The sequence below is a fragment of the Heloderma suspectum genome, chromosome 5 (assembly GCF_057233095.1).
Source record: "Heloderma suspectum isolate Gila_16-S chromosome 5, 16-S_ref, whole genome shotgun sequence".
Lineage (NCBI taxonomy): Eukaryota > Metazoa > Chordata > Lepidosauria > Squamata > Helodermatidae > Heloderma > Heloderma suspectum.
In genome coordinates this window covers 158,584,485-158,656,573 of record NC_139462.1, presented here as the reverse complement: position 1 = coordinate 158,656,573, position 72,089 = coordinate 158,584,485, and the positions used below count along the sequence as shown (strand labels likewise).

The following is a 72,089-nucleotide window of genomic DNA, read 5'->3' as shown; positions in this document are numbered from 1 at the left end:
TAGCTATGGGGGTATAAATATTGGGTTGGATCCAGGATCTGCCTTCTGTAAGAGGAAACGCCAGTCGTGGAAGGTCCCCTCTGCCCAAATTTTGGGGATCGTCACCACCACACCACAACTCACCCCATTCAGCAGGGTCTCCTGATTCTCAGTGTAGCATTAAGTGCCTGGCGGGGCTGCTGTGAGAAGGAGGGGGTAGGGAAGTCCACTTCTGTCAATGCAGTTGATCCAGCCCAAATCTGGATCCAGCCCCTCATGTATCAAACCCTGTGGGCACAACTCAGCAAAAGTTAAGCCGTTTGAAGCCCCACTGATGTCAATGGGGAGACCTGATTCTCTCATGTGCTTAATAGCCTCATTGCTATCTATGAGACATCAGAGGACTTACTTTTGTCTGGATCACACTGCATACATTTTCCCCGAAATAATTGCTGTAATTTTAGTGAGCACAAGAGCCAGTAATTCTTTACACAGAGGGGTTCTTTGGATTAAGAAGAGTTTGTTGTGCATATTTTTTTAATTAACTACCTTGAAAACAGCCAATCAGGCTAAACATTTCATAACCTTCAAAAACAACTCTCTCTTTTTTATTTGTTTGAAAGAAGGAAATGGAATTTTAAGTTTTATTGTAACTGTATGTCACTGTCCAATCCCCCTACCCCTCTTCTGCATTGTTCATCCATTAACACATAGATAATGAGCTCATTGCATTGCTACGGAATACACTTATCGCTAGGATTCATTATTCTGTCACCAGCGATGCTATTTTTAGTCCAGACTCCAGCTGGCAGGAGGGAAGAAAGTGAATAAAAAGGAAATTGCCTCAGGTGCTATTAGTGCTACCTAGCTGCATGCAGTGTCTAATGTTCAACACGAAGTGCGCTGGAGTGCATGACTCCCAAATTAATTTCTCTAGATTGAGAAACAATATTCCAGTTTGACTTGTTCTTAAAATAAATAAGTGCCACCTGGCTTCTGGGAAGCAATTTCCCGCTAATCCCTGACAGGGTGAAGGCAGGTGGGAGCTTGTGATGGGAAGCAGGTCAAACAGCACTCAGCCAATCTATCCTCATCATAAGGTGGTGTGTAATGTTAGGTGAGTTGGGTTGAAGCTGACATCTGTGCAGCTCCTCTTAATAATTGGTGTTATTTGAATGCCAGCTTCCCCCTTTGCTTGCCATTTGCCTTTCTTTGTACTATCACATTACCATGTGGGGTAGGGATGGACAACTCTGTCGCTTTCACTTTCTCCCTCCCTCATTCACTTTTTTTAAGATCTCAAGTTCTTTCCATCCCATTTACAACAAAATGTATGAATTTTGCTAAGTTCTTGACCAAATGAATGAACCAAACAAAATTCTCAGCTATCTTCCCTTGCCAAATTCAAGAGGTATAGCTATTGAATGCAGCTGCCTCCTCTTAAAAATGAGGAGCCTGTCAGAAAAAAAAGAGGTGGCAGCCCCCATTCTGCACCACAAATATGGTTGAATACTCTGGGATCCAAACCCAGGCTTTTAAAACCTAAGCACTCTGTGCCCTGGGACTGGGTGAATTAGTATAACTTTTCCTCATAGGGTATGTGTGTGTGTGTGTTTGTTTGTATAAATCTTACGTTCTTTCCATCTTGTTTATGAAGAAAATTGAAAATGTGCGCAAGTTCTTATAAAACACACACAAACCAAACAAGGTTGTTCCATTCCCTTATTTATTTATTGCATTTATATCCCGCCATTTTTCCTCTTAAGCAACCCAAGGCGGCGTACATAGTCCTCCTCCTCCTCCATTTTATCCTTACAACAACAACCCTGTGAGGTGGGTTGGGCTGAGAGTCTGTGGCAGGCCCAAAGTCACCCAGTGAGCTTCCATGGCCGAGTGGGGACTCGAACCCGGATCTCCCGACTCCCAGTCAAACTCTCTAGCCACTACACCACACTGCCTCTCTTATTGTTTATCTCTGGTTTGCTCTTCCCTGAACTCCATTCCAACTAATTCTAGAATTTGGAGCATGTGCTGTTCACTGCATCTTTCTATTCCTTTAGTTCATTTGCATCTTTCCCCACTTCTGTGCAATGGTACCCAGATTAGGGGTGCACGAAAGTCCCTTACCTGTCCTCGAAGCTTTTCGCGGTGGGGGGAGGCGCTTCGCTGCTCCCCGCGCGAAGATTAGGCTGGGGGGGAGGCTTCCCGCCTCACCCGGCCAAAATTCAGGCCGGGGGGGAGGCTTCCCGCCTCGCCCGGCCGAAATTCAGGCCGGGGAGGAGGCGCCTCACCTCGCCCGGCCGCGAACTAAAAAGTTAAAAAAAAAACACGCCCCTGTGATAGGCTATGTGACGATTAACGTAGCCTATCACGGCTAGATCTGCAAAGTCAGCCGTGATAGGCTACGTAAATCGTCACGTAGCCTATCACGGGTGACTTAAAAAAAAAAAAAGCGCGTACGCAAATGGCGGCCCCCATAGGGAGCCGCCATTCGCGTTCCTTATTTGGTCGCTGTAGTCTACGTAAAGATTACGTAGACTACGGCGAAAATAAGGGCAGCGCAAATAGCGTTGCCCTTATTTTCGCCATAGTCTACGTAATCTTTACGTAGACTACAGCGACCAAATAAGGAACGGGAATGGCGGCTCCCTATGGGGGCCGCCATTATCCGTTCGCGCTTTTTTTTTTTTAAGTGACCCGTGATAGGCTACGTGACGATTTACGTAGCCTATCACGGCTGACTTTGCAAATCTAGCTGTGATAGGCTACGTTAATCGTCACGTAGCCTATCACAGGGGCGTTTTTGTTTTTTTTCTTTTATTGGAATGGCGGCGGCAGCAGCCGGTCGAAAGACCGGCTGTCGCTCCCTCCCCGGACGAAGACCCGCCGAACCGCCGGCCGGACCCACCGCCGGGAGGGACATTCGCCAAAGGTAAGTCCCGTCCCGGGGGGCGTGCGGGGGCGGGGTGTGTGTGGAGAATTTCTCCCCGAAACTTGTTCGGGGGGCCGAACACGTTGGCGCTCAGCCCCCCGAAGTTTCGGGGAGAAATTCTCCGCCAACCCTAACCCAGATCCTTTTTTGTACAGTGTTTTATCAGTATGAAGAAGCCCACCTGCACAAAAGAATCTTGATGCATTCCAGCAAGATTATGTTTTGCAGTGTTTTATCGTTGTAGATGTGTACACTGGCAATATAGCGGGAGGAAAGAATCTGTATTGGCACAAGTGTTCAGTACAAAATTCAGAAGTAAAAACAAACCCCCTGAACAATGGGAAGGATACATTAGTTCCTCATTGAAAACCAGTCCAAGCAATTCAGAACTCCAAAATTTGGGGGAGAAATTTGGATGAGCAGAATTTTGTTAAGCATCCCTAATTTGAAGAGGACTTTTGCACAGCATAAATCTGGATCCAACCCATCATACATCAAACACTGTGGGCACAACCTACCTAAAGCTAAGCAATTTGAAGTCCCACCAATGTCATTGTGAGACCTTGATGCTTAATGTAAGAGGCCACAATCTTCATTCATTCATTTATTTGTATGATTTGTTTATTTACTGATTTATTTCATTGCATTCATTTCTATCAGGCTGAACTGATGAAATTAAAATCCAATTTTGTCATGTGAGATGGCCTGGTTTCCAGCATGTATAAAATCTGAAATCGGCATCCATTTGGGGATTTTCTCCAAAACCATATTTAATTAATTTGATCGAAAACTAGAATTTTCTTCATCAGGCTAAAGAACATGGATTTACTCTTTGTAGAGGGATTTTCCCCCACAGTATTTTGTAGATTTAGGCAGATGATATCCTAGCTTTATATAATCCAAGCTTGGCAAATGGGAGTTGGTGTCATGTGAGAAATTAAAAACATTTAATTATTAAGGAGAAAAAAATGTAGCTACAAACTATTTCTGAAACAAACATAATAGCAATGCAGTGCTTTTGTGAACGGCATTATCAAAAAATTGTAAGTTGATTTGAATTAAATAGCATTCTATTCTTTGCCTCAGACCTCATTACTTCCAAGCCAGTCTAAAAAAAATGACTATAATAACCACCATTATGTCCTAAATTAAGCAGTGCAGGACAAAGAATGAAGAGGCGTGCAAACAAGAAACCTCTTTGTATACATTGATGTGAGAGATGGAATTGTTTGGAATGGCATCCTGTGTAAGGAATATGAACAAACAAAGCCTCATCAATAATTCCAGCAGATAATTTTAATGAACTGAATGGATGTTACATGATCTAGTAGGGATTTGGAAATGAACTGGGTAGAAGTAACAAATGGCTGACATTGCTGAAGCCAAATACAGAAGATAAGAAAGGCTAAGGATATGAAATAAATGGGAACATAACATACAATTCTATTCTCATTATTCCTGGAATCTCAAATATTGGCTTTAAATAATAGAAATTGAAATAAAAGTTGAACTAATCCTTTGATTTAATTCAGGCTACTGCCAGCCTCATTAGCCAGCACTCAGAGATGCATAGATTAATTAAAACAAGAAACTAACACATAAAAGTAGATCACAGTTAAGCAAACAATTGAATCAACGTTTGAAAAACCTGACTGAAATTTATACGTATCTATTAGACTGAGTAATAGAGACCAAACTAATTGTGACGTGAATATATGGCTGCCTCTAGAAGCAGCAGTTGTGTTCCCCCTGTAGCATCCCTTGGAATTTCCCTGACGTCATTCATGACATCACACAATTCTGCATCCTCCCCACCAGGTACAGACCGTGGGCTTCTAATGACAAGGAAGTGGGAAATGCCACATATGTTGGCATCCTGACACACACCAGAAGTACTACTAGACATTATGGAGGCGAAGAGGGAGTTAGATGCTCAGTTGCTGCTTCATGTCTAGATGGGCCTTCAGAAAAGTCCACACAGTCAAAAACCTAGCAAATGGCCAGTTTCTTTATGTGTTTGTTTCAGGTCCCGTAAGTGCAATTTTATAGGAGGCTTGTCACACGCATTCCACACCAGGGGTGTACTGGGCACATCAGCCACATATTATGCCCCACCCCAGGATCTCAATAACCACTCCCTGTTTTCTAACATTCAGAAAGTTCTCCTCTTAATAAAATTGACTGTCCTGCAGTGAGAAGATCATCCTGTGATGAGTTTATATTCTGTGGAGCGAAGCTTCATACATTAACTTCTGTGCTTCTTTTATCTCTGCATGGTACTCTCTGTCACCTCAAAAAGTACAAAGTGGGATATTATGTTTTTGTCTCTTCTTTAACTGATGCACTAGCATTTACAGTGCCAGTAAAATAGGCCTGTGCCCAGTGCCCACTATGTCTTGGAGAGGGAGAGGGAGAGAGAGAGAGAGAGAGAGAGAGAGATGGGCTGACATCCAAAGAGCTGTGTTTGAGTGTGTGTGTGTATGAGAGAGAGAGAGAGAATGAGTATGAGAGTCTAGAATCCATCCACGCATACATGGAAGGGGTCTCTGATTTTCCCTCTGACTGCAGCCCCTCATGCCACATCAATTACTGCTCTGGAGCCCTACCCATGCTACATGGACAGCTTTTGGCATATGTAAGGAGCTGCAGAATGGAGGACTGAATAGCTGCAGTACATATATCCAACATGGTGCATACTGCCATTTGGATCCTGGCCCTGATATCCTGTTTCTGATGTACACCTGGTGGGGATTTCCATGCAGAGACAAAAGAAAGACACAAGTCAGCAAGTGCACCTGACATGAGATAAACCATTGTCCACAGTACCTTCTGACCGTGACTTCTTTAGGCAAATATATTTGCTGGCCTTGTCATGCAGTCTTTCCTCCTCCCATCTGAGGGCTTTGTATACATACTGTGAGGTTACGCTGAAGCCACCATGGTAGATGGCAGAAAAGAGGGCTCTATTATGTGGACATCCTCAGGCCAGAATTAGATAGGTTGGAATGAATATGGCTTCTTCCTCTTTTCCCCAGTAACATGTATAACGGGGGTGGACAAGAGCAGGAGGTCTGGGGGTCATTTTTGGCCCTGGACAACCCCCCAGGCTGCACGTGCGCACGCACACATACACACACAGCACATATTGCATCTGTAGCAGCTATGGAGCAACAAAAGGATCAAAATTAGTTTGTTTGCAAGCTAGATGTAGATGTCTACTAACATAGTAGATGTTATGGACATCATTTCTTTAGAAGTCCATTGTTTCCTAGATTTGGGGGTGGTGCGGGGACTACATTCAGGGGCAGTGGGGACCGCATGAGTGTTGCAAATCTATAACAACCCTAATCTATAACAACAACAACTGTGATATGGTTGAGAGTTTCCCCACCTCTGCAAGTGGCAGCCAATCAAGGTAAGTGGAGATGGGGAGGAGGAACTTTTAGTATGATGACATGATTTCATACTTGCTGTAGCTGTAGAAACCAGAAGAGGAGGATATGTGGGGCTTCAGTTTTCAGCAGCAGTGTCCTCCATAATCTGTACTGGCCTTTGTTCAGTCGTTCAGTCGTGTCCGACTCTTCGTGACCCCATGGACCATAGCACGCCAGGCCTTTCTGTCCTGCGCTCTCTCCCGGAGCGTGCTCAAGTTCATATTCATTGCATCCGTGATGCTATCTAGCCATCTCATCCTCTGCCGTCCCCTTCTCCTTTTGCCTTCAGTCTTTCCCAGCATCAGGGTCTTTTCCAGAGAGTTTTCTCTTCGCATTAGGTGGCCAAAATATTTGAGCTTCAGTTTCATTATCTGTCCTTCCAATGAACACTCAGGGTTGATTTCCTTTAGGATGGACTGATTTGACCTCCTTGCAGTCCAGGGGACTCGTAAGAGTCTTCTCCAGCACCACAGTTCGAAAGCATCAATTCTTCGGCGCTCAGCCTTCCTTATAGTCCAGCTCTCACAGCCATACATTACTACTGGGAAAACCATAGCTTTGATTAGACGGACCTTTGTCGGCAAGGTGATGTCTCTGCTTCTTACTATGCTGTCTAGGTTGGCCATAGCTTTCCTCCCCAGGAGCAAGCGTCTTTTAATTTCATGGCTACAGTCACCGTCTGCGGTGATCTTGGAGCCCAAGAAAGTAAAATCTGTCACTGCTTCCATTTCTTCCCCTTCTATATGCCAGGAAGTGATGGGGCCAGATGCCATGATCTTAGTTTTTTTAATGTTGAGTTTCAAACCAGCTTTTGCACTCTCCTCTTTCACCCTCAACAAGAGGCTCTTTAGATCCTCTTCGCTTTCTGCCATTAGGGTGGTATCGTCTGCATATCGGAGGTTGTTGATAATTCTCCCAGCAATCTTAATTCCAACCTCTGATTCATCCAACCCGGCATTTCTCATGATGTACTCTGCATATAAGTTAAATAAGCAGGGTGACAATATGCAGCCTTGTCGTACTCCTTTCCCAATTTTGAACCAATCGGTTGTTCCATGTCTGGTTTTTACTGTTGCTTCTTGACCCTCGTACAGGTTTCTCAGGAGACAGGTAAGGTGGTCTGGTACTCCCATCACTTTCAGAATTTGCCACAGTTTGTTGTGATCCACACAATCAAAGCCTTTAGCGTAGTCAATGAAGCAGAAATAGACGTTTTTCTGGAATTCTCTTGCTTTCTCCATGATGCAGCGAATGTTGGCGATTTGATCTCTAGTTCCTCTGCCTCTTCGAAACCCAGCTTGTACTTCCGGTAGTTCTCGGTTCGCATACTGCTGAAGCCTAGCTTGTAGGATTTTGAGCATCACCTTGCTGGCATGTGAAATGTGCTCAATTGTGCGGTAGTTTGAACACTCTTTGGCGTTGCCCTTCTTTGGAATTGGAATGTAAACTGACCTTTTCCAGTCTTGTGGCCACTGTTGAGTGTTCCAGATTTGTTGACATATTGAATGCAGCACTTTAACAGCATCATCTTTTAGGATTTTAAACAGCTCGGCTGGAATACTGTCATCTCCGCTAGCTTTGTTGTTACTAATGCTTCCTAAGGCCCACTTGACTTCACTCTCTAGGATGTCCGGCTCAAGTTCAGTGACCGCACTATCATGGCTATCGGGGACATTAAGATCTTTCCTGTATAGTTCTTCTGTGTATTCTTGCCACCTCTTCTTAATCTCATCTGCTTCTGTTAGGTCCCTGCCTTCTTTGTCCTTTATCATGCCCGTCTTTGCACAAAACGTTCCCTTGAGATCTCCAATTTTCTTGAAGAGATCTCTAGTCTTTCCCATTCTGTTGTTTTCCTCGATTTCTTTGCATTGTTCATTTAAGAAGGCCTTCTTGTCTCTCCTTGCTATTCTCTGGAACTCTGCGTTCAGTTGGGTATATCTTCCCCTTTCTCCCTTGCTTTTCGCTTCCCTTCTTTCCTCAGCTACTTGTAAAGCCTCCTCAGACAGCCACTTTGCTTTCTTGCATTTCTTTTTCTTTGGGATGGATTTCGTTGCTGCCTCCTGAACAATGTTACGGATCTCCGTCCATAGTTCCTCAGGCACTCTGTCTATCAGGTCTAATCCCTGAAATCTATTCCTCACCTCCACTGTATATTCATCAGGGATACGATTTAGGTCATACCTGAAAGGTTTAGTGGTTTTCCCGACGTTCTTCAATTTAAGACGAAATTTTGCAAGAAGCAGCTCATGATCTGAGCCACAGTCAGCTCCAGGTCTTGTTTTTACTGACTGTATGGAGCTTCTCCATCTTTGGCTGCAAAGGACATAATCAATCTGATTTCGAAATTGACCATCTGGTGACGTCCATGTGTAGAGTCGCCTCTTGTGCTGTTGGAAAAGAGTGTTTGCTATGATCAGCATGTTCTCTTGGCAAAACTCTATTAGCTTTTGTCCTGCTTCATTTTGTACACCAAGGCCATGCTTGCCTGTTATCCCGGTGATTTCTTGACTTCCTACTTTAGCATTCCAATCCCCTATGATGAAGAGGACATCTTTTTTTGGTGTTAGTTCTAGAAGGTGTTGTAGGTCTTCATAGAACCGATCAACCTCAGCTTCTTCAGCCTCAGTGGTTGGGGCATAGACTTGAATTACTGTGATGTTGAATGGTTTGCCTTGGATTCGTACTGAGATCATTCTATCATTTTTAAGATTGTACCCCAGTACTGCTTTTCCCACCCTTTTGTTGACTATGAGTGCTACTCCATGTCTTCTAAGGGATTCTTGCCCACAATAGTAGATATGATGGTCACCTGAATTAAATTCGCCCATGCCTGTCCATTTTAGTTCGCTGATTCCCAAGATGTCGATGTTCAATCTTGCCATCTCATGTTTGACCACCTCCAGCTTACCTTGATTCATTGATCTGACATTCCAGGTTCCTAAACAATATTGTTCTTTACAGCATCGGATTTTCTTTTCACCACCAGACACATCCACAGCTGAGTGTCCTTTCGGGTTTGGCCCAGCCGCTTCACTCTTTCTGGCGCTACTTGGAAATACCCTCTGCTCTTCCCCAGTAGCATATTGGACACCTTCCGACCTGAGGGGCTCATCTTCCGGCGTCATCTCTTTTAGCCTTGTGATACGTTCCATGGGGTTTTCTTGGCAAGAATACTGGAGTGGGTTGCCATTTCCTTCTCCAGTGGACCACATTTTGTCAGAACTCTCTGCCATGACCTGTCCGTCTTGGGTGGCCCTGCACGGCATAGCTTATGGCTTCACTGAGTTACGCAAGCCCCTTCGCCACAACAAGGCAGTGATCCATGAAGGGGTACTGGCCTTAGTAAGTGCTATTTCTGTATAGCCTTCCTTTTAGCCTCTGTACAACTCTGCAAAATTACTACTTCAGAGCAGATAATCTATTACTGTGTACATGAACTCACTCAAGAAAAAAGAACATGCAATCCCTGCTGGATAAGACCAAAGGCCTATCTAGTCCAGTCACCTGTTGCCCGCGGTGGTCAACCAGACGGATCTGTGAAGCCCACAAGCAGGACATGAGGTTGTTCTCCGGGTAACTGGCATTCAGAGGCCTGCTGCCTCTGATCCTGGAGGTCATATCTTCACCAGGACTAAGAATAATTGATAGTCTTATTTGCCATGAATTTTAGAATTCCCTTTAAAAGCCATCTAAGTTGGTGGTTGTCATCACATAGGCTGGGTTCACACAATATGCTAACCCACACTCAGTGGTAGAGCGTGGGTTGTTGTTGAACCATGGGCTGTTGTTGTACTATGGGTTATCATGTTGTCTGACTGCAGTGTGTTTTCCACAGGATGGCTTGTTAACCATGCAGTATAGTTTGTTAATCACCCTGAACAACCCAACAACAAACTATGGGTTCTCAATGTGGCTTGTAGGGATGGCGGAGAAATCTGCCATGGACTCTGCCACGGACTCCAATGAGGCCAGATTCTTTAGAATCCGGCCCCCCAGGGTCCGTGGTGGAACAGACTACCCCCCCTCCAGCCCCGAAATCCCCCCAGGACAGACCCTACCTGGCGGTGGCTAGTCTATGTCATCGTCTTCTTTACACAGCCATCCGCTGCTGGGCTACAGAACAAAATGGCATTCGGTGTAGGGGACACCATTTGCGTCCCTGCCCTTGGCCATGATTAGCTATGTAAATCTTTACTTAGCCTATCATGTCAAAGAGCAGGGACACAAATGGCATAGTGGATGCCATTTGCGTCCCTGCCCTTTGCCATGATTGGCTACATAAAGATTTACGTAGCCAATCACGGCAAAGGGCAGGGACGCAAATGGCGTCCCCTACACCGGACACCATTTGTGGCCACAGCCCGGCAGCAGACGGAAGTCCGGGTGCGGGCAGCCCCAGCCGGTTCCGCTCCATGGTGAGTCCACAGAGTGGAACCGGCTGGGGAGGATTCCGGGGGGAGGGCCGGATCACCTCCCCCCCCCCGCAGACACCCCAAATGGAACGGTGAGTGGGGTTTGTATACCCCTAGTGGCTTGTTCGAGAAAAATAAGTCACACAGCATGGTTAACAAGCCACCCTGCAGAAAACATGCAGCGTTCAGACAACATGATAACCCACGACAACAACCCACAGTTCAACAACAAACCACACGCCCAATGTGTTTTAACCCTCCACTGTGTGAAGAAATACTTCCTTTGTTTTGTCTGTCCTCAATCTTCCACCATTCAGCTTCTTTGGATGATGCCAGTGAAGGGGTCCCACAAAGAATGTTCATTTCTTTGATCCCTTTTTCATGTTAACCCACCATCCACTTCAGACATCCACTTGCTTCTAATCAACTATGTTCTCTGTGTTATGTTATGTATATTATATCAAGATGCAAACCAACAGATCCTAAGATTTTTTCTGAGGCAAACAGATGTGAAAAACGTGTTTTCTTTCTCCCTAAATATCAGTCTGAGAGTGAAAAAGAAAAGCATGGACAAAGGGCAAATATTAAAGAACAATCCTCAGATGCTAAGCCGGAGTGTGTGAAAATCACTCAGATCCCCTTGGGCATCTATCTTTGAAAGCAAGACTGAGAGATTTGAGGGGCAGTGATGTAGCCCTTAGAGGGAGACCAGGATTTTTCAGAGTGATTGAAGATCTAGATAAAGGAATTGAGACAGGCAAAAGCCATGCAAAACAGAAAACCCACAGGCAGTTTTTTCTACTATTAGAGTTTCAAATACATCTTTAAAGCATAAGGAGAATAAAAAGTTTTTAAATGCTTCAAGGTTTATGATACTTAGTCCCCACCCCACTCCCTCCCCCAAGCATCCAGTATCTTTTCTTAATTGAGAGTAGGGGCAATTATTTTAGGTACAGCAATTAGATAATATCTAATGCACAACATTTTTATAAAAGATTGCTTTCTTTTATACGATAGAGATTTCTGCTTGTTTGCAAAAAAAGAAAGAAAAGAAAAGAAAAATCCATACAGACACAGACGAATACAAGCATTTCAAAGATTCATGTACCCAGAACACCTAGAAAATGGTTTGCATTTGTAAATGAAGATCCTGCCAAAAAAATGACACAGACGGACCACAGAGGAGGGATAGGGGCCACTGTCTGGCAACTTGAAGGTACATTTCCTATGTTATTCCTGTGTGCCTTTGTAAAGCCTGTTCAGTCATTACTTGTATGAAGGGGTAATGCAAGTACAAAGGGGCTACACGACCATACCTTTAGCCATGCCCCCTTTGTCACATAGCTCCAGCTTTCAAAACACTCAGGGCAAGCATCTGTAGTGGCTAAAGGTGCAAACCCACAGCCCCTTTGCACCCTTGTCTTGCCCTTTTCTACAAGTAGGGGCTTAAGTGTGGGATGTGCTTGGGGGTGTGTGTCCGTGAATTGAACTGCAAGCTTGGAAATATACAGACTTCAACCACCGATTGCGTTTGAGTCCAGGTTAAGTCCAGAAGGTGTGAACTGGTAAAATCTGATTTAAAAAGCCTAACAAATGGATTTCTCATACACCCCTAAGATCATCTAGAGAACTTACAGCTGAGCCGAAAATTGAACTGGGGCTTTCATAATGGCAAGCCACACACTGTTAGCTGCTGCCAGTACTTGCACACTCAGAAGTCCAGGATGAACACATCTTCCCTCTCCCTTGCTGTATTTCAAAGAGCGTTGCTGTTAGGTATGGTGCGGGCACCCAATTCCGTCTGGGAATCCGGTGAAACCCCCCGCCCCACCCGCACGCTCGTACACCGAGCCCCTGCCACAGTCACCCCCTGCCCATGCTCGGCAAGTGGCCTGCACTCACCCCGGTAGCCTTGGTGAGCTCAGCAGTCACCATTTTTGGAAAAATAAAATGGAGAACACAAAAACACGCATATTTATATATGCGTGAAAATGCGCATTTTCACAAATGCACATATTTGAGTATGCAGAAAAAGGGAAACTCTCGCCAGTGCAACTTTCTGTGTCACAGCAGTGCTATGTGTCTTTCTGTGTCTTCTCACTTCTCAGTGGTTAAGACACAGGAGCCCTTTGCTTTGCTTCATACATACTGTCAGCTGATGAGCAATAACAAATGGCTCATGCTTCGAAGCACTATTTCACTTGCCCACAAAGCAGAGCCACCACTAAGCTTTAGGAGAGGCATTTTGACCTTTTAGAATGGGGGAAAAAACTGCACCAAAGCTGGGAAACAAACAATCGGTGTTCAGGGAAAGGGGATGGGGCCAGGAAAGGGATGTGACCATCTGGGGCTCCCTGGAGTGCCAGATTTGGCCCATGGGCCTGACCTTCCCTACCCCTGTTGTAACAATATTACTGAGCGTTATGTATCAACAGACCACAAAATGTGTTTCAGTTGCAATCTTGACTGTGTTGTCCTTCTCACTGGTTATGCTTAACCCGCTGAGGTGCAAAGAGCTAGAGTTTTTCTTGGCACACTGCTGGGGAAAGCTTTAGCTGCTATATTTCTTATTTATTTATTTTTATTTCATTTCTATACCACCCAATAGCTGAAACTCTTTGGGTGGTTCACAAAAGCAAAACCACAAAGCGCAGCATACAACAGCAATGCAGAGATTTAAAATACAGATTTAAAACACCAAAGCTAAAAGACTAGGAAGTGAAAATGCTAAAAAACTGGGAGAATAAAAAGGTCTTCACCTGGCGCCGGAAGGAGTACAACATAGGTGCCAGGCGGACCTCTCTAGGGAGGGAGCTCATTCCATAGCTGGGGGGCCACAGCAGAAAAGGCTTGTCATGCAGCTTGTAAAGGCACAGCAGGCCCCTTACTATTATAAGAGGAAGGCTAACCCTGACTGATGGAGGATCTGAATTTTCAAACCCGTGGTTTTTTTTTTTAAATGACAGATTCATTTCTGAGATTCAGGCCTCTTAACTTCTCAGGGTCTTATTTGAAGCCCTGAGGGGTTAGCACATTAGCACAGTGCTAATGAGAACTTCAGGGTTATGTCAAAGTGTCTCCTATTGTTCAGATAAGTAAAAAGAAGAAGAAGCAACCCCCCCCCCAAAAAAATCCTTTAAATATATGATGTTGACTTCTATTCACAGGGTAGCATAGAAAAAAACATCTTTCAGAAAGAGGAAATCAAATCTATGTCCTGTCTCCCGAATATGATTTTTACAGTCGGGGGTGGAGGTGGGGAGAAAAGGAAAAACAAACAATGCTTGGATTGATGAGAGGTTACTTATTGTTGTATGCAAGTGTGAGATGAAGAAAGCTGTCATATCAGTGCTTAATGTACTGAATAATGGCCTTCTGCGACGGGTGCTTTTGCATTGTTCACATAATGACAGATGCAGGGAATTAATTTCTTTTAGCATGAAATGTTCGCTGAAGATAAGGCCTGAAATAAACACTGGCACACAACTGCGAAATGCCCTGAAACTGTTTCTTGGTGACAAATTACTGCCAAGGAATCTGGACCCATCCACAGAAGTGACACCTATTGAATTTATTAGACAGGTAATATAGAGGAAAGAACATTGGGGGGGGGTTCGAGGTGGGGGGGTCCTTTCCAGGCTTGTTTCAGACCTGATATTTACCAGCTTGGAGTAGCGACCTCGGATATGAAATGATAACAAAAAAACCCAAAAATATTGAAAGGGGTAATAATAAGAATCTATAGAACCTGCGTGTAATGTTCTTCCTCAGTGTTCTGAGGTACAGGTGGGAAAGGGGGGGGATGTAATCATGTAACCAGCCTGAAACAAGGGCCCCTTCATAAGTTACCAGAGTTGCACAGGAACTGCTACCCCATCATTTTATTGCACGCCATTAACATTTGAAACCTCAATTACCAAATGGGCTGGTAATTGAACAAGCCTTTCCCACAGGCCCCCCTCTCCCTCCTGGCTCAAGAACAACCAGGTAGGAAGGAGCCATGCAAATGATGCAATGAATCCCACCCTACTTTCAGTTTCCCACCCCACCCACCATTGGAATGACCCCAGGACACCGTAAATTGGATATAAGGGCCACAACATTATACCATGTAAGTATCTGGAATGAGCAATACCTAACCCACTTAATCAACAAGTGTGGGCTTCCGTAGCAAGGGGAGGCAGTAAAGAAGGCATCCCACTGCCCACTCCACTGCCAACTCCAAATGAGCAATGCCACCCTAGCTTCCCACACAACAAATCATCAACTTGTTTATGGATCCAGCTGGCAATGAGGTAGAAGTTCACCAACTTTATTGAACTTACCTCTGTTCCTGCCCACACCATGCCAGTTGTGACCAAAGATTGCAAGACAGTTACCTGTACCATACCCATTAGATCAGGCTTGTTGAACCTCAGGCCTGCAGGCCAAATCTGGCTTGCCTGGGGTCTTGATCTGGCCCTCTGGGGTTACCCAAATGGCCACACTTCCTCCCCCAGCCCTTCTTCCAACCACCCATCATTTGGTGGTTTCCTGGCTTTTGCATACACATCCCCCCCCTGCAATCTGGGAGGTTGAAATGCCTCTCCTAAGGCCTAGTTACTGGAAGTAAGAGTATTTTGCCCCCCCCCTTTGCCTTCAGCCCCTCCCACCACTGGGATGCAGCCCCCAAGATCTCCTCTGAAATTGAATTGGGGCTGAAAGAAATTGAACACCCCTATGCTAGATGGACAGTATGGAGGAGGTGAACAAGATTAAAGCCCAAAGCCAAACCAGGGAATTCCCTGCAAACATTCCTACTCAGCCAGCTCCTAAAGGGCACCCAGCTGATCCCACACTGGCACTGAGATGGAGTGGGGTGGGGGGATCCCACTTTTCAGCAGAAAAGGCTAAGGAGGAAGTGGAGCCCCCTTTTAAAGGCAGGCCCGCTTCTCCTCCAAGGGGCCACAACATGCCACATCCATTCCGGCCCCAATGGGGGAAGCACAAGACTGTTAAACGCGGAGGAGCAGAAGTGTCACTGCAGCCATGTGGAACGACGCCACGGGGGAAGCCAACTCCTACAGCGCTGCGGTGAGATCGGCCCTTTTCAAATCTGATTGTGAGGATGGAATTGGCAAGCGGGGGGGAGGGCTGGGAGGGAGCAGCATCCCAACAGCAGGCTCTGCCCATGAGCTGTGTGCATTCATTAGAACGCCTGAACAGAGCTCAGGTATTCTAAGGTAGGAATGTGTGAGTCAGCAAAACACGATTATTGGCACAGTCATACATGCCTCCACTCCAGTTGTTCCTGCAGCTGGTACAATTAAAGAGTGACTACAGGTTTTCCCTCAAGGCCACTCTAAGGGTAGCTCACAGTCCATTTCTGGCGCCAAAGTGATCGACTTGTCTGCCTTTCTCACCCACCAAGTATAAAAGGAATATAAGGAAGAGCTGCTTGAGATCTATTCTTGACTTGAATCACAAGATTCTGACCCAGACATCCTGGATCTCAAGACAACAGGAGACAGGCCCCCTCACCTGCCTCTTTGCTGGCTCTGGCCAGCAAGATTCTAATCTTACCCCATTGCAGATGGAGGAGAGTGGATCAGAGAACAGGTCTTCCTAGTAGCAGCTTTCCTGCAGATAATCAAGCAGAGGTTTAGCAGCAATCCTGCGGGCTATTAAGTAGAGGTTTCCCCTAGTTCTTAACATCTTAATACCTGATTTTAACATCTTTTACTCTCAATTAACATCATGTAAGACTGATATCAATCTCTGATTTCTGGCTCTGCTTTTATGGCAGCTGTGCTGTGTTGATTTAGCATTTATGAGATTGCTTTTGGCTTTCTACGTGATTAGGTAAATTTGTCTGTGGATGGTATTGGCTTTACTTCCTGTACTGATTTTGGTTTTAGTGTGGTATTTTCACTGTATTATATGTATTTTATGTCATTTAAATCTTTCTTCTTCTTCTTCTTCTTCTTCTTCTTCTTCTTCTTCTTCTTCTTCTTTTTTTAACACCAATGTATTGTACATTGCCCAGAGAACTATGTTATGGGGCAATGAACAAATACAGTCACTGTGTCAATAGATCTGCTACCTGTTCCTTTAACTGGAGATGCCAGGAGCTGAACCTGGAACCTTATCCATGCAAAACATGAGCTCTAACTCCCAAATTGGGAGCAGAAGAAAACTGCTTGCTTGGTATCTGGGGAGCGAAGGCAACTCTGTGGATGACTACGGCACAGGCTGGGAGAACATGCTCCCTAAATTTACAATCCACATTGAATACAGTGCTTCATATACTGACAGCCTCCTTTACCTGGAATAGCTGTCCACCTCTTCTGTATTGCCACCTTTGGGAGAGGAATCTGATGGCCCCTGTGGGTGTTGAACTCTTAGGTTAGAAGTGCCAAGATCAGACTCAAAGGTTTACTTACAAGGAGTACTTTATTGAGTAACTTACAGCACACAGGCGCACCCAATGGTTGTATCAGACTGTTTCTCTGAACCCAGAGCCAAGGGGTACAATGGGTGTTATACTCTACAGCAGGGGTCCCTAACCCCCAGGCCACGGACTGGTACCGGTCCGTGGCCTGTCAGCAACCGGGCCGCAGGGGTGTGTGTAAGACCCCCTCACATTGGGTCCGTGGGGGGTCCACAGGGAAGGAGGCGATCTGCCCCTCCCCCCCGAATCCTCGCCGGCCCTGGCCAGCTCTGCTCCATGATGAGTCTGTGGAGCTGCCAGCTGGCTCCAGCCGTTGGCAGACTTCTGGCTGCTGGAACGCAAATGCTACGCGGATGCCATTTGCGTCCCTGTTCTACAAGTAATAGGCTACGTAAATCTTTACATAGCTGATTGCTGCAAAGAATAAGGATGCAAATGGCGTCCGTGTAGCAGACGCCATTTGCATCCCAGCGGCCGGAAGTCTGCCAGCGGAAACACCCCCCAGTCCATGGAAAAATTGGACCGGTCCCTGGTGCCAAAAAGGTTGGGGACCACTGCTCTTAGGAATGTACGAAAGTCACTTATCTTTATGCAGGTGTGATTCACGGTGTAGGGGGGAAGCGCTCCGTCCCTCCCCCTGGAATCCTCCCTGACCGGCTCCGCTCTGTGGCAGCTCCGCGGAGCTGCCAGCCAGGGCCAGCCGCAGCTGGAGTTCCAGCCGCGGCCGGGCTGCTGCAGATGCAAATGGCGGCCACCATAGTGGCCGCCATTTGCATCCTGCCAGGCTGCCATGATAGGCTACATAAGTATTTATGTAGCCTATCACGGCAAAGAGCAGGGACGCAAACGGCGGCCGCTATGCCATTTGCGCCATGGCTCTTTCCATGATAGGCTACTTAAGTATTATGTAGCCTATCACGGTAAAGGCAGCCACACAAATGGCATAGCGGCCGCCGTTTGCGTCCCTCCTCTTTGCCATGATAGGCTATGTAAATACTTACGTAGCCTATCACGGCAGCCTGGCAGGACACAAATGGTGGCCGCAGCAGCCAGCCAAAAGACCAGCCGCCGCCGGAGCCCCAGGTGAGTTTCATTCCGGGTGGATTCCGCAGGGTGGCGGGGGGTGGAAGGCCGTTCCGCCACGGGTTTTGGGGGGCCAAATGCCAGTGCATTCAGCCTCACTGAAATCCGTGGTGGAATTCTCCGCCATCCCTAGCTGCTCTACAGGTTAGCAATAAGTAGTGTAACAGCAGCAAGCGCCCCCAGCGTTCATTCCCAGAATATGCTAGAAGTGTTTGGTTCTCAGGCACAGCCACCTGTAAACAGACTTTGCTTCCCAGGCACATCAGAGATAAAGACTCTCCTCATTAGCAAGGAATGCACAAAGAAGGTTGTTATCAGCCTTTTGACTCATCTGCACATGCTCAGAGGCTTACTAGCATGGGAATTGCACCAGTAATGAATTTAAGCAAGCATTATGGATCTCTAGGCCCCTCTAACACTACAAATGACTTGGCTACACTCCTGGGGCCAATACAGCCCTAGACAGCATTTGGGGGACAGGATATTTCAGATTCCTGGATCCAAGGCCAGTAACAGTGCCCCGACCTCAGAGCCAGGAAACCAAGCTCCCCGCCCAGCCCCTTGCAGCCGGCATGGAGAGAACTGTGTGGGCTGCTTCTATGTGCTTGCAAATGCAAGCTCGTAGAGGGGTGAAAGGGAGCGTGTTAGTGGGCAGGGAGGGGAGGAGACTGGGGGCACAGGGATCCAAGCTATTTCCAGTCGTCCCCAGCCTCTGTTCCTCCTGCTGCCTGAAGCCTCGACTAGATGGGCGACAATGCCCATCTAGCTAAAATGCAGAGCGGGAGGTGCAACACATCTCCCACTCTGGATTGGATACTCGTAAGCTTCTGAGTTTGGAGGCTTGCAAGTACCCATGGTGGACCCAATAGGTTTGCACCCTATGGTATTTTTTTAAGTGCTATCATTTTTTAGGTGCTCCTCTCAGCGTACTTCTAAACTAGATAGGCTAAACATCTCTGCTCACAAGAGAACTTAGGAGTCCCTGCGATCATCTTAGGTGAACTTCTATGTACCTCTCCCAACATCAGTTCATCCTTCTTGATCATGGGGAGTGGGGGACACAAAATTGGGTCCAAATCTGCACCAGTTCTTCTGTATCCCTACTAGAAAATATTTCCCTTCTTACATCTGACTCTGGATAAAACTGATCTTTGACTCTGTAGCTGTATGCAGGGGTGACCCACCTAAAAGGTGGGGTAGGAGAAACCGAGCAAGGATTTGCAGCAGTGCAAGGAGCTTCAGTGGCATCTGCCAGGCAATCAGCAAGGCTGGTAAAGCTATGATGTGAGACAGGGAGCATGTACAGCTAGCATGAAAGGAAGGCCTGCTTCAAGAATTCAGTATTTGGGAATATCAGTTGACACCATCTGGATGAATGTGTGGATCAAAATGTAGCCATCCATCAGATTTTGCACTTGATGCAGTTCTATCCTGCCTCAAAAAAAACATCCTCATCTAAAATTGCATTTAGAAATGCATACTTTGAAAGAAAGACACATCAAAGATGTGTATATAAATCTGCATTTTCATGCCGATGTTTTTGTTGTTGTTTTAAATCACAGATTAATGCAGAAATGGGATGGAATGGACTTGTGATGAATGATGAACACACATAAAAGTGACATGGATGGGAAACAGGGATTTGCCCATCCGATATAAAAAGCCAGGATAAGGAGGAATCCCTCATGGCTCTGCCTTGGCATGAAGAAAAGTGGGGAGGAGGAGGAGGAACTGGATGCTAACAGGACGCCCCTTCCAATGGAGGCCTTCAAGCTGCATCACTGCTGCAAGAAACCAATGCTACTTTTTGAAAATGGTACAATAGACTGATGGCTGCTTGTATGTGTGCACCAGTTTCACTACTGGTCCCAAGTGTCTTTGGTCAAATGTACAAGCAAACATCATGGGCAACAAGAGCCCTTGGCAGGCAACAACCTTTGGCTCACTTTAAAAAGTGTCATCTGTTTGTAGCAACTGACAACTCAAAGACCATAGTAGGGATGTTGGAGAATTCCGCCACGGACTCCAGTGAGGCTGGATTCTTTAGAACCCGCCCCCCCCAGAGCCATTGGCGGAACGGGGCAATCCCCCTGCCACCCTACGGATCCCCCCAGGACAGAGCCTACTTGGTGGCTCCGGCAGCTCCGGCGGCAACTCCGGCAGCAGCGGCAGCTCTGGGTTGTCTTCCGGCTGCTGCCAGGCTGTGGCCGCAAATGGCGGCCGCTACGCTGGCTGCCATTTGCATCCCTGCCAAGCTGTGATAGGCTACGTAAGTATCTACGTAGGCAAAGAGCAGGGGCGCAAATGGCATAGCGGCCGCCATTTGCGTCCCTGTCTTTTGCCGTGATAGGCTACGTAGATACTTATGTAGCCTATCATGGCAAAAGGCAGGGACACAAATGGCAGCCGCTATGCCATTTGCACCCCTGCTCTTTGCCATGATAGGCTATATAAGTATCTACGTAGCCTATCACGGCAAAAGACAGGGACGCAAATGGCAGCCGCTATGCCATTTGCGTCCCTGCCAAGCCGTGATAGGCTACATAGAATCTGTGGCGGAATCCATGGTGGGATTCTCTGCCATCCCTACCCCTGAGCAGAGCAAGGTAAGGGATTCGTACATCCCTACACCACAGATCAACTAGCACCCTAAGATGCCTTTTCTTTCAGTAATTTTTGGATGACGAGTCCTCCACCCATCATCCAAACCAAAACATCACCCAATACCAAAATGTTTGGGTTAGATCCAGACTTAGACATGCTTAGACTAGACCCACTGAAATCAATGAGACAAGTTATAACGAATGTAAGTTCAATAAGCATGACTACGTCTGGATCCAACCCTTTATCATTTATTTCTGAATCCATGAATTGTCATGCAGCCTGAATTTTTCTTCTGTTCCTTTTACTTCAACCTATAAAATCACCCAGTTCATCTGCATAATATTCTGATCCTTTTCTGTATTAACCGTCCTCCTATTGTGTTGGTTTCTGCAGATTCATCAACAAACCCCGACTTGCCTACTCCCCAGATCATTTAGAAAAGAATTCAGTTCATTAGGCTTTCATACTGATCACATGAACTTCAGTATGCCTTTCTGGACAAACATTCAGAGCAGACTAAGAGAACATCCTGACTGCTATGGATGACAGAAAAATAATCCTCCCGGCCTTCACCCACCCCCAATCTCTTTCACCATTTTTGGTTTAATTTTAGTATTTTCCCCCAGTGATTTAAATGGATTTGAATCAGCTCATTAGATTCCAGACTGGTGTTGAACACAGTGACTCATCCATAAATTAATATTGTCTACCCTCGACTACTCTGCTGTCTAAATCACTTTAATCACTGGGAAGAGTCACAATCCCAAGAAAGGCTGCTATATTCAAATGAATTCAGCAACAGTTCATTAGATAATGGTGTAATTTATGTGCCCTGGGTCAGCAAATGTTTTTGTGCTCCAATTTGAAATGGACTGACCGCAGAAGGGAAGTGTTGGTCGAAGGACAGCTAAACAGGTACTTCTGTGTTCATATGACAGCCATTTATATACAAATGGCCCCCAAAAGAAGGTTTTGATTATAAGAAGGCCTCAAATTGGACCAAAAGGGCATCAGAGATGGCAGCTGCATAATAAATCAATTTTTAGCTCCCAGCTAAAATTTTCTCTCTTCGCATTGCTTAACATTCTAGAGAATAAAAGCTGCTTGTCCCTCAATAATGTCTAGCTTTTAAAATAATATGCCTCAATTTGACACTCGGAAAGGGTTAGGATAAGGGACCTTCCGGATGCAGGAATAATTTGCACATCATTATGAAGCATTCAGTCAGTCACTTTAGATGAGGGTTTTGTAATAAGTACATGCGCTCTGATAAATGCTGCCTCGTTGAGTCAGGGACTATATATTTCCCGTCATGTTTTTCTCAGCATGATCCACCAATCATGTAAACCAAATTATTCACACTTAACTAACCATCCATTTGATGGGCTGGGTGGGGGAAAGGCCTTGCATTCTTCCAATACTTGGAAGGAAGTTGAGATGGAATCCACACAGTTTACTTGTACTTCTGTTTCACAATGAGTTGTTGGGATTAGCCTTCCCTAAGATCCTTCATTATATCTCCCCCTCCCCCTCCAACAGAATCATCCACACACCCAGCTGGATTGAACCACACAGAGAGAGAGAGAGAGACAGAGAGAGAGAGAGAGAGAGAGAGAGAGAGAGAGAGAGGTGTAGTGGTAAATTTGGAAATGCAGGAGCTCACTGTGACAGTCTCCAAGGGCAGTCCAAAAATTTCAGGCAGCTGTGTCAATCCATATCAACAAATCAGTTCTAGGAGTTTTCATCTCCACCAGGAGCATGTCTTTGGTAAAGCAAATAGGTCTTAATTGCCCATTCCAGACCGAGTCATCCCAAATGCTTTGCATTCCATGGAACAATATACAGTTGACTGGAAAATTCATCCCCTTCACAGCTACAGTGAGGATCACAGCTAAGTAGGGATCTCAGAGAATTCCACCACGGATCATGGTGAGGCCGAATGCCAGTGCATTCGGCCCCCCGAAATCCGTGGTGGAACGAAGCCCCCCACACCCACACCCCACGAAGGGCGTGCGAAACGGAGCACTTACTTGCTGCCATTCGTGCTGCTTTGTGAATGGCGGCCACATCTGCGGCCACCATTCGCTTCTTCATTATAGCCATGATAGGCTACGTAAATACTTATGTAGCCTATCACAGCTAATGCAGGGATGCCATTTGCATCCCTGCGGAGGCCATGATAGGCTACGTAAGGATTTACGTAGCCTATCATGGCAAAAAAGAAAAGAAAAAGGGAATGCAAATAGCGGCGGCTATGGCAGCCGCCATTTGCGTTCCCTTTTTTTGCCGTGATAGGCTACGTAAATATTTACGTAGCCTATCACGGCAAAAAAAAAGGGAACGCAAATGGTGGCCGCTGTAGCCGCCGTGGAGCAGAGCCAACTGGGGAAAATTTCAGGGGGAGGGATGAAGCGCCTCCCCCCACCGTGAATGTCACCCTTTGAAAAGGTAAGTGACTTTCGTACATCCCTACAGCTAAGGTCAGAGGGAACAGGGAATTCTGAGGGGGGTGGCACATGACATCAGAGTCCCTGCTGATGAAAAGTGCCAGGGCTGCATCCCTGCGAGCACTGCCTCCACTACACCACTGTTGGTAAGGGATTATGGGAGATGTAGTTCAAAACATCCGGAGGGCACCAGGTTGCTTACCTCTGCCCTAGAGATTTCCATGGAGGAGGAGCCCTAACCAGGCTTCTATCCCTGGCTCCAGAGGAGGCAGGTGAGCCCTCCTCCATGAACCTAGATGACTCCTCCCCTAAGTTCCTATAGCTCCTGAAAGCCTTCCTCTACCCCCACCATGCCCAGGACCTGCAGGAGGCATTTCAATCCATTGGATCACCTATCTGCATATTACAGTGCAGTTCCAGGGAGGCAGGACTTCACCCACACATCTCTGCTCGACTATATAAAATTTCAGCCAGCTCCATTCTTAGGCAGTCCTGAATCCGGCCTAATCCCAGATCTTGTTCCACAGGGACCTCTCTGTGGTCCTGAGCTTCAGCTGTTGTTTCTCCATTGTTTTTCACCTGAATCACTTCATGGGTCTCAACCAGGAACAGGAGGGTAGTACATTCAAAATGTGCAAGCACTAATGACATTAGAAGGATGGTGAACTAAGCTAAGCAGACATGTGTCTGCAGTACTAAGGGATAAGAGTAGGGATAGACAAGCTTGAAGGTACTCACCCTGAACATCAATTGTGTCCCTTGAGCATTTCAGCTGGATGCTTGGAAACCCTTCCGGGAGTTCTCTGGATCTTATCCTACTAGGGATGTGCATACAAGCAAAATGCAATCTTGTTGAGGTTCTCCAAATTCCACCGCAAAACTTTTCAAATGGGTGCATGCAGTTGAATGCAATTTCTTTGGTCTGTGAATCACATTGCAAGCTAGAAAATACATGGACTTCGACTGCAGATTGCTTTCAAGTTCATGTTCACTCTGGGAGGTGTGAACTGGGTAAATAAATCCTAAACTGAAATTAATTTCTCATACATTCCTTGTTGTGGTTGAGTCCCATTGGATGGCAAAAAAACCCAGACCTAACTTAGTTCCTATTGCTTTTAATGGGAATCAGACATAACTAACTTCAGATAGATCAGGGGCCAGTGTATTAAAAACCAAAGTTCCAAATACCATATCCAACTGGACTCTTCAGTTACATATGGAATTAACCTTGTGTATTTTTAGAATTATGTTCTACAGGTGACAGTGGTCAAGTTACTCTACATGGGTCAGATCGTAATCTAGTATCTGCTAACAATTGCACTGAAGCTGATGACCTGCAAGTCCTAAGACTTCACGATTTGTGTTTTTTTAATTGCCATGCTGATTCTAGTTTAGCCACCAGCTATTTTTATATGTCACAACCTTGCTGCTAAATGAGCTTATTTTCTGTACACCTTGGTTGACAGGGCTCTGTATTTCATACTGTAGATTTGAATAATCTTAGGTCTTCCTTATGGAAAGAAACTGTCACATTTTCTATATAATGAACATGAGGTTTATGGCATTAGGCGCTGCATGCATGCAGTATTGAGTTAAGAGAGAGAGAGAGAGAGAGAGAGAGGGAGGGAGGGAGGGAAGAAACCACCTGTTCTAGATTGCAATATGTCAGCCACAGGTTACAGTATCTCTTCTAATGAGCAACTGAGTGGTGTATTTTGACGTTTCTCTTGTTTTATTAAATATTAGCTTTTGCGTAATTCTTATACACATTCACTGACTGCCACATTCTACCACAGGAACATCTATCTATCTATCTATCTATCTATCTATCTATCTATCTATCCACACACACACACACACACACACACATCACATCTTAGAGCTGTGTATTTATTATAGGGTCACCAAAAACTTAGGGTGCAGTCCTATGGCTGCTAGACAGTGGCTAGACAGCCATAGGATTTTTTGTTTCCAGAAAACCTCCTCCCCGCCCCCGCCCCCAGAAAAGCAGCATGAAGCAGGGTAAAAGGTGGCATTCCTGGGGGTGGGGAGGGGATGGCAAAAACGCCATTATGATGCTTCATATGTGCCGTCTGGCCTTCCCCTCCCCAATCCGAGGCACCCCAGCTAGACAGCCAAAATCAGCCATCTAGTCACAAAAGCAGGGTAGCTGGAGCACAGAGGAGAGGATCCCCTCATGCTCTGCCTGCCCTGCATTGGATAGTTGGCTGCCTTTGAGTTCAGAGGTGGACGACTATCCCCATAGGACTGCACCCTTAAAGAAATTTTTGTAGGGATGTACGAAAATCACTTACCTTTTGGGGATTATGCTGATGGTGCGGGGGGAGGCGTTCCATCCCTCCCTCCGGAATCCTCACCGGGGGGGAGGCGCTCCGTTCCTCCCCCCCCCCCGGAATCCTGGCTGGCCGGCTGTGCTCCGCAGCAATTCTGCAGAGCCGCCGGCCGGCTCTTCCAGCAGCCGGACATCCGGCCGCTGGCTAGCAGGGACGCAAATGGCGGCATCCCTGCAGTCAGCCATTATAGGCTACGTAAATGTTTACATAGCCTATCATGGCTGATTAAAAAATCCAAAAAAATGCGCGTATGCAAATGGCGGCGCCCATAGGCGCCGCCATTTGAGTTCCTTATTTTGGCATGTCTTAGTCTACGTAAACATTTATGTAAACTAAGATGGTGAAAATAAGGGGAACGCAAATAGCGTAGCGTCTACGCTATTTGCGTTCCCCTTATTTTTGCTGTCAGTCTATGTAAATGTTTACGTAGACTAAGACGTGCCAAAATAAGGAACGCAAATGGCGGTGCCCATGGGCGCCGCCATTTGCATACACGCGTGTTTTTGGTTTTTTTAATCAGCCGTGATAGGCTACGTAAACATTTACATAGCCTATCACGGTGTTTTTTAAAAATTTAGCCGTGATAGGCTACGTAAATATTTATGTAGCCTATCACTTTTTTTTTTTTTTTTTTTAAACTTGGAAATGGTGGCGGCGGCAGTCAGTCGGAAGACCGGCCGCCGCAGCTGCCGCCGCCGGAGCCGCCGCCACCAGGAAGATCTGCCCCAGGTAAGTCCCGTCCCAGGGGGGCGGGATGGTGGCGGGCCGTTCCGCACCGATTTCGGGGGGCCGAATGCGCTGGCATTCGGCCTCCCCGAGATCTGTGGCAGAACTTTCGTATATCCCTAAATTTTTGTTGACTATTCATATTTCAACTAATTAATAATCAACTGTATTTCAAAACATTTCAGTTTTAATGGTATCTCAATGTATGCACCGTTTTGAGCTCTTGAGGGATCTGGAAAACAATGTACAATTTAATGAACAAAAGCTACAGGTCATTGTCAGAAGTAAAGGCCACCTGTAATCATTATCTCTTTCATTCCTATTATAGTAAAACACCAGAAAACTAAAATACACTTTTTTAAAGTGTGCTCTTAACTCTCTATCTTACCAATAAAAAATTTTCCTCAGTGATTAAAAGTGAACCCCACTGATTAATTCATGTGTAGTCTCTTCAGCAAAGGAGATCGTTACCTTGTCGTGGTGCTGGAGCTTGAGCACCTCAATGACGTCATGAGCTAAACCGTGAAGGGACAACCAAGACGGGAAGGTCATGGCAGAGAGGTCAGACTAAATACGATCCCTGGGGAAGGAAATGGCAACCCACCCCAGTATTCTTGCCATGAACACTAAATGGATCAGTACTCGACCTTGGGGGAGCTGGGGGTGGCGACAGCCGACAGGAAGCTCTGGCGTGGGCTGGTCCATGAAGTCACGAAGAGTCGGAAGCGACTGATCGAATAAACAACAACAGTCTCATGCTAAGCAGATTTATTCAAAAGTAAGCCCCATTGAGTTTAATGGGACTTAGCTCATTTGTCCAGGATTCTGAGTTTGCTCCCACTGGGGGAAGCATCCCTTCAGCAAAGTTCTGCTCACAGATGCTCCCACCAATGGAAGGGGAAAACCACTTTCAATGGTTTCCCCTTTCCCCTGCAGCCTCTTGTGGCACCTGAAAATCTGCTCCAGAGGTTTGGAATAGCTGGGAGGGGGGACTACAGAGGGAGAAGGGAATCCACAAAAATTACCTCCCCGCTCCCTTTCCACCAGCAGGATCCTTTGTCCCATCCGTGAACAAAAGGGGAATGCCTAGTTCATGGCACCAAGCATAGGAAAGCCTCACATGATTGGCCCCTGTACACACACACTCGCATATCACTGCTGCTGTATGTGTGCAAAAGGGAATAGCTTGTGAGCTGTAGTGGTGCCATGACAATTTTTTAAGATTTTGTGAATAAGATAACAATATTTTTTTATGCATGCATGCATGCATGCATTTATTACAGTTCGATACCGCCCAATGGCCAAAGCTCTTTGGGCATTTCACAAAAAGTGAAACCACACGTACAGCATACAACAATATAAAATGCAAAAGCATCAAAACTGCAGTGTAAAAGTACAACCAGCATAAAACCAAGCAGCAATGCAGAGGTTTAAAATACAGTTACAAATGTAAAACAGCAGAGCTAAAAGGTTAGACTGCTAAAATTCCTGGGAAAATAAAAAGGTCTTCACCAGGGGCCAGAAAGAGTTCAACGTAATATAATGGGCAGAAGTAGAAGTTCTACACATTCTGCACATAGTAGGTTAGGTATTAAATATTGCACCATGTACTGCAGTGTGGACAGTGCTCCTGTTCACTGTTCCAGCCATTCAGCCATGCCCTCCCCCATGGCACTCCATTGTATTTCCCCTCCCACTGGGTTTTCAATTTCTCCCCTCCCCTGCAAAAAAAAATCAATCAGTATTCTGTGCCCACTGAGCACGCTTGGACTGGTTGGGGGGTTCACCCTTTAGGAGTTTTTTTCACCCCTAAAGATGGTTTGTATTTCTGCAAATCTTGGGGCTCCCTTAAGTCTACTGATACCTCCACCTTGTGGGTGGGTGATGCCATTTTGGCTTCATAAGCAATAGCACTCACTCCTGAACATCAGAAACAGAGTGGGGGAAATTCACAGGAAGTAAAGTTGCAGAATAGAGGTCTTCCTCCAAAATAATTACTTAGATGCAAACTGAAATGCAAATTGCTGACAATTTCTTTTACTAACCAAGTAAATTTCTTAAAGAATTGCTTAGCCTCCTGATGAACATGAATCAAGATACAAGTATTCCATATATTTATTTATTTATTTATTTATTTATTTATTTATTTATTTCTACAACATCTTTCCAGGACTTCCTTGAGCCAAGATGTTCTTGTATTTTTTTTCCACAGATGACCACAGAATATTTGAGGAACATTCAAGAGAAATAATAGGAAACATGTTCATTTCAGGAAGAGTTGTTTGGGGCTTGGACTGTAAAAGAACTAAAGGTTCTTTATGGAAGACAAACAATACGACTTTATTCTCAGTGAAGAGATTAAAATAAATGTGGAATTCCACTTACTGCACTGCATCAGGATAATCGTATTTATTGAAGTTTCCAACCAACAATAATGACCGACAACCCCCCCAACAAATCTATCTGACATATTTAATTTGGCTTCTACAAAAGCCGTTGTTCAATCATATAATTTTCTCCTTTGGCAGATTTTCAAAGTTTTCATAATATAGATTGATCTGTAATTGCAGCCCCCACAGCTGTGGTTCAGTGTGTTAATTCTGTCTATTCATGAAGCCAATCTACATAATAAGAATCTGAAACTATACCTTCTTATCTCTCTCTCTCTTTTCCCCCCAGCTCATTTTCTGGAGAAGGAGTTTTATGCCAAGACAATGATGTCTTCTCCTATATAGCAAGGAGACGCAATGTCAGGAAAATGTTATTTCACTTCTAGCCTCTGTAATAGCCATTCAACTATATACACAAACACCTAAGACTGGAGTCCTAAAGACATTACTCGGGTGTAACAAGCTCTTTTAAATACAGTGGCACTTGCTGATGAATAAACATAGGATTACGCTATGAAAGTTGAAGCACGCTGTCTCTCCACAGACTCATGTGATGCATTTATTCCTCGACTGCATCACTTCAGACTACAGGTGGGATATCAGAGCCAGTGTGGTGCAGTGGCTAGAGCGCTGGACTGGGAGTCGGGAGATCCGGGTTCTAGTCCCAACTCGGCCATGGAAGCTCACTGGGTGACTTTGGGCCAGTCACAGACTTTCAGCCCAACCTACCTCACAGGGTTGTTGTTGTGGGGATAAAATGGAGAGGAGGAGGATCATGTATGCCGCCTTGGGTTCCTTACAGAGGAAAAAAGGTGGGATATAAATGTAATAAGTCAGTAAGTCAAGTCAATCAGATGTGTAAATTCTCCCCCAGATATAAAGAGAAACCTCACTATACATTAAATGTATTCTCACATGGCAGTAAAAAAGGTATTAGTGCCTTTACCTTGTCCTTAACATACCTGTTTTTGTATGTGCAAGGACTTTATATATGGGATCATAGCATACAAATCCCGCTTGAAGACTAGACTTGGCTTTATTTCCTGGACAGAACAGGGGAGAAAAATCACTGTGCGTATGCGGGGTGCAGGGGGCATAACTTGTTCACTGATTTGTCAAAAGTTTCTACCTTCCCGAAAGGTCAAATTTCAATGTGAAAATTGAGAAATGATGCTCAGCACAAGTGGGAATTACAACAATATTTGAGAGAGAGGGTGGGGAGGGGGAGAGAGAAGCTGGAAATCTGACAACAAGAATTGACTAAATATTTATATTTATATGTTTTCATATTTTATATTGTCTTATGCTGCGCTTTATGGTTTTAATGTTTGTGAACCGTCCAGAAAGCTTTTGACTATTGGGTGGCATAAAAATGAAATAAATAAAGACAAATAAATAATTTTTGGTGAAATCAATCCCCAGCTGAGCTCTCAACTATTTTTTAGCTCTTCACTTGGGGTTACCAAATCACTGTGTGGCAGTGGTAGTAGAAACCACCATTGGCAGAATTGCCCTGGCAGGATCGAGCAACCTGTCTTTAGGACTCCTGGGTCTCTCCCTCTCCCCACAAGGCACCCAACCCCTTTTTACTTTAAGTATCTTCTCCAGTCAGCTCTTCCTTTCCTCAATTCCCTATAAGAATTGACCAAAGTAGCAAAGATGTTCATCAACAGAGCCAGCCCTACCATTAGGCAGAGTGAGGCCACTGCCTCAAGTGGCAGATGCCAGGCAGAGGTAGTGAGGTGGTGGAGGGCAGATCTATGTGTACCATGCATTCTGGCCTGCACCCTCTGAGCTAGACTGCTGCCCTCAGGTGCCGTGGAGGATGCTGTCCCTTTACCAGCATTGAAGTAAGATTCATTTGTCAGTCAGATGGGTTTTTGTACATGGAAATGGGAGGACACCATATTGTCCTTTACCTCAGGCAGCAAAATGTCTTGGGCCAGTCCTGCTCACTATACAAACTGCTTCTTGGTTGGATGACTTACTCGTGTCATTTCATGGCAGTCAACAAGAGTTTCTTGGAAAGTAAGGGGTTTACATTAAAGAAAGAACTAAGAAAGCAAGCATCTACAAAATAGCTGGCCATGTAGTTCCCATAGTTTCACTGTGATCAACAAGAATTTCAATAAATGTTTCAAGAGTGAGGGCTGAAATTTAAAGGAACCCACCTACAAAGTAGCCTTATCAACTGGAACACTAACTACGCACACATATTATTTTACATTCTGAGCGGGAGAGGACTTTTGCAGGGAAATGACACTTGATCCTTAAGACATCTGAACATTATGAGCTGGACAAATTCATATTCCAAACTAGGAAACTAGGGATTTCAGCAACATCACTAGTTCTGGACCTCCTGCATCACTTTTTAATCCCAGCCAATCACACAATGAGCTGCTTCCCTCACAGAAGTTGGATTACTGCGTAGTTTCATGAGCAACTGAGCATTCCATACCAGCACAGCAGCTCACCTAATCAGTATTAGAGGCTTCATGGCCACAAGCATAATGCAAAACATACATAACACAGAGATGCAAACAGAACCAGAAGATATTCATCTCGTTATGATCAGTGGCCCCAGTGGAGAATTGGCTGCGGAAGCCCCCATGCAACAGATGTACACCTAATAGGGATTGCATGGAGTTCAGTTATATGAACCAGTGACAACCACAGTTGCCATAATGTGTGTGATCATGTGTGTGATCGTGCAAATTCCAGGTGGAACAAGTGGCAGCAACAGGGCTTGTGTTGGTAGGCACGCTTGAGCACCTGACGAGGGCCCACATCCAAGCAGTGGCTCATTGACAAAAGCCCCCTTGAGTTGCTCTGCCTCTGCACCATGGCAGCCATCCTATTCACCTGCCTCTTGCTCTGACACAGACAATAGTGCTGGTGTGATGGAGGAGCGGTAGATGCCACAGCCTACTTGCTCCCTGGCTCTCTGCCTGTCAAGCAAGCAAGTGGTAGCTGGAGCCAGCAGCGGGCATCAACCCAGAGTAAGAGCCAGGACATCGTATTTGTGGCCTAGTTCTGTTTTGCCCAATGGAACACTGCTCTCCCCTCATTCAGATCTAGGTCTGAAGCAACAAAAAATGCCCTGGATATGCTTTGAACCCATCCATATTAAAAAGAGCATTAAAAAAAACAACTATGAACAAAAAAGACACCTCTTAATGTGTGTGTTTTTTCATAACATAAGAGATGTATATTTTTAATTAAGATGATAGGCCTATGTCTTCCCCACAAAATAATAAGGCTTAAATACGAGCAACTGATGCTTGTTTTCTGTTGTGCGGTTTTTATTAGCCTGCAATTTATTGCTCATCTCGTTGCTTTGTTTATTCGTGTAGTCTAGTTTGGTCTTGATAAAGATGCGCCACCCTCCTTTCATGTGATTTTCAAGATATTATTTTAATTGCACTAAATAATTGAACTGTTTTGCATATACAAATAACAATTTATTATTTTACTGCTGTGCAGGGTTTCTTCTCTCCACGCTCCCCACCCCTTTCCATCATAAGTAACATACAACAGAGATTTGATTAATCAGCACTAGTAACAGATGCTAAGAGTCGAGGCTCCATTAACGCTTTCTGAATCAAAGATGGGCTGTGCTACTAAATATTCATTAAATTTCAGATTCCTAGCATAGTTAAATATTGACGGCTGTTATTTTCCTCATATCCCCTGCTGCTCTGTACCATCCAGTTTGAGACAGAAGCAGGGATGTGATATGCTGCGGTTCTATTGCCTTTCCATTTTTATGTATGCAGCCAGCTTGCCCTGATGAAGCTCTGCAGGTGTCCTTTAAAAGAAACAGAAGATGCTTCTTTAACTGTCACACACAGGCATCTTGGAAAAGGTATCTATTGTAAATAGGAATAAATCACTGGTCCACCATATATATTATTGAACTAGTGAGATGCTCACCAAATTAAGGGGGATGTATAGGCTGGAGCTGGGTGGGTGGATCAGGTTCAAGTCCAATTTGTCTTTTCCCCTCCATGTTCTTCAAGTTCTGTACTGTCATCCCTGTGCACCAATAGTTATCATTGTGGTACGATAGCAGTGAAACTGCTATGTGTAGATTCAGCCTAAGTTAGCCATGATTTAGTCCCATCCAAACCAATAGGACTTATGTCAGAGCTAACGTATCCTATTCATTTCAGTGGGACTAAAACAGGAATGTGGAGCCTATTTCAGCCCAAGGCTGGAATTCCATGTCAGAGAAGCTTTCGGGGGATGCATTCTAGTGGTGAATGGGGCCAAAGGCAAAAGGGGCAGGCCCAAATGCCTAGGGACATACGAAACACTTACCTTGCTCTGTTCCGGGGCTTCCATGATGGGGGGAGGTGCTCCGTCCCTCCCCCCAGAATCCTTCCCAGCTGGCTCCACTCTGTGGTGACTCTGCAGAGCTGCCAGCCAGGGCCGCCGCATCCACCGCCAGGTACGCTCCATCCTGGGGGGATTCTGCAGGGTGGCGGGGGGAGGGGAGGCCGTTCCACCACGGATTCCAGGGGGCCAGATTCTAAAGAATCTGGCCTCACTGGAGTCCGTGGCGGAATTCTCTGACATCCCTACAAATCCAGCATAATTTAGCTTAAAGCTCTTAGTCTGGAAGTAGCACAGCTTTAGGATAAGCATTTCAACCTTCTAGATTAAGTAAAAACTGCACAAAGGCCAGGAAACCACCAAATGATTGATGGTCAGGGAAAAGGGGTAGGGACAGAGGAAGGGGCATGGCCATCTGGGGAACCCTGGAGCACCAAATTGGGACCCCCAGAGGGCAAGATTTGGCCCCCTGAGGTTCTGCACCTCTGGACTAAAATGTGACTAACTTAAGCTAATCCAGTAGCTGTGCTGCTTGCTGCTCACTTCTTTGACCCACACTCTTCCTATTAACTATTAAGTATGGTAGTCATTATCCTTTTCCGTATTGGGAATGTGTTGGCTGCTATCCATACAAATAGGGCTGAGATGAGTGTGTGAATTGGAGCAATGATTACTGGTCATTACAAAGACCCTGATGCTTTCCTTTCCATATGCTTTGTGGGAAGCCTCCTTTAACGATAGGAAAGATGGGTTATAAATATTGAGAAGACAAGAGAAGAAAAGGGCAAGAGAAAGGCACCCCATTCCCCTATGTCAGTCTTCCCCAACCTGATGCCCTCCAGATGTTTTGGACTGCAACTCCCATCATTCCCAGCCAGTATAGCCATTGGAAGCACCACTGCTGGTGGAGGGGGTGATGGGGCTCACTTGGCACTTTCAGTCCCAGAGCCTGCAAGTAGGAATGTGCAAGAAAGTTGTTTGTGTTCTCAAATCTTCCGAAAATGTCATGTTCATAATTCCTAATGTGAGTGTGAGCAGTAGAATTCTTTTCTAGAAATGTTTGCAAATTCATGAAAATTGCAACAACATTTGAAAAATGCACATTTTTACACTTTAGTCAATGGGGGGGAAGAGTGTGAACTTTTGAAAAATACATACAGAGAAATGCACATTTTTTCCCATTCAAAATGAACCGAAAAATAGATCAAAAATTAAAATGGGAGCGAGACAAAACAAGCTTGAAACTCCATTTTGGAGAATTTTGGTGTGCTTGAAAATTGCTGTTTCTTCCATTCCCATCTACATGTTTTTTGCATCTGTATGGAACTGTGGAATTCATAGAGCCCCAAATGTAAGCTGCTTGGAGATTCTACATTTTGCTGATAGCAAAATAATAGCAAATCTTCTGATATTACTTATTATTCATCCCTGCTGTTAATTTTAACAGTCATTGTGCAGACATCCTTTTAGCCTTGTAGGATACCGATTGGCCCATCAAGGCCTTCTTAGTGGAAGGAGTAGAAGTGATAATGTGGTGGGCATAAATCTGGGAAAACATGAGCACAACTAGTGGTTAAGACAGAAGGAAAGGAAATGTGTAGCTTGCTTACAGAGACAGCAGAGTAAGGTGCTGGTAGAACAATATCAATCCTGTGCAAGCACCATATTTACCTCATGGTGGTTGCCGACACTATAGACAAATGAGAGGCCAAGAATAACAACTGAAACCATTTCCCACTGAGACCTAAGAACACAGACGACAGGCATTAGCTTGTCTTGGGAATATGTTCTTCTTCCATCTGTGCAACTCCATTAAAGCACCAAGGTCAACAGCATTCAAGGGTGAGATCCACCAAGTGGGGAAATTAGTGTAGCATGTGAACTCAAAACTTTAGAAGTCAATGAAAAATGTGCAGGCTTGTGGGGCTCTATTAATTTAGGGTGGCGGGGAGAAGAATGCATTAAGTGTCTGAACTTAAACACTTAGGCTAAAAAGGTGGTAAGCCAGCACACTATTCTGGCAAGCAGTTCCACTGGAATGAATGGGGCATGCTTCTATGCAGATGAGCTTAGGACCACGATATTCAGCACCCAGGTAAATAAAAAGGCAACTTTGGTGGAAATATTGAGCATCCACATTGAAATGGGTGTGTGGCACCCTACTGAGATCTTTCACATTTAAATTTGTGGCTTTCCTCCAGATTTCTCAGATGTTTCTGCTGAACAGGGACCTTAAAATTTGCCATTGAATTTCATTTTGGTGAAATTAAGTGGCAACTCTAGTCCTTCCAGTAGGTGCCATTTCCACAGGAAAGATCCAACTGATATTGGTCTCACCTGTCAGAGCTGAGCTGTAGGCAGCCATTGAGCAGGAGCCAGGACCTAGAAACCAAGAGCCAAGGGGTCAAGCCAGGAGTCAGAGTGGTCTCCTCCTTCTGTGTATGTGTGTGTGTGTGTGTGTGCGAGCACGCACGTGTGCGCCTTAAGCCAGACCAAGCCGAGACTCAGAACTAACAACAATGTTGTGTAGGCAAAGTCCCAATATGAACATGAAGCCTTTATAGCCATTCCTGTTGAGGATAGCCATTGGCCACCCTTGGCCACACTCCTGTATGACCTGGAAACCTTTTACTGCCTAAGGAGAAACTCTAACCTGGGTGGAGGGACCTGTGGCCATCCAGACATTTTTGAACTACCACTCCCATCATCCCTAAATATTGGCTATGCTGGTTTGTCAATCAACACCTGGAGAGCCACAAATTATCCAGCCCTGACCTACCTTAGACTTCTGTTGGATCACCAGATAGAACAACTGTGCACAGAGCCATTGGTTGCTGGGCCACTTCTGACATGCCTATGAGATTGTAGGCCTTTAACCAGAACCATGGAAAAGCACCTCTCTTATGAGTAATGTAATGTTTAGAGGGTACCAACTCCAACTTTAAATCTTTGATTCAGTCAGGCAATTCTAGAACATAATTCTGTCAAAATGAGAAAAAAAATAGGAATGTTGCCATGTGACATGTAGTGAGAATGAAGGTGGGGTGGGGGGAGAATGGGTTCCAGCTCGGTCCAGTGCTCACTGCTCACATCGCCACCTCACAAATTCAAAATATAATCCAGCTCTGCAGAAATCGATAGGAGCTTAATCCCTCCCATTCAAAGTGGATTGACCTTATAGGCCAGTTACCCATATATATTTAACTTCACCTGGATGGTGCACATGTCCCTTAGCATCTCCTTTTGATGGTGGACTGTCTGAGTAGATGGTCTAGGAAAGGATTCTGTAGATGGTTAAGACCAACTACTGTCAGCTGGGCTCAGCAGCACAGGGGATAAGAACTATAAACTATAAAATAAGTGTAGGACAGGGGAGGATGGGGGTGGGTGGGCATTCCTTTTAGCTAGGGATGTGAGTACAAGCAAAACTCAACCTCATCAAAGTTCTCCAGATCCTAACTCAACACTCATGCCATCTCATGCCTATATCAAATTGCAATCTTTGTTTTTTTGAATTTTCGCGTGGCAGTTCATGTGTATTTTTGTGCATATTCTCCCAAATGTACACATAAATTGTGTTCATCTTTGAAATGTATGCATTCTTCTCCCATTAATTATGGCGTACTTGTGCACATTTGTCAAAAGCACACATTTTTTCATGCACTTTTTTCAAACATACGAATGGTGTCGAATGTTTGTTTGTTTGGTCTGCTCAGAAATGCACAGACTTTGACCACAGATTGTGTTCAAGTCTGTGTTTGATTCTAGAGGTGCAAACTGGGTAAACCTTGATAAAAATAAAGTGAAATGAATTTCTCATACATCCCTACTTTTAGCTGCATTCCCTTCGCTTCTCTTCTGAGAACTGGAGCAGGGGAAAGGAGAAGGAAACTAGAGTGAAGTGTCCATTGTGTGTGTGTGAGAGAGAACTGTATTTGGGGAGAAAAGGAGCAACAGGGACAAGAAAACGTCAATGAGTAGAAAGGAATTATTACTTTTAGTTTGTCCTTCTTTGCTCCTCAAGCCACTCCAACCTAATACTGAGATTGTGAGTGCTTTTGTGACACAGACAGATCTAGACGGAATTGCTGTAAGCCATCTTGACCCTGCACAAAGGATGGAGTAGGATATTAAACAAACAAACGCAAGTATGTAATGACTTCTAAATAAGGTGCATGCCAGCTACAATATGCTTATTACTAAAGTAACCCCCATTGAACATAGTGGGACTTGCTGTCAGGATTCCCTTTTTGCCCGGCTGAGAACTCTAATAGCCAAATCAACACTCAGGCTGCATTTCCGAGGCTTTAATTCCATTTACCCTAATGAGGCAAACAAACAGACAAAGGTAGCCATGTTCACCATAAGAAAAATTCCAAGTCCATATTCAAGCAATTCTTTTATTAGGCCAACTCAAGATCACAAAATAATGTGCAAGTGTTTGAATTCTCCAGAACTCTTCATCAGACAAGATGGCTTTTGATACTGTTAACCACGGTATCCTCCTGGACCGCCTGGAGGGGTTGGGCATTGGAGACACCGTATTGCGGTGGTTCCGGTCCTTCCTCTCCGGCAGGTACCAGAGGGTAGCACTGGGAGAGGAGGTTTCGGACCCGTGGCCACTTACTTGTGGGGTGCCACAGGGTTCCATCCTCTCCCCGATGCTATTTAACATCTATGTGAAGCTGCTGGGGGCTATCATCAGGAGGTTTGGGGTGCAGTGTCATCAATATGAGGATGACACGCAGCTCTACCTCTCATTCAAATCTTCACCAAGGTTGGCCATAGAATCCCTGTCCAAATGTCTGGAGACGGTGAGTGGCTGGATGGGGAGGAATAAGCTGAAGCTGAACCCTGACAAGACTGAGGTACTTTTGGTGGGAGACAAGAGGAGGCTGGGGGATGTTGACCTGGTGTTGAATGGGGTACGGCTACCCTTGAAAGACCAGGTCCGCAGCCTGGGGATCATTTTGGACTCCCAGCTGTCCATGGAGGCTCAGGTGTCAGCTGTGAGCCGGACAGCGCTGTATCAACTCCATCTGATATGGCGGCTGCGCCCCTTCCTTCCTGACCATCTGCTCCCATCGGTAGTACATGCCCTGGTCTCCTCTCGTTTAGACTACTGTAATGTGCTCTACGTGGGGTTACCATTGAAGACGGTTCGGAAACTGCAGCTGGTACAGAACGCGGCGGCTTGCCTGATTAAAGGCAGCCGCCGGCAAGATCACATCACTCCAGTGCTGAAGGAGTTGCACTGGTTACCAGTTGTTTTCCGGGCCAAATTCAAGGTGTTGGTTTTGACCTTTAAAACCCTATATGGTTCCAGCTAGGGGTGCACGAAAGTCACTTACCTGGTCTCACAGCTTGCTTCACGGTGGGGGGAGGCGCTTCGCTGCTCCCCCCGAAGTTCAGGCCAGGGGGGGAGGCTTCCCCCCTCGCCCGGCCAAAATTCAGGCCGGGGAGGAGGCGCCTCGCCTCGCCCGGCCGCGAAATAAAAAGTTAAAAAACAAAACGCCCCCGTGATAGGCTACGTGACGATTTATGTAGCCTATAGGGTTGGCGGAGAATTTCTCCCCGAAACTTTGGGGGGCCAAGCGCCAACGTGTTTGGCCCCCCGAACAAGTTTCGGGGAGAAATTCTCCGCACCCCCGCACCCCCCCCCGGAACGGGACTTACCTTTCCCGAATTACCGGGCGGCGGGTCCTGTCTTCGTCAGGGGCGGGGACAGCAGCCGATCTTTCGACCGGCTGCCGCCGCTGCCATTCCAATAAAACCAAAAAAAAAAAACGCCCCCGTGATAGGCTTCGTGACGATTAACGTAGCCTATCACGGCTAGATTTGCAAAGTCAGCCGTGATAGGCTACGTAAATCGTCACATAGCCTATCACGGGTGACTTAAAAAAAAAAGAAAAAAAGCGCGTACGGCGAATGGCGGCCCCCATAGGGAGCCGCCATTCACCTTCCTTATTTGGTCGCTGTAGTCTACGTAAAGATTACGTAGACTACGGCGAAAATAAGGGCAACGCTTATTTTCACCGTAGTCTACGTAAAGATTTACGTAGATTACAGCGACCAAATAAGGAACGCGAATGGCGGCTCCCTATGGGGGCCGCCATTTGCGTAGGCACTTTTTTTTTTTTTCAAAGTCACCCGTGATAGGCTACGTGACGATTTACGTAGCCTATCACGGCTGACTTTGCAGATCTAGCCGTGATAGGCTACGTTAATCGTCACGTAGCCTATCTAGGGATGGCGGAGAATTTCTCCCCGAAACTTCGGGGGGCCGAGCGCCAACGTGTTCGGCCCCCCGAACAAGTGTCGGGGAGAAATCCTTCTCACCCCCCCGCACCCCGCACCCCCCCGGGACGAGACTTACCTTTCCCGAATGTCCCTCCCGGCGGCGGGTCCCGGCGGCGGTGGTTCGTCGGGTCTTCGTCAGGGGCGGGGGCAGCAGCCAATCTTTCGACCGGCTGCCGCCGCCGCCATTGCAATAAAAGAAAAAAAAAAAGTCCCCTGATAGGCTACGTGATGATTCACGTAGCCTATCACGGCTAGATTTGCAAAGTCAGCCGTGATAGGCTACGTCAATCGTCACATAGCCTATCACGGGTGACTTAAAAAAAAAAAAAAAAAAGTGTGTACGGATAATGGCGGCCCCCATAGGGAGCCGCCATTCCCGTTCCTTATTTGGTCGCTGTAGTCTACGTAAATGTTTATGTAGACTACGGCGAAAATATGGGCAACGCTATTTGCATTGCCCTTATTTTCGCCGTAGTCTACGTAAACATTTACGTAGACTACAGCGACTAAATAAGGAACGCGAATGGCGGCTCCCTATGGGGGCTGCCATTAGCGTACGCGCTTTTTTTTTTTTTTAAGTCACCCGTGATAGGCTACGTGACGATTGACGTAGCCTATCACGGCTGACTTTGCAGATCTAGCCGTGATAGGCTACGTGAATCGTCACGTAGCCTATCACGGGGGCGTTTTTTTTTTAACTTTTTATTTCGCGGCCGAGCGAGGCGAGGTGCCTCCTCCCCGGCCTGAATTTCGGCCGGGCAAGGCGGGAAGCCTCCCCCCCGGCCTGAATTTCGGCCGGGCGAGGCGGGAAGCCTCCCCCCCCGGCCTGAACTTCGGTGGGAGAGCAGCGAAGCACCTCCCCCCCACCGCGAAAAGCTGCGAGACCAGGTAAGTGACTTTCGTGCACCCCTAATCAGGGCTGACTTTGCAAATCTAGCCGTGATAGGCTATGTTAATCGTCACGTAGCCTATCACGGGGGCATTTTTTTTTTTTTACTTTTCTTGGAATGGCGGCAGCGGCAGCCGGTCAAAAGACCGGCTGCTGCCCCTGCCCCTGTCGAAGCCCTGCCGAACTGCCGCTGCGACCCGCCACCAGGAATGACACTCGGGAAAGGTAAGTCCCATCCCGGGGGGGGGCGGAGAATTTCTCCCCGAAACTACTTTGGGGGGCCGAATACGTTGGCACTCAGCCCCCTGAAGTTTCGGGGAGAAATTCTCCCCCATCCCTAGTTCCAGCCCATCTTAAGGAGCGCCTCCAGCAGCACCAGACAGGCTGCTTAACAAGATCAGCCTCGGATGGCCTTCTCTCTGTCCCATCAGCCAGGACAGCTAGACTGGTGGGGACGAGGGAGAGGGCCTTTTCTGTGGTGGCCCCCACTCTGTGGAACTCCCTCCCTAGGGAACTCTGTCATGCCCCCTCTTTAATGAGCTTCTGTCATGCATTAAAAACGTTGTTGTTCAGGCAGGCATTTGGGGTGGGTTAGGGTATTTTAGAAAATGTTTTTATTGTAGAATTTTATTGTTTTAAACTGTTTTATTGTATGTTGTACATCGCCCAGAGTGGCTGGGTGACCAGCCAGATGGGCTATTAATAAATTTAATAAGAAATAAATAAATAAATAAAATGGTAAATAAAACAATGAGCAATGAATCAACAATTCATATATGAGCTGTGGATTGGAATCTGCATTTAGTTACAGTCTTAAGATTGGCCTCCTCCTCCTCCTCCGATTCATCCCCCCTTTTTTGTTTTGTTTACCAACCTGCCTGATTAAGAGTTCTGTAAAACTCAAAAACTTGCACACTATTTTGAGACCTTGACTTGGCCTAAAAAAGGTCAATAAAGCCCTAATACGGATTTCAGGATTCCACGGGCTCACAGAATTATATCCAGCCAGATTTCCATAGACGTAACATGTGCCAGGCTTTGATATGTTTGATTCTAGAGGTGCAAACTGGGTAAACCTTGATAAAAATAAAGTGAAATGAATTTCTCATACATCCCTACTTTTAGCTGTAATATATGCTTATCAGCCAGCTCCCTTGTTTGTATTACACTCTTGAGTAGTCACAAAAGAGACCCAAGGGCAGAACTATGTAGATAGGAATTTATTTGGATTTCAGGGGCTCTGTCAAGCTTCCACTTATGACCTGGACGCCCTGAGCAACTCCTTACGAGTCCCACTTTCCTTCTTTTAAACTTCCCTTTCCTAGAAATGTAAGGTTTAGGCTGTAGACATAGGGTGACTGACACTCTAGACACAGGGTTTAACCACAACAGTTTACTAGTAGATGCAAAGCAAACAAATTACAACTAAAGGCATTTACACATAGGGATGTGTGAACTCACCCCCGTCCAGGTTCTCTGGACTCCTGCCCAGCCCCTGCCCCTGCTTGCCTGTCCCCAGATTGCACTCGAGCCCCTCCCACTCTCAGTGAGCAGCCTGCACTCCCCCCCAGTGGCCTCATCGAGATCCATGGTTGCCATTTCTAAAAAAATAAAATGGTGATTGCAAAAATGGGCATATTTTTGTATGTGCCAAAATGCACATTTTTTGTGAATGCACATATTCTTATGTGTGAATTGTGCATTTTTGCAAAGGCACACATTAGTGTGTGCATGAAAATGTGCATTTTTCATAAAATATGCATTTTCGTGCATACAGAAATATGTGCATTCGCAAAATGTGCATTTTCGCACGTGTGCACGTTTGTGCATTTTTGCGATTGCCATTTTATTTCTCAGAAAATAGCGACCGTGAAGCTCGACAAGGCTGCCGGGGTGAGTGCAGGCTATTCGCCGAGTGCAGGCAGGGGGCAAGCAGGGGCTCGGCAAGCAGGGCTCGGGGGTGAGGGCAGGAGCAGGTCTGCCGGATTCCCAGGCTGAATAGGGCACCTGTGCCATCCCTATTTACACAATAGAGCTGAGTGATACAAAGGGCATTAAAAGAAAATTTGCAAAATGCAAGTTCCTTACCCTAGCTGTCCTTAAGACTTTTCTAGGCTGCTTCTTCCTGCTCTCTCTTCAGACTCTGCTCTCACTTCAGGCTTGGGCTCTCTCTCTCTCTTACTCTGGTTGCAGCCTGGTCTTTCTGACTCTTACTGCCTCTCTCACTCTCTTTATATACCCTCCTCCTCCCTCAAAACCAAAAGTACTGCTTCAGAACTGAAGAAATGAAACTTAAGTAGGGAATTGAAACAGAAACTTAACAAGAGAAATGTAACTATACCTCTCAGGGTTACCCCCTCCCAAAAGGAAATACCAGGCCTCTAAGCCTGACCTTTTTTCCCCCTTTGCCTCTGTAGGCCTCAAACCTTCACAGGCTTGCACTGAGTTCTGTGGAGCAAAGTAAGTAGGCTGCCCTCTAAGACACAATGACAAGGGGGTAAAACCTGGACATCATGCTACACAATGGAGGCTACCAGGGTGAGAGAAGGGGCTCCCCCAACACACTAGAGTACAGCAATGTATGGGCCTTCTCTTTGCCCCTTTTAAAATGACAGTTATTTTGCTTTTCGTTTACTAATTCTTTCCCCCCCTCATTTAAAACACTATTTCTAAATCTCACTTTCACAGAAAAGCAGTTGGCAAAACATGTGTGTTTTTAAATGATCTTAACCTTGTATCCTTTGCACATTTTCCAGTGGGCCTAAGAGCATAGCTATGCCACTGTGGCTTCAAGTCCTGCAATGTTTTTTCTTTCTTTCGAATTCTCTGCTGATTCTCTGGCTGCTGAGGAATATTAATTACTCTCTGTCTCTGAAATCTGTAGGAATGGCACAGTTACTGGCTGAATTTGTTTTCAACTCCAGAAGCTAAAGCAGTTGACAGATGTTCGGAGGATTTCTTCTCTCTCGACCAGTGCTTCATCTGTTCAGAGTTATTCAGAATACAAATACTAGCCTGGCATAAGTGATGTATTCTTGGAACTGGAATGTCAAGTGAGAAATATATTTAGAAAGACAAGTGTTGAGAACAGTTTGAATGCAATCTCGGAAGGAAGTTTAACTGGAGCTTTAGATCGAAATTTTGTACAGCTCAATAAATTGCGCAAGATGAGAACATAACATGAAGACCTTGAGTGTTATCTGAATTCCCCATTATGATCAGACAGCAATAAAATGTCTTGATAAATAAATAAAAATGGAACTTCTGAATCTCCATTTCCCGGCCTTCTTTTCCTTTATGAATTAATTAATTCCACTGGAATTAATGCTATAGAGCAATGCTTCCTCTCTCTAAATTTGCATTTTAGTGTAAGTGTTATGGTGGTGGGGTGGCCTATGTGTCAGGATTGATTCTGAGTGCAGGGAGATAGCAGCTCAGATTCAGAAGAGGAACAGCCAAAACCGGGGGATATATTTTCCCAAGCCAGTTCAGATATGGGTAGTTGTGCTTCTCAGGTTACTAACTACCAGATGGCTGGACCTGAAGCTCCCCCATTGCCCCCCTCTGTGAGAAGCTGGGAGGAGGAAGAGGAGGAGGAGGAGGAGGTGGAGGAGAGTGGGGGCTGTGACCTAAGAGATGCTAGACTACGGCGCAGAGCTAAGAGGGAAACGTCATGGGTGGAGCTCAGACACTCGACCCTGTTAGTGATGCGTGGGAAGTGACGTAGGGAAGCATCACTGGAAGGGCGGGAAATCCCTCCCTAAGTTAGTCTAGCCAGCAAGCCTCACTTCAAACTGTAGGCAACATCGATGTTCCCATTTGAATCCCCTGGAGACATTCCTTTGTAGTAAGGATGGACGAAAGTCCCTTACCTAGGGATGGCGGAGAATTTCTCCATGAATCTCATGGAGATTTTGGCAGTGAAATTCTCCGGCCCCCCGCCCCCCCTCCCCCCAGGATGGGACTTACCTCCTGTGAATGTCCCTCTCAGTGGCGGGTCCCGGCGGCAGTTCGGCAGCGGTTCGGCGGGGGCGGGGGCGGCGGCTGGTCTTCCGACTTGCTGCCGCCGCCGCAATTACAAAATAAAGTAAAAAAAAAACAAAAAGACGTGATAGGCTATGTAACGATTTACGTAGCCTATCATGGCTAGATTTCCAAAGTCAGCTGTGATAGGCTATGTAAATCGTTATGTAGCCTATCACGGGTGACTTTGAAAAAAAAAAAAAGCGCATACGCAAATGGCGGCGCCCATGGGCACCGCCATTTGCGTTCCTTATTGGGGCCCGGGTAGTCTACGTAAAGATTTACGTAGACTACGGCGAAAATAAGGGCAATGCTATTTGCGTTGCCCTTATTTTCACCGTAGTCTACGTAAATCTTTACATAGACTACCCGGGCCCAAATAAGGAACGCAAATGGCGGCGCCCATGGGTGCCGCCATTTGCATACGCGCTTTTTTTTTTCAAAGTCACCTGTGATAGGCTACGTAACGATTTACGTAGCCTATCACGGCTGACTTTGAAAATCTAGCCGTGATAGGCTACGTAAATCGTTACATAGCCTATCACGTCTTTTTGTTTTTCTTTTTAACTCTACTGGGAAATGGCGGCGGCGGCAGCCAGTCAGAAGACCGGCCGCCACCACCCCTACCCCCGCCGAAACGCTGCCAAAACGCCGCCGGGACCCGCCGCCAAGAGGGACATTTGACAGAGGTAAGTCCCATCCCGGGGGGGTGGGGGGGCGGAGAATTTCACCACCAATTTCGGGGGGCCAAATGCGTTGGCATTCGGACTTCCGGAGATTCATGGAGAAATTCTCCACCATCCCTACTTTGTAGCCTGAGAGTCTTTGAGGATCTGCATCTGTAATGAACCTGTTGATAATGATGAATTAAAGGCCTGAGACTGAAGCCTCTCTATTAGTGTGTGAGAGTTCATAAGGAAAGAGGGGGCCCCAGGGAAATGTGACACAGAGGACAGTCCTGTATTTGAAGAGTTGTCCAGTCCAAGTTCAGGTTAAAGGTAAAGAACCATCAGAGGAAGAGCTGGGCCTTGAAGTTGCCCATAAACAGAACAGAAGTTGCCCAGAATAAACAGAAAACAGACTGAGCAAGGCACACAGGTCACCTGGCCACAGCCATCCACATTATGGTGAAATGTGCTGTATTTAAACTGGAATTGGACAGTGCAGCCCTTCAAACAGAGGATGGTCCTCTGTAAAAGGGGACACATGGCCACCCTAATTGACCCCTCCATCTGGGGTCACTTGTGCTGCTATGAGAACACTATTCAAGTCATCACCCCAGAGACCAGTTGTGCCATGATATGGACATAGAGGTTGAGGAACCTGTGGTGCTGACAGAGGAGCCCGCAGGCCTGAGCACTACTGTGGAACCAGAAACCCCGAAGCCTGAGATGCTGGTGACATCCAGAACTGAGACAGATGCTGGAGACCTCTGAACTTGAGTCTGGACCACAGACTGCAGCCCCTGAGCCCAGGTCCAGCAAGGAACCAGCACATCCACCTCCAAGGGCCACACAACCCACACACCCAGTGCACCAATGCAGGCGGTGTGTCTGACATCAGCTCTCGAAGAGGTGGAAGAGTGAAGCCTGCCACTTCGAGGCCCCTTACTTTTCAAGGTGCAGATAGAGGGTGCTTTGGATGACAAGGCATGACAGGCTTCAGTCTGATCCCAGATGTTCTTACAGCAAGGTGCTCATTAAGAGTCCTGCCTTGCTGCCCTGTGGGCTCCTCCTTGGGATCAGAACAGGACAATTCAGTACTCCCTGAAAATTTCTTATCTGTGCCTGGAACATTGGCCTGGATCCAAGGGGCTGCTTGAGGTATGCCCAGGGGCTTGAACAGTCCTGGGGCCATTTGGGGCTTTGTTTCCTTTCAACAGCAGGCCCCAACACCACTTCACACACTGCTTTTGGGACTCCCCGACCATGGGCCATTAGAGGTTACTGCTCGAGAAGGACACAGTCTAAGCTCCTTTGGGTTCACAGACATGGTGTGGTTCTTTAGACCCTGGCCTTCAATGTTCTTCCAGTTCCTTTTAACTTGATGGAAAGTCCAGAAGGAATTAAAACTTTATTTATTTGTGCCATCCGCTTGTAGCCACAACATCCAGATTCATTAGATAGATTGAAGAGCTGACTCTTGACTTCCGAGGAAGAAAGCAACAATATTTTAAATTAAACTGTCTACTGGGCCCATATCCTTCTTGTTTGTATCTCTCCCACCTAAGCATAAATAACCAGGAAATAGAAAGCAGGTAGCATTATAAATTGTCAAACTACACATTGGCCTCGTGTTCAGCATTTGTTCTCTTCTTCACGTATCATCCATTTTAAATTAAACTTCCATCAGTCTATAATCCCACTCCTAGAAGATGCTGAACATTTTTCTTTTCTTTTTCTATGCAAGTGTTTACAAGGATACCTGTAATTGAAATGTTCACCAGTTAAGGATCAGCATTATTACAGAAGTTGCTATTAAGATTACATGGGTTTAGGTCCCCCCACCCCTGTTTTTCACAGAAAACCTGTAAAATGTAGTGTAATAAGGCAAGGAGGGACTGTCCAACTACAGACTAACAGGATGAGGTGTGTTTTTATGCATGATGGTGTGGTCTATATTATATCATTTCTCATATATGTTTGTGATCATTATGAGCAAAACACTTTTACTATTTAATATGGCCACTCAATTTATATTATTATTAATTGTTGTTGCTGTTGCACCATTAGTGTATTTTACTTTTATTGACTGATTGACTTGATTTGTACCCCACGCCATGCAGAGCATGTTACATGCAGAGCATGTTACCGGGCCAAATTCAAGGTGTTGGTTTTGACCTTTAAAACCCTATATGGTTCCAGCCCAGCCTATCTTAAGGAGTGCCTCTAGCAACACCAGACAGGCTGCTCAACAAGATCAGCATCAGATGGCCTTCTCTCTGTCTCATCAGCCAGGACAGCTATGTTGGTGAGGACGAGGGAGAGGGCCTTCTCTGTGGTGGCCCCTACTCTGTGGAACTCCCTCACTAGGGAGCTCCGCCATGCCCCCTCTTTAATGAGCTTCCACCACATGTTGAAAACTTGGTTGTTCAGGCAGGCATTTGGGGTGGGCTAGGGAACTGTTAGAAAATGATGTTTTAATGTGTAATTTTATTGTTTTTAAACTGTTTGTATTATTGTACATTGCCCAGAGTGTCTGGGTGACCAGCCAGATGGGCGATTAAGAAATTTCATACATACATACATACATACATACATACAGTAGTCCAAACAGAATGTAACTAAGGCATTTGAGACTGTGGCCAGATCAGACATCTCTAGGAACAGTGCAGTTGGTGCACTTGCCACTGTTGAAACCTGGCCATTCAGGTTCAGGGCTGAGTCCAGGAATACACCCCTACTGCGAGCCTGAGTCTTCAGGGGGAATGTAACCCAGTCCAGCACAGGTTGAATCCTATTCCCTGATCTGCCTTTCGACTGACCAGGAGCACCTCTATCTTGTCTGGATTAAGCTTCAATTTGTTTGCTCTCATCCAGTCCTTTACCGACATCAGACACCGACTTAGAACTAGAATAGCTCCTTGGATTTGGATGGAAAGCAGAGATAGAGTGGATGTCATCAGCATACTGGTGGCCCTGAACTCCAAAACTCTATCTCTCCCAGTGGTTTCATGCGTATGTTAAATAGCATGGGGGATAAGATAGAGCCCAGTGGCCAAGGCATTGAACAGGAATTCCCCAGCACCACCTTCTGACATAGCCCCTCCAAGAAGGACTAGAGCCACTGTATAGCACTGCCTCTGAGTCCCATCTCAGACATATGCCCCAGAGGGATATAGTATCAAAAGCCGCTGAAATGTCTAGCAGAACCAACAGGGACACACACATCCTGTCCAGTTCCCAGCACAGCTTGCACACTAAGATGACCAAAGCAGTCTCTGTCCCATAACCAGGCCTAAAGCCAGATTGAAAGGGATCTAGATAATCCACATCATCCAGAAATCACTGGAGCTGAAAACCACAACACGTTCCAGCACCTTGCCCAAGAATGGAATAATAGAGACCAGCCAGAAAGTATCCAATACGGTAGAGTTCAGGAAGGTTTTTTTAAACCAAGATCTTGCAACCACCTCTTTCAGGCAAGATAGAATTACACCTTGCTATAAGAGGTGTCCACCACTACCCTTACCCATTCAGCCCGTCTCCCCGCCACCTCCCAGGCTGCTTTTATAAGCCAGGAAAGGCAAGGGTCCAGCACACATGTTGTAGGCCTCACCTCTCCAAGGATCCTGTCCACATCCTCAGGCTGTACAAACTGAAAATCATCCATTGTACCTGGACAAGCTTTGAGTTACTGTTGAAATAAAACAGGTGGCCAGGAAAATAAACATGCTGAATGGGCTACAATTCCAGCCCCAGACTTTGGAGGGCCCTTGGGCAAGACACCTTCAATGGGCCCCATCCCTCAGTGGGTCTACCTGCTCACCACCACTGTCACCAGCTGGCATTGCTCCTCATCCTCTTTCTCATCACAGCTACCACTTGCTTGCTTGACAGGCAGATAGCCAATGAGCAAGCAGGCAGAGGCATCTCCTGCTCCTCCTTCTCACCACCACCATTGTCTGAGCAATAGCAAGAGGTAGGTGAACAAGCAGGTTGCAGTGGTGGAGGTCCAGGTCCAGGGGCCTTTTGTCAGTAGGCCCCTGTTGAGGGGTGGACATTTGGCAGGTTCCTGACCATGCCAACCCTTAACACCAGCCCTGATGGCCTAGCTGGCCCAAGATTTAAATCCATGTATGAGTAAAAGGAAACTGTTGATTGCTTTAAGATAAAACATAGCTAGTTTAGCAAGTCATGGGAAATTTGCTTTTTCATGGCTCTTAGAACACCTTTTTCTAGGAAAAGTCCCCAAACTACTGAATCCAATGAATATGGATTCAGAAAGCATAAGCATAAATCTGCGTCATGGGTAATGCTCCTCCCACAAATTCACTTAAATCTTAAACATTTGGAGCAATTCCAGTGGTAACTCTAGAAAATATGTAAAAAAATAAATAAATCCCAAATCCAAACATATCCCCCTCTGTTTCTTTCCCTTTCAGGAAGCAGCCAGTGTTTTTGTTTCTATGGTACTTATTTTTTGTGTTTGGCCATTTAGTTTTGGTGTTGATTAGGCGGAAAAGGGTTCCCCACTCCCCAGGCACTCTTCTTTATTTCAGACTTACTAAGGTAGTTCACACAACAGTTCTGGTGGAGGAGGAAAAATGCAACTAAAAGAGCTTTTGGGGGTGGTGTTAGGTTAGTGCCCAAGGGGTATCAGCCAGTATGAACAGCGAGACTACAGGCTGAATGGCCACAGAGTCTAAACCTGCAGACTACACTTCTCACCTTTAAAGGCAATTGCAGAAAACAAGAGTGAGAAGGTTTTGTGTGACAGGGATGAACTTTGCTCAGCTGCCGTTTGTGAACTTACCTCTCCTGTCACTAGCCAGAAGATTTCAGCTATAAAGAGCCTTTTTATGAGCACAGCACTTGGAGGGTTTAAACACACACACACACACACACACTCACACTCACACTGAATCGGCTCTTATTATAGCACAAGGATATACATTTTCCCATTTGACACCTCCTAAAATAGCTGGGTTCCAGAACAATCCCTCCATGTGTGTGTTTGCAAATATAATCTCTTAGTTTGTGCTGCTGCTAAGAGTAGGGTTATTAGCTTTTTTAAAAATGCATCTTACTTTAGAGAATCTCTGAGGTAAATCACCTGAAAATCCACTTCAGGCCATTGATTTATTTATTTTTTTAAGCAGAACACACCTGTGAATCTCACATGAAGGGAAGAAGGTTCTAGACAAATGGATGAAACAATATGGGCCACTACTGTGTCTTAACAAGCCCGACAGGCTGACCAAATGGATCTGTACTTTTGACAGCAGAGGTTTACACAGCGCATGTTGTCTATGATTTTACAGCCCTGGGAAGGAGGCCAGATACAATGTCAGCATGATCATTCTGATGACATATTTTTTTCTGTTGGATTCTGAATCAAACTTATAAACAAGGATGAGATTCTCACTCCCTCTTCCTCCCGCCCTCGCTCCCTCTCTGGTGTGTGTGTCTGTATCTGTATCTATACCTATATCTATATCTTACATGCATATCTTACACACACACACACACACACACACACTAACCAAACCCCACTGCTGTATGCAAAAAGAAACACACTGGTTAGGCAAGAATGATTTATTTACTTATTTATGTAATTCTATGCCGCCCAATAGCCAAAGCTCTCTGGGCAGTTAAAACCTGAAAAAGATAAAAGATAATACAAAAACCATTTACATAACAGTTCAAAAGACTCAACAATAAAAATCCCACTACCCAAATAAGAGAAAGGACACATCCCCTAAGAACCACAGAACAAGCTGGGAAACTGAGTGGACTGTTGGGTGGAGTTCATAGTCAAGAGTTATCAGTTTGGAAGTGATATTGCACTGGAAAAAAAAATGTAGTCCTTATGCTGAACTTATGAGTCATATGACACCCAATGCCAATGCATGACTGTAATTTTTTGAAATGTCTTTATTCCTCTAAGGAACTCACAGCAATGAACGTCCAGGATGAGACATTTTGCAACCTGAGGTGAAGGACAGGATGACCCATCCACCCACACCCACACATACACACACACATGCCGTGTACAGAAGCCAACCGGACTTTCAGTTGAATCTTACTTCAGCAGTGGCTATGGGACAGAACCATCCATTGTACCTGGAGGCAACAGGCTAGCTTCATGGGTACAGGGCAGGCCAAGTGGCGCACACATAGCTCTGTCCCCTAAAACCTGACTGTCACTTGCCCACCTCTCGCTGTGGTGCCCACTTGCTCCCTGCTCAAAGAAATGCTGCAATACCAGCATGTGTCATGAGAGCAGAGGAGTTCTGCCCACCAGAGTGGCAGCCTCCAGTCTTCCATCCGGGATCTGGATGTACTTAGCGTGATCTACTTAGCATCAAGATTTGACATTTATTTGAAGGATTATGAAGAGCCAGCCCCAAAAGTTAGGTTTGGATCTTATTATTTTCTATTAATTTCTGAGTATTTACCCCAGGAAGAGGTTGACTTGAATCAATAGAGTGTGAATTTGGTAAGGCACGCTATGTGGATACACTGCTATAGAAGTATGAAATGCTATTTCCCACATGAAGAGAAGCAAGAAATGACAGAAATCCTAGGAGAGCCTGAGGACAGAAGATGTGCAGCTCCAGACTGCTGCACTGTGTGATTTGGAAGCACAGGCTGCTGAAGCTGAACATCTAGAAGCTTCCAGTAACTCTCTGGTGCACAAGGTGATTTTGAGGTCCTGAACTCCAAAGAGGGGGTGATAGCGGCTAAATAAGACTCCTCCAATTTTCAAGCTGAAGGTTTTCTTGCACTCATCATAAATTGGCACAGAATCTGCTCAAGTGACGACTCCTGGAGCCTATTTTATGATAAGTGAGGTTAATAAACATGGGGAAGTTAACGGTTGGTAAACGGCTGGATTTGTTGCATTTTTTTATTTTTTAACAGAATTCAGTTTACTCATATTTACTGGCTTTGCACATCACCAAACTGAGCTGCATATTGGTTTCTGTTGTGTTCTCTGAAAGAACAAAATATTCCAACCTAATAACATTTCACCCAAACTTTGTTCTCCAGCTCACAAGTACTTTGTATTTTAAAAGACATTTGCTTCAGCAACATCCAATGCCTCCTCACCCGGTCAATTAAGAGGTTGCCATCCAGGTTTTAAAGGCTGATTTTGAGCTTGTTTCGAACTGGGTTGACTTTTGAGATGGGTTTCACTAGTGCTATGCACGGCTGTGTGAATATGTTCGTTGTGCGCCACCCAGCAGCTGTATATAGGCTTTCTCACTCAGCTGCTAATGCATGTGCTACGTTCTGGATTTGTGGTAAAACTGTTCACATATCCAGTCGCTGCTAGTTATTTCCTACTGGATTGAAAAACAAAAGTGCCATGAGAGCAATGAATATAAATAGACCATTAACAGCTTTTGGAAGAATTGTGATGATGACAAAAGATCAAGGATTAATGTCAGCAATGTTTAAATTAATATTAGAGGGAACTAATGTGAATAATTCAGTAAAACAAAGTTTGGAAAGAGAATTTAACGTTAGAATAACAGAAGCACAATGGAATTATATTGATAATAGTCCAAAGTATCATTTGGGGGATGTTTTGTCAAGGGAAAACTTTTAGGAGGCACTATACAAATGGTATTATACAGTGGTAAAACTAGCTAAAATGTATGCATACATCAGACTTATGCTGAAGATGTGGAAGGGTAAGAGGTACATTTGCTCACATTTGGTGGGAATGCACTCAGGTTAAAAAATATAGTCCAGGGTATCAGAGATGTGAGGTACCAATAAATCCCAAAGTAATGCTGTTGGGAACTATAGATGGACATTTTAGGAAGGATCGCACAGTATTGCTTGTATATATGTTACCGGCACATGTATAATGTTGCCAGATGTTTGGAAATGGGTTGTTATTCCAACTATTGGTCACTGAAGGAGGAAAATTTGGAATATGATGTTTGGAAATGGGTTGTTATTCCAACTATTGGTCACTGAAAGAGGAAAATTTGGAATATGATGTTTGGAAATGGGTTCTAATTCCAACTATTGGTCACTGAAGGAGGAAAATTTGGAATATGATGTTTGGAAATGGGTTGTTATTCCAACTATTGGTCACTGAAGGAGGAAAATTTGGAATATGATGTTTGGAAATGGGTTGTTATTCCAACTATTGGTCACTGAAGGAGGAAAATTTGGAATATGATGTTTGGAAATGGGTTGTTATTCCAACTATTGGTCACTGAAGGAGGAAAATTTGGAATATTAAGTTGAGGAGCAAGATCACTGTGTATAAGTAGCTCTGGGAATAAGAACTAACTCAATACAGTCTTTTTTGAGAAACTGGTTGTTACTTATCCAATTTTGGAATCAATATAGACCAAGTGATTTGGAAAGATTGGATATAACTGAAAGATTGTTCAATTTTTTGATTTCTCAATTAATTTCTAAATGTTAAGAAACAATCTTTACAGTTACTGTATACAAAAAGGCAAAAAAAAAAAAAAAACCACCACCCCACAATTTAAAAACAAAATAAAAACAATAGTGAATCTAATTTCAAACAAGCCAAACAAAGAAAAGAGAAGATGTCATGTGAACCTTAAAATGCTATATTCTGTAGCACTGAAATTAAAACATGCTGTCACTGATTGCTAACTGCACCAATTATTGCCTTTGCTGGTTGGAGTGTACACTCTGCCAAGAAAGTGTTGCGTTGAGAGTAGAAACAGGGAGAAATTTGTTTCATTCACATGTTAGTGCAAAACTACCTCATTTACACTTTCTGAATGAATATATGAAGGAAAACACAATTATCCTTTGGCATTTGCACTTCTCTGAATTTTGTGATGCAGTTCTCCCGCTAAAGGAATATGTATAAAATAATATATCATGGAACGTTGTGAGCAAAAATATCTACATTAGTGGCAATGTACAAAATTGCATTATAAATAGTCAAAATTAATTTTGTACAAAAATGCATATATTAGGAGAAATGCACACTAAAGTGTCTATGAATATTTGTGCAGACTTTTGTTTATATGCAAACTGATGTACAAATGGGATGAAATAAGTTTAACATTGGAAAAATGAGAAACACGGAGAAACCAATACTGATAGACTGGTCTATCCCTGGCTGAGAAATCAAGAGCCAAGAAGCTAGTTGCTTACATGCAAGAAGCCTGCATTTGTCTGAGTCCTTGGGCTTTACCAAACCTCCTAGGGGCTAGTGTAAAGTGATGTGTAGCTGCTAGCTATGGATGGAAGGAATGCCCTCAGGACCCAATTTTCCCCAGCATGGCCTGATAATGGTTGGGAGGAAAAGACCTCAGGTCCGTCAAGACTCTAGAACTGGAGTAGGCAACCTAGTGCTCTCTAGAGGTTTTGGACTACAACTACCATAAGTCCCCAGATCATGGCCAATGGACAGACATGAGGGATGATTTAATCTGGAGGGTGCCAGGTTACCTATCCCTTGCTCTAGAACATGTAGGGAATGGCTGGCCTCAAAACATTAAATGGCGACTTCTCTGTCTCTGAGCCACCTCAGGCCTGGTCCATTGGTGGCAACATTCTGAGGAGCTGAGAGGTGAGCCTGCTGGAGGAATAGCAGAGGAAGCCCTCGGATGTACCTCATCTGCCATAGGACTGGGACTGATTCCTAGTTTCCACAGGCCAATTTCATATCAGGATCCATGGATGGTTCTCAGCCACTATGCTTTTACTTCCCATTATGTGCCCCAAGAAGGCCAGTAGCTTCCCTTCATCCTTGAGGTCGACTCATAAGCCTATGGATTGGGCTCAGACCAGGTGCTGACACTGAAAACATAAATGCATGTTAGTGTATAAGGCTCCTTAGTCAATCGGATTTAAACCTAGCTGTATGCAGAATCTGAAATCAGATGCACACTTGCAGTAAGGTACATTGAATTCAATGCGACTTCTGACTAAATATGAATCTCTGGTTTGCAAGATGTTAATACAGGTACTAGCTAATACATCAGCTAGTACCTGGATCACATAGAAAACTAAATCTGGAGCCAGTGATGGTGTAGTGGTTAGAGAAGCCTTGCCCAACCTGTTGCCCTCATGATGTTTGAACAGCAACTCCCATAATTCCCAGCCAGCATGGCCAAGGCTGCGTTAAAGTGTCAGGCTAGAACCAGGGCATCCCTGCCCAGCAGCAAAGCTTCCTGGGTGATCTTGGGCTAGTCACTCACTCCCAGGGGAGGGCCTATAGCTTAATGGTAGAGAAGATGTTTTCCTTACAGGAAGCCTCAGGTTAAATCCCTGGCAGCGGGGAAATTATTTTAATGTTGCCATCGTTTTAGTCTTCAAGGGGATAGGGATGGCCAAATTTCATTTTCTCCCACATTTGAAGTTTTCAAATCTCAACTTCTTTCCATCCCGAATATGAAGAAATTTGAAAATTTTGGTAAATTCTATAAAAATGGATAGAACTAAAATTCTGACCCATATGAACTGGCCAAATTCAATAGGTACACCTATTCCCAGCATGGAGAAAACCATGTTGTACTTGCCTGCTGTATAGCTGTTAAAGATGAGGAGTCTGTTAAAAAAGAGATGGCTACCCTAATTCAACTAACCCTAATTCAGCTAACATGGTTGAATACACAGGGATTCAAACCTAGACTTTTAAGAGCTAAGCACTCAACACCCTGGGCCTGGATGAACACATCTCTAAATTTTACTTTCTCCCACATTCAAACATTTTTAATCTCAAGTTCTTTCTCCCCCACTTATGAACAAATGTGCAAATTTTGGCAAGTTCATATACATGAAAAAATCTGAAAAGAGATTCTCATCCATCCCTAGCTGTTAATACACTGGACCTGAAACTTGAATGCTGCAAATGAGGAGAATTCAATGCTTTCTTCAGTTGCCTTCCCCAAGGCTTGGATTCTTCTCCTCCTCAACAACCTGCTGATCTACTTCAAAACCTTCTGGAGCCAAAAAATGTGCAAAGTTTAGAGTCGGATTTGTGACCTACAACAATACAGAATGGCAGCACTATGCAAAAGTAGTGAGAATTACAGTGTGGGATAATGGAGTGGAAGAATGGAAAAATGATCCAGCAGAATCATTCCTTCACTGCAGGTATGTTTTGTATTCCAAAAAGACTTAACATGCAATTATATGCATGTCTACTCAAAAGTGATTCCCACTGAGTTCAGTGGGGCTTACTCACAGGTAAGTGGGTATAGGATTGCAGTTTTGATGTTCGCAAATCAAACATCAGACCAAATCTTGGACTGATGCGGGGGAACGGATATTTGTGAAAAGACTGATGCTGTGCTCTTGCTCCAGGGTTCAGGCCTTCAGGGGCTGTCCTGAGATGTGTGTGAGTAATTCAAGGACTGCAGAATTCCCTGGAGCCCTACAAAAATAATGATCAGCATTCAGGTGGTTTTGCCAGCCCCTGATTGAGCTGTGATTAGTGTTCAAGACTTGGATAAAAAATATGCAAGATGTGGAGGTGCAGTTCAGCAAGGTGATGACTCTCAGAAAACAGATGGACCTTTTCTACTTGCTCACCAAAAAAGCTTGTAAACTACTGAGCGGATTCCAAATCAAGCCAAGCAGAGTATAGCCAGCACCATTGCAAGCTATTTGTATTACAGTAACAAAATAAATATGACATATAGAGGTTTAAATTGAAACAATATGGATGTCACCTTTTAAAAAACAAACAAATGCAGATATAAAATCTGTGTAAGTATGTGCATATCTTTCTCTGTGTGAAACTATTTGATATCGACTTCCCCATTTTTTAAACTAGATCTTTCATTGGTTAATATTAGCTGAACAGCTGATTGTCAAAGGTTTACGACCGACAACAGGTGCTAGATCAACACAGCGTCTGGAATCTGGCATGGCCCATTTCTGCCACTTTGGCATGGGCTCTCACTATTCTATCAAGAAGGGCCTTTGCAACTTTGCTGTGGTGTCCTGCCCCGTACATTTCCGTCTCGACTGCCGAAGGGACACACACCATTCCTGGTGCTTGCTAAAAGGCATTCAGCAGGGGAAAGGGAGTAATAACTCTTCTAAGGACTGGAGACCAGCAACATTTCTTGATGGGGCTAATGCTGTCTTCTTTAAAAAGTAAGGAAACTGTCGTTAATTGAGAACTGGGGCCGATGTTATATGGAGCTAGTTTCTGAAAGAGGAGTTGAACGAAAAATGTCAATGTGTTGTTGGTACAATTATTTCAGTATGGATTCTTGTTTAGTAGCATACTGAATTCAGTTTATTCTTTGAAAAACCGCATTGTCTTTAATGGCTTTGTGTTCATTGTCTACTATGCTGTCTATTAAGGCACATTAAATTCTCATTTTAGAATGCAACTTCTATCCCAATGTTGACTATGTGGTGATCAGACATTTAATAATCACTGGGGAAAATATACATTAAAAAAAAAAATCAAACTAGCTGATTGAACTACAGGGAAGAGGAGCTGTTCTGTTCCTCTTTTGGATTTAAGGCATACCTTTCCAGGGGTAATTGGCTTGAAATCTCTCAGTCCATTTAAAATCTCAGTGCTATGAGAAACACTCTGTAAAGTTCCTTGTAGTGCAGGTAAACATTGTGTTGTGGAGGGAGGGCTGGGTGAGAATTCTGTTGAGTTTGAGTTTTGATAAGAACTCACCCAAATTTGCAAACTTCTTCATAACATGGGATGGAAAAAACTTGAGTTTTTAAAAAATTGAACGTGGAAGAAAGGGAAACTGATGGATTCATCCATCACTAGTGAGGGCGCGCCATTTTGTTAGGATAAGAAATGAAGGGAAAGAGTGAAATCAGAAGGTGCCATAAGTTCATACTACCAATAGGCGCAGTTTAGACAGGTACGTTCAGTGCGTGAACTGAGATGTAGGTCCTAACTAGAGGATGATGAGATTCATTTTGCTGTAGTACACGTGCATAGGTAGTTCAGCTATTAAATCTGTGGTTGGTTTTCGAGAGTTGCTTCGCATTTGAGTGTATATCACTTGATCTCTCATCTCAACCAATGATTAGCAGTTGAAACTGTGATCAGTCTCCAGCAGTGATGGGCAGATGTCTAATTTGAGGGAGCACCTCTCCGTATTTGAAGGAGCCTGAGGACTGAGATCTGTTGGAGGAGCCCTCCTCTGGCATCCCACTGGTGCGAGACATACAAAACGGCAGGATGTGGGACGGGAGAGGGCTTTTTCTGCTGTGGCACCCCAGTTGTGGAATGAACTCCCCTTGGAGGCCTGATTGGCACAGACATTGGTTTCATTTCAGTGCCAAGTTAAAACATGGCTTTTTATCAAAGCCTTTGAAGGCTAAATGGATTCTGCGTTTGCACACTGTTTTAACTGTTTTATTATTTTAGATTTTAAATTGGTATCAGCTGGCTTAATGATTTAATATGTTTTAGCTATTTACATTATTTATTGTTTTACACTGTTTAAATTAATTTTATCTGTATGACACCCTGAGATCTTAATGATATAGGGCGGGGTACAAATGTTATAAATAATAAATAAAATAATTTGGTATGAGCCTGTTTCAGTCAGATTCTTTTTCATGACATATGCTGGACCTCCTAAATCACGGATGCCGAACCTCAGGCCCTGGGGCCAAGTTTGGCCCTCTGGGGTTCCCCAAAAGGCCACGCCCCCTTCCCTGGCCCCACCCTTTCCCCTAGCCACTGATCGTTTGGTGGTTTCCGAGCCTTTGTGCAGTTTTTTCCCCATTCCAAAAGTTGGGATGCCTCTACAAATGCTTAATAAATAGAAGAGCTTTAAGCTAATATATGCTAGTGTTTTGGCCCCACCCCTCTTGCCTTCAGTCCCGTCCATCACTGAAACTGAAGCTGTGTGCAAAGGGCCTCTTGACATTCTCCACCTTACTTGTGGTCAGAGAAATTTGGGAGACAATTTCACCAAATTTTTCCAGGGGAGGAGAAATCCTCCACAGTTTCTCCCAGGTAGGGCTCCCCATTGTCACCACTTGTAGCACAGCTTCTTTCTTTTTTAGTAAGGGGTTTGGGGGTTTTCATGCTGCAACAACATCAGCTGTCTTGGCAGGCTGACCCCTGTTTGCATCCACCACAATGCAGGTAGGGGCAGTGTTGTGTCCAGCTCCAGGGATGAGATGGAGTTTGTGCTCTGCCAAAATCTGTCCTCCAGTTTCCTGAAAGATTTCCCTCCTCCCCATGAAAGAAGGTTTCATTATTCTGCCTCATTTAGGATGTTTTATAATGTATTTTTGTGGTGTTTTTCAGCTTACCTAATCACAGCTTGCCTCCCAGACTGACTGTACATCCTGATCTAAAAAAGCCTCAAGGGAGGAATTACCTCATGGTGCCTTAAACTGGGCTTTCATTGAAGTGTAGGAAGCTGTCTGAGGAGGCTATGGGCTGCTAGAGAGATGATTACACAATGGAAAACAGGACTCTTGTGCTCACTCCTCAGCCACCTCCTCAGCCACCTCCTAAGTAAGGTAAGCCCAAGGAACCCAAACCCAGCCCATGAGAATGTCTCCGAAATTTCTTCACCATTGAATTTCTTTTCTGAAGCAATTTCTGAATGAGAATGGTCAAAATAATGCAGGAGAAATTTTCGGCACCGCACTAACTGAAGCTCTGAAGAAGTTCTCCAAAATGGAATTCAGCCCTCAGGCTGAAAGTGCTTCAACACCCCTCTCTTAAATGAATCTGGCCTAAGCCCAGCCCCATTAGAAATCAAAAAGGCCTCTAGGCCCCTTGAATTCCCAGTGCTGACATCGCACCCCCAGTCATGGCACTGGGAGCAAGTCCTCTCTCAAATGTATTGAAGCGAGGGGTGGGGAGGGGAGGGCTCCTGGGATCCTTGACAATAGGAAGGCCTCAGGATTTGGGCCCCTGATGCTGCTTCTGCACGTCTTGAGTCTCCGTCGAAAAGTATTGTGCTGGAGTTGATACCTTATACAAATACGCTGCCTGTGATGGTACCTCACTGCTAAGCCAACTCATTCAAGCACGCAACGCCAGCCAGCACTGGTCAGGTAGTCATGAGCATCCTTGTGTGATGCAGCCATGAGAACAATCGAAGGGCTTCCTGAGGGGGGCACCCCTGCCTCAGGCAGCGGGGTGAGGAAGGTGGAAGGCTTGACCAGGAAGGAAAATTGTGGCTGGGGTGGGGGCAGATATATTCTTTGCATTTTTGTTTAGAACATTTTTATAGCACCCACCCTTCATCTAAAAAGATCCCAGGGCAGGTGACAACATTTTAAAAAAGACAAATACACAAAGAATAATAAAATAGCCAGCACATGGAAAACATCAGCAGGTTAAAAGGACTACATCAATCTTCCCCAACTGGGTGCCTGTCAGATGTCTTGGACTACAATGCCCATCATTACCAGCCAGCATGGCTTTGGGCAAGCCTCCTCGGGAAGGGCATTCCATAGCCAGAGTGCCACACTTTCTCTCAGACAGCATCGTAACCATAGTATATGAATAAGAGAGGTGTTTTTATAACAACAAAAACAAATGCTAGACATCATTGCAGGAGATCTGAAAATATCCAAGGAAACAGCAAGAGGGGAAGGCACTTATGTGTCCCAAAACAGAAGAGACATATTCTCAGGTACCTGAAAATTTTTTGTTATGCTCAGCTCAATGCATTTCAGAAAGGATTCCTGTACTTTAGGGGCTGCTTATCTTTCTCCAACTGTGTTGCAACTTGTCTTTGAACATTTTAAGACAGAATGAGCCTTGGAATGATTCTTTGTGACATGTTTGGAGAAAGATAAGCGGCCCCAGAGGAAGGAAAGTCCTTTCCAAAATGCATTGGGCATAATAAAGTTTTTTCAGGCCCTGAGAAATGAATATTTCCTCTTCTGCTTTGGGACTGAAAAGATCCAAAACAACTAGGTAGGGGTGCATTTCTTTGCTCCAGGTAGCAATGGGACTGAGTGAGACAGGGCTTGAGCAGCTACAGCAGGGCTTGAAAAGCTTAATCAATTCAAAAAGAAAACTTGTAAACCTGCAGCACAATCCCAATGCAGGTAAAGACATGCTCAATGGGCTTTACATTGGAGTAAAGTGGAGACAGGATTGCAGCCTGAATCCAAAGCCACACTGTGAAATGGAATATAGAGCAACCCGCAGGCTGCATGCAGCCCTTGAGTGGCCTGCTACAGGAGCCCTGGCCCCCGAATTCCCCCCCTACTGCCACCCCCACTACTCATGGTGTGCAAGGAGGCCCATCTCCACAGACCCTGTTCTGGGCAGACCCAGGCTCCTGACTAGGGATGGAGCAGACACCTGACTGGGTCCGGGGGTCCATCGGGGTCCCCCCCGCCCATGCCCCTGGACCATGCCTGCCAAACCTCTGGCCTCGCTCGCTCGCTCCCACTCACACCCTCCCAGATGTTCCCCACACTCACCTGGACCCATCCATAAGTGCCCTCAATTTTGCCAAGCTTATTTTTATAGAAAAAAGGAGGTCATTAAAATTCTGATATTTAAATATGCACACATTTGGGCTGGGAAAGGCTGATCTATGCAATCCTATAATATTGCATATATCAAGCTTTCCCAGCCGAATGTGCACATATTTAAATATCAGAATTTTAATGACCTCCTTTTTTCTGTAAAAAATAACCTCAGCAACTTGGTGGGCGCTCATGGATGGCTCAGCGAGCTTGTGGGAGCTCAAGCAGGGGCAGCACTTCAGTGAGCCCCTGCCTATGTTATTTATTTTTATTTCATTTCATTTCTATACCGCCCAATAGCCAAAGCTCTAGTGGCTGGGGGTGGGTTCGTCATCCCTACTCCTGTTGTTATTGTTCAGTTGTTCAGTCGTGTCCAACTCTTCGTGACCCCATGGACCATAGCATGCCAGGCCTTCCTGTCCTGCGCTCTCTCCCAGAGTGTGCTCAAGTTCATATTCATTGCATCGGTGATGCTATCTAGTCATCTCATCCTCTGCCGTCCCCTTCTCCTTTTGCCTTCAATCCTTCCCAGCATCAGGGTCTTTTCCAGTGAGTTTTCTCTTTGCAATCCCTGCTCCTGACAGCCTGCCAATTAGCTGCTTGGCAGACCAATTCTGCAGGGAAACAGGACACACACACACTGGTAGGGCAGCTTTCAAAACCTGCCCTCTCTCATTCTTAAATGAAGTTATATCATTTAAAGCACTGAGAGGGTTTTCTCAGTTCTGAAGAGCTGAAGGTTTGGATCAGCTAAGCTTTACAAGAAATTGTAGACCATCTATTTTCCTTTGAGTCTTTGGCTAAATTCTAAATTTAAACTGCAGATTAAGTTAAGTCTGACGGTGGGTCAGATTCCGGGTCTAGCTGTAGCAGCTGAGTCATCTGATTTGGCAATCACATCCTAGGACTGCAAAGTGCCACATGCCCTTTTCAAACTGGGCTCAGTCAACATACCTGGCTGCCACAGTACACAGAAGAAAACACTGTCAAGTAGCCACTGGTGTTTATACAGACTCTACAATGTAGAGATTGGCAGTGATCGCCCCATCATCTGGCATGTGTGAGAGCCACGCTGACAAAAACATGCTAAGATACCATCGGAGCTGATGATTCTTGGGAGAGTTTGACTACGGGGAGAGAAGAGGGGAGTGATCAAGGTAGAATTTAAACCCATGCAATCTACCACCATTCTACTACAGTAGTGTCCCATTCCTGCCAGCAGGGGAGCTGTCCAGCATGGGGCTCAGGAAGAAAGATTTGGTTTCAGCAACGACTTGACTCCAACTGAGCAGCTTTACAGCTGATGTTACTGCCCCACCCCTTTCTGGTTTGTCGTTACAGCCCTGATCCAAAGCATACTTCCTCCTCATGAGCAGGGCTCAGGGTTATTTGATGTGCAGCCCTATCAAAGACTGCACCTCTGCACCTCTATCCGGACATGCTGCTGCCTTTGAGATCCTGGGATGATAATCATGTGTTTGGAGTGGGAGGATGGGACCAGTCAGGACTCTTTGGTTCTTCCAATACTGTGGCCTCCTTGAGTGGGGCATCTTCTGGACTAGTTATCTGAGGAGGTCTATTGGCATCCTCTGACTCCCCTTGACCCCCACAAACACTAGGGCCAGAAATAGGATCTGCCTCCTCTAAGGTCTCATTCAGTTCCAGGGTGGTTCTACCAGCAAGGTGGTGGGACATGACAAGCTGTAGCAACCCCAGGATTACACAAAGCAATTAAAATATTTATTCATTCATTCATTTCATTTATATCCCACCTTTCCTCCAAGTTGCTCCAGGCAGCTTAAATAGATCTCCCTTGCTCCCTTCTATCATTAAAACAAGAGAGCGCAGGACAGGAAGGCCTGGCCTGGCGTGCTATGGTCCATTGGGTCATGAAGAGTCGGACACGACTGAATGACTAAACAAAGGTAGGTTAGGCTGAGACATAGTGACTGGACCACGGTGAACTTCATGGCAGAGTCAGGATTCAAACCAGAGTTATCCTAGTCAGGCATACTAACATACCTCTACATCACACTGGACTGGCTATATAAAGACTGCAGGAGTGTGTAGGCTATCCAGGGTTCTGCACTGGGTGTCAGATGTATAACTTTTTGCCTGCTCAGCAGAAGTCATGGGTGTGTGCTCGCTGCAATGTACTCCTGGCTCTCAGAGAAACAAGTTTGCTCTCTTCTGCTAAGTGGCTGACGTGTGGAAACTGCTACAGGCAGAGAGGTGTGAAACAAAATCTTTAAGGGCATTGTAGAGAGGTCCCATCCTGTAATAACAGCTCTTCAGTTATTGTAAGAGCCTTGGCGCAGGAGGGCATCATACTAGGGAAATGGAAAATGCTGTCTTGGAAGGGATCCACCTCAGAAATGATGCGTCGATATCCTCTTACACTGAAGATGTGCCTGTAGGGCCAGAGTCCAGTAGACTAGTCTTCATAGTGAGAGATCTGAATATTTTGAATGTAAGCGCCTTCCATGCATTCATCATGAGAAGTGTGTCCACTTGATTAAACGGGCAGTGAATAGGGATGGCAGAGAATTCTGCCACGGATCCCAGTGAGGCCAAATGCCAGTGCATTCGGGCCCCCGGAATCCGTGGCGGAGCAAAGCCCCCCTACCCCGCAAAATGCATGTGAAATGGAGCCTTCTTGATGCCATTTGCTGGTGGGTGCTCCCCGAATGGCGGCCGCGTTGGCGGCCGCCATTTGCCTCCCCAGGAATGCCATGATAGGCTACATAAGTATTTATGTAGCCTATCATGGCTAAAGTAGGGATGCCATTTGCATCCCTGCGGAGGCCATGATAGGCTACATAAATACTTACGTAGCCTATCACGTCAAAAGGCAGCCACGCAAATGGTGGCTGTCATAGCCGCCGCCATTTGCATCCCCGCTTTAGCCGTGATAGGCTACATAAATACTTATGTAGCCTATCATGGCTAAAGCGGGGATGCAAATGGCGTAGAGGATGCCATTTGTGTCCTTGCTTTAGCCATGATAGGCTATGTAAATATTTACGTAGCCTATCACGGGCTAGCGTAGGGATGCAAATGTCGTCCCCTACACAGGATGCCATTTGCGTCCATAGCAGCCCGGCAGTGGCTGGAGGCCCCACTGCAGGTTGGCCTGGCCGGTGGCTCCACAGACTGGCCGCGGAGTGGAGGTGGCCGGGCAAGATTCCGGGGGGGAAGAACGGATCGCCTCCCCCCAACTGCAGACCCCAGTGGAGCCAGGTAAGTGGGGTTTCGTACACCCCTACGCAGCACTATGGGCCCCCCTTCTGAGATCACATGGCTTCTCACCCCTGATGAGCCTACAGTGAATGAGAACATCTGCAAGGTTACAGCCTATATCTGGAAATCACTTCCACATGTGCTTCCATAGGAGGTGGAACCCCAGTTGTGCATGTTTCTAGCTCCTGTCGAGGTCTGTGCATGAAGGATTTCTTTCTCCAGATGTCCACATTTAACACATGGACAGTGGGGGTGGGGGTGGGGTGAGGAAGTCATGTTTGGGGACAGGGCCAGCAACATGGCCCCACTGTCCCTTTAATCATGTGGATCCCCTTCAGGTGTGAAAGAGGCTACAGAGAGATGGATTTGTAATGGCTGTGTTGACTGCCTGCCTGGGACAAAGTCTGCAAACGTTGTGCACTGTTTAGATAGGCTGATGATGGTGCAACAGAGGAGCAAAAGCCACATATGTCAGAAATAACATTGTAAGGTCCTGGAAGCTACATTTAGGTTGCTCAGTAAAATGTTGAAGAAGAAGATGACCAACAAGCAGGGCCAGCCCTGCCATGCAGCAGGGTGAAGACAAGAGACCTGCTTCAGGTGGCACCATGCTGGTGGTGGTGGTAGGGGGGTGTAGCTGGAAACAGGAAGTGGTATCTGAATGGTGTATCAAGACAGATGTTGGTCCTAGCAAGAGAGAGCACCACTGGAACAGCAAAATGTCTTAGGCTGACACTGCCACAAAGAGAGCATTATTTTCCAAAAATTAGGGATGGCGGAGAATTCCGCCACGGATTCCAGTGAGTCCAGATTCTTTAGAATCCAGCCCCCCAGAATCTGTGGCGGAATGGCCTCCTGCCCCCCCCCTGTGGAATCCCCCTGGGATGGCACTTACCTGGGGCGGATTCGGTGGCTCCGGCGGCAGCTCCGGCGGCGGCGGCTGGTCTCCTGGCCGGCCACGGCAGGGCTGCTGCCGCCGCCATTGCCATCTTTGCACCGTTATAGGATACATAAGAATTTACATAGCCTATCATGGCTAACGTAAAAAAAAACCCCACAGCATACGCAAATGGCGGCAGCTACGGCGACTGCCATTTGCGTGGCCTATTTTTCGCCGACTTATCATATGTAAATATTTACGTAAGATAAAATGGCGAAAAAAAGGGGAACGCAAATAGTGTAGTGGATGCTATTGCGTTCCTTTATTTTTTGCCGTCCTGGCCTACGTAAATATTTACGTAGGCTAGAATGGCGGAAAATAAAGGAACGCAAATAGCGTCCACTACACTATTTGCGTTCCCCTTTTTTTCCGCCATTTTATCTTACTTAAATATTTACGTAAGATAAGTCAGCGAAAAATAGGCCATGCAAATGGCGGCCGCCGTAGCCGCCGCCATTTGCGTATGCTGCGTTTTGTTGGTTTTTTTACATTAGCCGTGATTGTTGTTCAGTCGTTCAGTCGTGTCCGACTCTTCGTGACCCCATGGACCATAGCATGCCAGGCCTTCCTGTCCTGCGCTCTCTCCTGGAGAGTGCTCAAGTTCATATTCATTGCATCAGTGATACTATCTAGCCATCTCATCCTCTGCCGTCCCCTTCTCCTTTTGCCTTCAGTCTTTCCCAGCATCAGGGTCTTTTCCAGAGAGTTTTCTCTTCGCAGGTGGCCAAAATATTTGAGCTTCAGCTTCAGTATCTGTCCTTCCAATGAGCACTCAGGGTTGATTTCCTTTAGGATTGACTGATTTGACCTCCTTGCAGTCCAGGGGACTCGTAAGAGTCTTCTCCAGCACCACAGTTCGAAAGCATCAATTCTTACGTAGCCTATCATGGCTGTCTAGCTGGACTACGGTGGCCGCCATTTGCATCCACACCAGGCTGTCCGCAGCCGGAAATCTAGGTGCGGACAGTCCTGGCCGGCTGCTCCGCAGCCTGGCCGCGGAGGAGAGCCAGCCGTCAAGGATTCTGGGGGGGGAGGACAGAGCAAAGGTAAGTGAGTTTCGTACATCCCTACCAAAAATGCTCCTTGTTCCGTGCACAGGGCCAACGAGGATGGTATTGCTCTGAGGTCTCAAAGTCTGCCAGTAATTTGTATGGAAGTGCAGAGTGATGTCCATTGGGGGCAATAAATAAATAAATATCCTAACCAGCATATACATGGATGGGGTTTGAGCTGGCTGTGACTAGGGACAGAGATCTTGGGGTTGTGATGGATAGCTCAATGAAAGTGTCAACTCGACGTGTGGCGGCAGTGAAAAAGGCAAAGTAAATGTTGGGGAATTATTAGGAAAGGATTGAAAATAAAACTGGCAGAATTCTTTAAGTGCAATTGCTGTTGTGCTATTGCTTTTATGTGGGTCTTGGTTATATGTGTGTGCTTTCTAAATTAAGTTGTGTTTGATTTGATTTGATTTGATTGAGTACAGGGCCAGCCCTACCATGCAGCAGCTGGGAGAAGCTGGGAGATGTTTGAGGATAGAGCTGTGCATGCCACATGGTTTGCCCTGCACCCCCAAAGCTAGCCTTCTGCCATCAGGTGCAGTGGCGCATGCTGTCTGTCATCAGTGTTGAAGTGAGATTGAACTGCCAGTCCACTTGGCTTCTGTATGTGGAATCTGGAGCATTGAGGGGAGAGCTGCCATCTTGTACTTTGCGTCAGGCAGGAAAATGTTTGAGTATGTTACATCTTTCCAAATAAAAGAGGTTTACTCAATTCAGAATGGATTGGTCAGTCAATGGCTATAATGGCTAAATGGAGCCTCCATGTTTGAAAGGAATGTACCCCTGAAATACCACTTGGTGAGTGGGCAGACAGCAGGGGAGGGCTGTTGCCTTCATGACCTCCTGTGGGCTTCCCAGAGGCACCTGTCTATTGGAAAGAGACAGGTCTAGTGCTGGTGTAGTTCAGGGGTGAGCAGATGTTTTGGCCTACAACTTCCCTCACCTGACACTGCTGACACTGTCTAGGGTTGATGGAAGTTGTAGGCCAAAACATCTGGATGGCCACAAGTCACCCAACCCTGTTCTAGAAGGACCATTGCTCTGATCCAACAGAGTTAACCTCTGATGTTAGGAGTGGTCCAGAGGGCATCCCAAATTTGTTTCTTTGCTTTAATTGTGCTTTCCCCCACCTCTGATGGGTTTAGTTTGTGTAGGAAAAAAAGGGGGGCTTCTTTTAGAGTTGCCATTCAATTTCACCAAAAGCATAATCCTGAGAGAAAAGTTCAGGTTCCTTCTGGTGCATCAAGAATTTTGAGGAAAGCTAATAATGTCAGAAATGTCAGGGAGGGGACTTCTTGCCCCCATAGGTTACTTTTACAGGAGAGACATCAAGCCTCTTTCAGCCCAAGGGCCAAATTCTGTTTCACAGAAACTCTTGGGGGCCGCATTCAAGTGTTGGGTGTGGCCAAAGGCAAAAGGGGTGGGGCCAAATGCCCCAAATACCAGCATATTTATCTTCAAGCTCTCACTGCCAGTAACTAGGCTTTAGGAGAGGCATTTCAACCTCTTAAAATGGGGAAAAACTGGCAAAAGCCAGGAAACCATGAAATGATTGGTGGTTAAGAAAAGGGGGTGGGGCCAGAGGGGCCAGATTGGGACCCCGGGTGGGCCAGATTTGTCCCATGGTTTTCCAGTTTTGATGAACATGCAGGTGCTGAAGAAAAAATTATTATTATTTCTTACATTTCTATACCACCCAATAACCAAAGCTCTCTGGGTGGTTTACAAAGATTTAAAACATTAAAATTACAGCATACAGTGATTAAAAGCCATTTACATAAAAAAAAGCACACAAACAGACAATATACACAAGAGAACATATATCTAAAACAACTTCAAACAAGCCATCTCACGCAACAACCAGAACCATAAGACAATCCAGGATCAATTAGAATTTATATGCTGCCAAATGTCTGGGAGAAGAGTTATTTTATTAATAACTTAATAAAAGTTATTAAACTATATGCTTTGATTTGTAGAACAAAAAAAATTGTCCTCGAAGACTCCCAGTAGAGAACCGCTACCCTACATGAAAATGAAAATAAAGCTTTGTGAGTGCTTTTGGCTCAGTCCTAGTCTGGATTACATAGGGGTTGGATCGAGATGCTGGCAGCTGGATCAACTGCGCTGGGTGGAAGTGAATTCCTTGCCCCCTCCTTCCCACTGCAGCCCCTCCAGCCCCCTGAAAATGTTACATGGAGAGTCAGGAGACCCTGCTGAATGGGGTGGACTGTGATGTGGGGGGAAGGGGGAGATCCAAAAATAGAGTGGAGGAACACCCTTCTTCTCCCAGACGGCCCCTTCCTCTCCCAGAAGGCAGATTGTGGATCCATCTCAAAGAGCGCGAGGTAGTATTGAGAAAAAAGAAGAAGTAAAGGTGCTAGGTTTTGTTGAATGTTGTTGAATTTGAAAATTCTGATGATCAAACCTTTCAGGAAAAATGTCTTGTCACTTCCGTGTTGAGGGAATTGCTTGTTAAAATCCAAAGCCAGAGGGCATATCAAAACAAAGTTTATGTTGCAAACTCTCGACAGCTCTCTCATTTCATTCTAGAGTCGCCGCTGTGTGTTTTCACAGCACTTATTTATAGTCCCAGTTTCTGAGGAAATTGATCTTTTAGTCGTATCATTTGTTGCATTATATAGTACATTATATCCATAACTTGCCCTGCCATCATTTTTTTTTCAAAATGTCCTGGGTATTTAGCTAGTAATTATTCGGCGGCCTTTCATGGGAAAAAGCAATTGAATTTCTAAGCAGTAACGCTATTCCCCCCCTCCCCTTTTGCTTCTGTAAACACATTAGGTGGCCAGAGTAATTTTAATGTGGTGATAAGCAAAGGAAGAAAATATTATTGCTAAATCCTTTGGTAATACAGCCGCTGATGAAAACTGGGCGGGGGGGGGGATGCATGTTGATCCTGCCGTCTTCAGTTGTGATGGGCAAAACAGGTGTTGGGACGCCTGCTTTTTTAAAGATCCTAACGTTTATCACAAGAAAATCAAAATCCTGTGATTGAAATTAATTATTCACACGAGGAGAGCTTGCTTCCTTTCAGTACTTTTATTTAGGTTGCTTTTTATTTGCTTGCTTGCTTGCTTGGAAGAACTTGTTGTGGCATCTTTTTGTTACACTTCTTGGCAACGGGGTGAGGGCAAAGGGCTGGGAACACTGGAGCACATTAAATGGACAGAGCAGGGGAAGGCAGCCTTTCAGTGTGAGAAACTGTCCTGGGCACCACCACAACATGACTGCCATGGAAGGTGTGGCAAAGGGCAAATAAACTGCCATAAAGACTGAGTACAGTGCAGAGGTGGGGTCTGAGCCTCAACACACTAAACAACAACAGAAACTTATTTCACAGCAATACAAGCTGGCAGTAAGAAAATATGTCTATTTTATTTCATTTTTGAAGTGAGAGGGGCAGGGCACTGTGGCGGGTGCCAAGAGAGGTGTCCTGGGGCGCATTGGTACCCACATTATGTTGCCTATCCCTGGTATAGAGGCAGGTGCATACAGCACCAGCTGATGGTTGATTGTTAACTTAGGGATATTGAAGAAATATATTGTTATTTTTTTTCCCTTTCTGAATGATCACACACACACACACACACACGGTAGCCATGTGTTCTTCTTTCCAGAGGACTGTCCTCTATTTCAACGGCTGTCAGAGGACAGCCCTCTGTTTGAAGGCATCCTGTTTGAAGGGCTGTCCTGGCCAAGTCTGTTTAAAAGATAAAGAACCCTAAGAAGGGAGAACACCGCAATAGAGGCCTTAAAGTTGCCCATCAGCAGTGATCACCTGGGCTAGGCAGCAGAGGTGCACAAGTCACCTGGCCGTGATCTTCCCCATGATGGTGAGATATATTGTTTGTATTGCCATTTAATTTATAGTAATTATTTCTAAATTTGCATTTTTACCAAAAATTAGCATATGAAAATTGTATACAGATCTGGGTCCTGTTTTGTCTCTTCTTTTAGTGATGCATTTTCAGGGGTGGGGGGATACGTGAATGACCACCCTACCTGCAAGGGCTTCGCAACGGGGTGGGGGGGAAGCTCCATGGGAGGGGTTAAGATCTGAGCCCCACCTATGTATTCAGTTGCACATGGAACATGTATGAGGCAAAATGCACGCACACAAATTAAAGTATGCACACTACTGTACACAATGTAGGCCCTGATCCACTGTAAGGTGTGGGAAGACCCAAACATACACAGCAGAGCCTTTCTCTTCTTTTCTGATTGGCTGTTTCCCTTCATGCATCTATATGATAATCAGGTTGTTTTTTAAAGCTGTTTCCACAACATCATTCAAATAAGATTAATCAGTAAAGGATTTTAGAATTCTTTGAGGTCCACGATGAATGTTTGCAACTGACCAGGGTTAAGGAGGGATTATAAACAGGGATGGGCATAAGACAGATCTCCAGAAGTTTTGAACTTCGACTCCCAGAAGCCCCTGCCAGCACGCCTTTGGTCAGATGTGCTGGACGTTGAAGTCCAAAACATCTGAGGAGCTACTTTCTGCCCACCCCTGAACAACTAATTTCTCAGATCACTCTGGGATCCTATGCACTAAGAGCAAATGCATTCTCTGAGTGTGGCTTCTTATGTAGCCAAAATGGCACCACCCATGCAGAAGGAGGAAGTGCCACCAGGCTCGGGGACCTCCAAGGTTTACAGATGTACAAACGCATCCTTAAGGGAAAAACCATGGGGCGGTGGAGAAACAGTTGACTGAGAACCAACTGAGCATGCTGACTGACTAGTGAGGGGCGAAATGGAAAATGGAGAGACAGGGGAAATGGAATGGAATGGAGTCAGGAATAGCACATGCCTGGCTGCTACTCTGAACAAGAGCACTCCATTATGCAACACATTGTTTGAGGCTCCACTTGCTTCTCTCTGTAGATCAGTCGTCCCCAACTGGGTGCCCCCCAGGTGTTTTGGACTTCAGCTCCCATCATCCCATCAACATGGTCAATGGGGTTGGGAGTTGTCATCCAAAACATCTGGAGGGCACCATGTTGGGGAAAACTGCTGTAGAAGGACTTATCAAAGTCCTGAATGCATGGTCTCGGAATTGGAGTTTATGTCCCAAAGCCTGCTCTACACAGCCTTAATTCACCAGGCATATAGGGATGTACGAAAGTCACTTACCTTTTCGCGGATGTGATTTGCGGTGGGGGCGGAGGTGCTCCGTCCCTCCCACCGGAATCCTTGACGGGGGGGGGAGGCGATCCTGCCCTCCCCCACGGAATCCTGCCCGGACGGTTCCGTTCCACGGCAGCTCAGCAGAGCAGCCGGCCAGGGTCATCTGCAGCTGGACTTCTGGCTGTGGACGGGCTGCTGCGGACACAAATGGCAGCCGCCCTAGTGGCCTC

At 45.5% G+C, this 72,089-nt stretch overlaps 1 long non-coding RNA gene across 1 annotated transcript; it reads right to left on the bottom strand.

Annotated features, from left to right (window-relative positions):
* Positions 1-32,185: 32,185 nt before the first annotated feature.
* On the bottom strand, positions 32,186-42,583 carry LOC146344705 (uncharacterized). The gene is made up of 3 exons (XR_014792616.1): positions 42,404-42,583; positions 37,122-37,232; positions 32,186-32,599 (listed from the first exon to the last, which is right to left on the bottom strand). It is a non-coding gene; the product is annotated as an uncharacterized LOC146344705 (long non-coding RNA).
* Between the last annotated feature and the right edge of the window lie 29,506 nt (positions 42,584-72,089).